Here is a 72089-nt window from a genome sequence, read left to right on the forward strand (position 1 = left end):
AAAACAACCATATGACCTCTATTCGCGATTTGACTGGTATTTTGTTTATCAGAATAACTGTGGGTGAGATCCTCCAGCCCTATCAAGGTAGACATCACCGAGGCCTAATAAAGCACTCAAAATACACCTGCTGAACTTGAAGTAGCATTGGTCTGATTGAAAATGTATTCTCCAGGAGATGGAGGCAAGGATAGTTTTTATGAAGGATGATGATGCTTGGAAAAAAATAATTTATTAAAAATAATGGAAAAAAGCGTATTCTCTCTTTGCCACAAAAAATACATGAAAATAGGAAAAAACTGCAAATAGCTTTAAGCAGTTTCAATTCTCTTCAACGTGAATGTCTGTAAAAACCAGTGTTACCCTTTATAGAACTATAGCAAAATCTGAAATCAATCCCTATGGGTATTTACAAGGTGTCTGTGTTAACAGATAGGATGTACGGCGAGTGGCCATGGTCCATGAGGGCAACGGGGCTTATCCGGGACAATAGAGTTCTTCCCAGTGGGAATCTTCACATTGCTTGCTCACAAAGGTACAAGTACTTTTATTAAAATTACAGTAGATAGGAATGAAGACTGCAATGTGCTCTGTGTGGGAGGGTGCTTCTACACCGGCCAATTCTGCTCATATTTTCATTGAATGTTGTTGATTGCATATCACCATCAGCTGTGCACTAGAGAAATTCAAAGATCAAACCTCCCTTCACCTAGTTTGAGGTTACCGGCACAGGATTCTATATTCCTTGTTGACGTTTTTGGCTACCGGCAGCGAACAGATGAGATTTTGTGGGGCTATTCTTTTTCTGAACTGACCAAGAGTACCATCAGGTGAAGTGATTCCCGTGGTCAAGCTGCTCTAAAGCTTAATTCTTGGCGAGTCAGTGGAGCTTTCATTCTACAGAGACATAGTCTGTATATTTGTGATCTCACACACGAGTATCAAGGTGCAAGAGTCCAATTCAAAGGATTGTCTTTAGGCTGGTAGCCGTATGGCTAAGTGTAGCTTCACATGTGTCCAGTGGGTACTAAGTGACTCAATCCTTCTGTACCAGAGACTCTGAGCAGACAGGTCTCGGATTGCAGTTTTTTCTTCTTTAATCAGCCATGCTCTTTCCTTTTTCTTGGAATTTACAGATTTCTCCCTTTTCGGGTCCATTTCTCCAGGAGTATTATTGGCATGCAGGCAAACCACCGCATTTGGCAGGGTACACCACTATCCATTTGGGTACACAGAAAACTTTGTTACACAGTGCCACGGAGGTGTAGTACACAAGGGGGTCTTTAGTGAATAGGAGAACAGCTCCTCTAGAGTTTTGTACACTCCCTTTTATTACATTGTGACAAGTCCGAAATTTTGAGTGATTTGTTTTTCGTCTACCAAATTCACAAATCACACTGCTGTTGATAGGATGATTGAAGTACTCACTTCTAGTTAAGACTTCAGTATTTCCTTAGACATATAGAAGGGAGAGTGACCATCACACTGACCTTGGAACCTGTACTTTCGCCTGCTCCCGCTAACAATAATTGTAGGATGCTGGCACACTTAAAGGAGTGATGCACCTTGCACTAATCCAGGTAACCCGTATATTGATTTTAGTGCTCTTTGATAGCATTTGGCTCTCAAAGTGGTAGCTGTGGAGAGCAGTCTTCAGGCTTATCTCGAAGGAGTGTATAGCAGCTTGTTTTACCATATTTAATCAATAGTGTAGAGTAGATGAAAAAAGAACCACACAGTGTTTATATAAATAAATCTACTTATTTCACAACACAATCACTATCACATTGGTATATCTCCTAGCTGGAGTTATCAACAATACTCATGAAAATACTTAAAAGAAATCAGGTAAGTAGAACAAATATACACTGGTCTCCGGGAGGACTAAACCGTATACTAAAGAAGTGGAATGTGAACTGCAAGAAAAAATGGGACTTGGACCAGGAGATTCAGAGGAGCTGGGAGAGCAAGGAACCACCCAAAATAAGTACCCAGTAATCCCCGGAGGCTGTGTGAAGAGTGGAAACACAGCAGCGTGCCCAATGGAAGTCATAGTTGCAGATTGAAAGAAAAAGGATCTTTCCCAGAGGACCCTGAAGAAATCCTTTGGAGGATGCAAGTTTGGAGAGCCACCCCACCCATATATGCCCCAGGAATCAGGTTACATGCACCAGGGAACTCAGGTGCATAGGGGTGAAGTGACGTCGGAACCTCGCAGAGACCACAATGGAAGACTTGGGAAGAAAGGCCTCTGGAGAAGTCTCTGAAGATGTCCGGTGAAATCCAAGGGTAGATTTTGAAGAGGAGAACCGGAAAGCAGAGGGGACAGATTCTATGCCACTCAGAGGTGACCAGGAGGCTTGGAAGCACAATGCCCACCCTTGGCAGGGAGCTCAGGAGAGGTGTCGAGGACCTTGTCACTGCAGCTGTGGGGACCAGGCAATGCTGAGGAAGACCAGGAGTTGTACAAAATCTGTCACACGTCAGATGTCGGTATCTAAGAGGACAGTGTCTGGAGGGAGCACCAACAAGCTTTAGTAGCTGCAACTGATCTGGCAGATGATAACAATCAATTGTTGAGCCCAGCAAAGTCCAAGTTACTCACTAAGTGCAGGAGAGTCAGAGCAGGCCCTGAGCAAGCAGGGGAGCCCACCAAAGCATAAAACAACCCTCGGGAGGGCCTACAGGCCGAAGGCACAGGAGTCGCAAGAGGACCATAGGCAGCTCAACAAAGATGGAGGCCCACAGTGCAAGGGATGCAGTGAGGATGCTGATCTTCAAGAAATAGGGTGCTGGAGGCTGGAGCTTCTTGTAGCCCAAAGATTTCTGGATTGCAGAGCCAATAAGCCTTGGCAACAGCAAGTTGATGCTATGTACAAGGGTTTGGTTCCAGCAGCTCCGACGGGGGATACTGTCCTCCAAATTGCAGGAAAGATAGGCCAGGCCTCCGGAGAGCTGCAGAATCACCACCTGTGTTGCTGGGCCTCAGAAAGTCCGTAGGATGACAGGAGCAGCAGACAGGTCAGCTTCTTTGTGGTGCCTGCAGATGGAAGGGAGTGACTCCTTCACTCCAAGGGAGATTTCTTCTGCACACAGGTCTTCTGGAGAACCTGAGTGAAGCACAGACACAGGAGAGGCAGAAGACTTGAAGACCAGCGAGACCAGAAGCAGCAGGAGTCTTCCTCGATGCAGTCTTGGTTCCAGTCAAAGTTCAGCGCAGTCCAAATGTCCAGACGGTCGAAGAGTGTCTTGGTTTCAGAGATGAGTCTTGTTCCTCGATGAATCTGAGGACCCGCCCAAGAAAAGGGTGGAACGACTCTGGGGGACCCTCCCAGAGGAGGGGCTGGACAGAGGGGAAGATACTCCCTTTTCCTTTGTCCAGTTTTGCGCCGGAGCAGGATCCAAGGGTTTCTGAGCTATCTCAAACCGGAGTAGGCAAGGAGGGCACCAAATGGGCCCTTCAATGCATCCTGGTGGTGCTGGGAAATGCCCACACCCTAGCCTAATACACTAAGTCCTGTCTGGGTGGTGGTCACACCTCCCTGTGACAGGAAACCTATTGTTCTATCTTCCCCTGCTCAAGCTCAGCTCAGCAGCAGAAAGGCAGAATCATGTCTTTGGTCGGCAGGAGCACTAGCTTGCTGGCAGACCCTGGAAGGCTGTAACCGGGAGTTAAGGGGGCTCTCCAAAGGGGCCCCCCCAGTACATGGGATCATACCGTCAATACAGGAATTGGTGCTGGGGTATGATTTCAACATGTTTGATACTAAACATGATCCGGTTCGGCGCAGCCATTAAATAGTTGGACATCTCATAATGAATGATGTCCACTATATCTTAAGATGGCTGACCGCACTTACAAAGCCTGGAGAATCGACCATAGGTTTGACTTATACGTTTTAAGTGTAGCGACGCCAGAAATAAGGAAACTTATATCTGTCGTGAGAGATGCAAGCACCACCTCACACAGGCTGCACTGGTAGGCATGTAGTCACAGTTTGAGTGGTCTCTCATGGGTGTCACAATACATGCTGCAGCCCATGGTGTACCTATGCCCTGGGTACCTTATACTAGGGACATACAATGGTACACCAGTAGCCAATTGTGAAGGTAAACAAGTACTTACCAAAGCCATTTTGGGAGAGAGAGCACAGATGCTGGGGTCCTGGTTAGCAGGATCCCAGCAAACTGCAATCAAAACACACTGACGTTAGGCAAAAAGTGGGGATAACCATGAAAGTAGATCCTACTTTCCTACAATAATGCATTAATCATTTGGGATAGTTAATACCTCACTGGATTTTCCTGGGTGTAACATCTTGGTGAAGAATGTCCCGGGCAAGGTAAAACGTATGTAGATAATCCTATTGAGCACTGTTCCAGCCGCTAGTATGTCTATCTCTTCACCTGATTGACTAATGGAACATTTTAGGCTCTGATAACAATTGCTCCCTGAAGTCAATGTTTATCAAACTAATTTCAGAATCATGCATTTGAGGTAAAAATAAATCTGTTGCGAATTTTACTTCTATGTAGGTCCGGCCACAGACGAGATATTGAAGGTAATCGCTAATACAATTTTGAAAACACAGGCTGACCTCGTGGCCACTTGTGTGTCCCTTTGGCTAGCAGTTAAGCATAATGGGAAAATGTGGCACTTTGAGAGGATTTAACATTTCACTAGAGGCTTATTTAACAAGCAGTTACAATGTAATAGGTCTCGCATTACTGAAAGTTAGAGCTAATGACGTTGCATTATTATTTAGAATGCCAATAGCTCTAACTTTCAGTAATGAGAGACCTATTGCATTACAAATGAATCGCTTGAGAAGCAAAGAGCCGTTGGTGTAAGGAAAGACAGAAGGACCAAAAGGCAGCCTACCTGTGATGAGCAGTTGGGAGAGTGCGAGATGGCTGGGGAGAATGAAAGCATAAGATGAAAGGAGGGACGGGGTAGGGAAGGAAAGCAAGAAGGCTCCTGGTGAATTAGGGGAGCTTAGGGTAAGGAAGGAGAAACAAAGAGCTTGCAGTCGCAAGGAATGCACGGACAGGACGAGGGAAGGCAGAGAGTGCCTTTGGAGAATGGAAGGGTTGTGAAAGATGGACAGAATGAATGCACCCAGTAAAGAGACGGTGAAACATCTCGTCCGTGGTGCTGTGCTGCATAGATGCAATTTAAACCTAAAGTATTAGAGGAGCTGTGAGGAGGGCAGACTTGGAGCGTGAAGGGCAGTGAGGACAGAATGACAGCCTGCAATAAACGACGCAACAGAGTGAAAAGGAGTAGAAACGTGATGGAGGGACCGGCGGAGGAGAGGGCAGTCAGGGGCATGTGGTGAGTGTGGGCACAGGGAGGTTGTGCTGAATGGCGAGTTGGGGGAAGAGGAGAGACTGAGGCTCTGATTTAGCAGACAGACATAACTAGAATGACGTGAGAGGGAGAGAGTTCATGGTTGATGAGGTCTCGAGTAAGAAAGAGAAAGTCTGCGGGGTGGAAAGAGACATGATATGAGTGGAGAGACCGCCTGCAAGAGACTACAAGAAAGAGAGACAGGCCATTATTGGGCACAGGTTACGGTGAGAAGGAAAGAGTGCCGCACAAATTACGTTTGAACATAAAGTGTCAGGCTGATCACTTCTCCGTTGGGCCCCTCGCAGACCAGCTCAGCAGCTCTCGGTTGGTGCTGCTGAGCCCAACGCTTCTTTACTCAAAAGTGCACCCTCACATTAAAAATGCCATAATTAACATGACACAAACAAAATCCCTTAAAAGTCCTGGTTTTACAGCCAAAACAAACTACCGTTCTAAGTAATCAACGTGCCTTCAATTTGCTAGATTTCACAGTTATAAAAACACAAAAAAATCAAAGAGTGCAGTTATGCTGGGGTATGCTTCGCTTGTGTGTGTAGGTTGCAGTTTTATATAGCGGGGAACGTTGAGGTTAAGTGATGTGCCCGGAAACACAGGATGTTTGAGCAGACGGCGAGACTCGAACCTGGTTCACCAGCTTCAAAGTCGGCCGTTAAGCCACAACCCCTTGCACTTCAAGGTCGCCACCTACTTTCTACCAGAAAAGAGGCAGGCCACAAAACAGTTAATCCCCAAGAGTTTGCATTGTGATGTAAACCTGCCTCTGTTTCTAAATTCCACGTGGTTTAAGTTCATGTCTTTAGAGACCGAACTCTGTTTTGTGGACTTGGGAGGAGATACGAGTGGCTGGGGAGGGCTGACGAGGAACTATGTTTGGCTGCAGAACCCCTTATAGCTCCCTAGGCTCGAATTAAAAATGGAGTCCCAAGGGTTAACTAACTCGAAACTCAAGCCACAAGACAAACTAATCTTATGTTCCTAAGCAATGGCGGGGAGCCCTGCCCAGGATCAGTCCGAGACGCTCTGAAGTTTAATAGCTGGCAAGCACCTCCCCATGAGGCATGTCAGGCTCAGAATAGACCAACCCAGCGTAGATCACGGACCCAAGAACAGCTCAGGAGAAGTGGAGGTCTTTGGAAAAGGTGGAGACAATGAAGGACGGGTGATGAAGTCATGTACAGCTAGGTCGAAAGTGGCCTGAGGCAAGCATGTTATGGAGCTGCTTTGAAATAACACATCGCACTGTTATACACTGACCAGTGCAGTCGTGGAATTTCGTCATGTAAAAACCCAATAGACAGGTAAAAACACACCTTTAGTTAGAATATATCCTCTGCGCCATACATCGAACACATACAAACTGTCATGTAAAACAAACACGCCCGCGAGTGGTGTGCGCGCCACAGCGAAACATGTGGTTTCAATTATCGCGGCCGTGTCTGTGCACGATAATTGAAACCATGGCCGGCTGTGTGCGTAATAGACACCAATAGGCCATGGGCGGAGCAATGCGCCCACCTTTGGCCAATTGCGTGCTGTCTTTAATAAAAAAGACGCATGCAAAGGGCAATAGCGTGGCCCAAAAGGAAAAGCACACGCACAAGTGTGTGCGATTCCTAGGGCGATTTTGAAACCCCGTACAAGAGGTCTCTTGCTGCGCGAGCAGTGCCACGCACTGCAACGCTAGGCGCGAGACCTAAAAACAGCATAGTGCCTAGCTGGAACGAATATTGACATCGACAGTGGTCACTTCTAAAATATAGCCTTAATAAAACCATAAGGAATGTGCAGACAAGCAAGCTTGGTAGTTTGAGGCATCAGTGTTTTTCAGCAGCTATGGAAGAGGACTTCTCCTGCCATAGATTATGTGGAATTTCTTCACTAGGAGACACTGATTAATTATGGTGTTTATGGCGAGGTGTCAACACGATACAAAACAAAGTGCGAGAGTACATTATTGTATTGTTTTGCATGGCATTCTTATTTATACCAGATTCTAAATCTGGCAATTTATTACTATGATGTAGCAACAGAGTATAACAAAATCCGTTCCCACTGTTGCTACGTCATGAAGGTCCTCAAGGCCAGGCTGACAGGGCTGTCTTAGAGCCTGTTAGGGCAGGGTTTCTTGTCCGCTTTGACTGAAATCAGAACGCACATCTGCAGGAGGGAAAGGAAGGCAGGGAAGGTGGTGGGGGTGGTTCAAAGATTTTTTTCTTATTCCACACATTTATTCCTGGATCAAGAGCATCAATGTTACAGAATGACCTATGGAACACACTGATGTAAGACAGACAATGGCACATGGTACAAAATGTGGTGTTCCACACAATGACTTCAAGCACAATGTCCTGCGCATAAATGACCTATGGCACACTATGGCTTATGTTATTCCACTGTTGGAGGTGGACATACTCCCTGCATGATATATGGGCATGTACCCCTGCCCTGAGTAAACTGCATGGATGTAAATCAGGCATTCTGAGTATTACTGGCCCAGTTATTACTCTAAACTAGCATGTGCACTGAAACATAGGCTTGTCCTTGGTAATGCCAATATCCAGAAATGCTTATGTTATTTGGAGGGGTGCACTAAGTGTGCCCTTTCATGGCACAACTGCTAATGGCATAGGTTGTGGACATGTAGCAGTGGTCGCATCATGCCAATTTTTGCCTAAACGCTCTGACTAATCATTTTTTTCTGTGTCAGAAAGGAGTGTGGCCTACTAGCCTCGCTCATGCAAAGTCCTGCTTCAGTGTGAGCCCCAGACCTTTGCAGTGATATTCAGTGTGCATGTTGAATATAATTGTACAGTGCATATGTGTGGCACATAAATGACAGTGAGACTGTGTGCAGTGTTGATACACTTGCAGGGACCCATGTGGTACATTCTGGAATGCCTCTGATGTATCATTGCTCAGAACTGAGTACAGAATCAGGTTCCTCCAGAGAGAGAAAATGTATTGCTTACATTCCTTAAGCCAGAAGTTGGTCACCCAGACACTGAAGTGAAGGACGGAAGAATACCCTTTGAAATTCTGTGAGGACCTTTTAACAAGGGATTGTTGGTTAGATTTTCACGAGCACTGCCATTTGGCAGACGGCAGGGGCAATATTGCGAGTCAGAGGTTCCACAGACTGCAAAAGTAAAGGGATGGAGGCTCCAAGGCAGGGCCTGCCCATATGCCTTTCTCTGATTGCTACTTCAGGCAGGGTGATGACAACCAGGTAGGTCGTTTCTACACTTCATTGTGCTCATGTTCTCGTTTCTCTAGCTTGGCGCAAGCATCATTGCAACCTTCACTTATTACCATTTGCATGCACAAGAGCCAGAAACTGATATTTGAAGGGTACCCCCTCAATGCAGTTCCACAAGCTTATACAGTGGATCCATATAGCCTGTCTGGAAAATGAGTATAAAAGTGTGAACCAAACTACCCCACTTTTTTCCATTGCCAAAGTTCTTCTTGACAAATGAAGGCCAAAGAGTAATAGAAGAGCTGCTGAGACACTAAGGAGAGCCAGTCTCCCAGATGTGAGGGGATATCACCTAAAGTATACAACTTGCTTGAGAAGCAATTCATCTTATAGCACCTAGAAGCCTCCCTGCCTGCCTGCCTGCCTAAAGAGTGATCGAGCATGCCTGTCCCTGCAAGAGCCGAGACTGCCCAGGGAGAGAAGTCCAGTTGCCTGCCTGGAGTGCAGGTACCCAAAAAAATCTGATTATCCAGAGCAAGTTTCCTTCATTGACCTGTGCTGCAAGAGGTCATCCAGTCTACCTGAGCATGGTTTAGTGATAAACTGAAGGAAAAAGTGCAACCAGAGTGCTGTCTGTGCATGGTGCAACCAGGATATACCAGTCACCAGTGAAGAGATAAGTCAGACCAGGCCAAGAGGCCACACCAGCTAGTAATTCACAACTCAGAGACCACATCTCGTGAAGGCCAGCCCTGATCAGTTCTGGCTGCTAAACCGATGCATGAAGCTGTCGACGAGGGAAGTGGGACCGCCAAAGCAGAAATAGAGATGCCACTGAAGATGCTGACTAGTGTACACTGATTCACAGACTATCCAGTACTCATAAGGTCCTCCCCTACGCAGGTAATAGCAAGGGAAAATCTGTTACCTGTCTAATTGCATAGTATTTTGTACAACTGTGAAATTAAAAGTACTTTCTCGTGTGGAAAGACCAACACTGCACTGGATGGTGATTTATTAGGTCTGTTGATTAATCATTGAAATGTGAGACTTTGCCACACACACTACCTCCATGCGGAGCTTTTAACTACGTGTCCTTGCTACCCAGAGAGTCAAATGTGGAAAGGTTTGTACTTCACCCAGCTTGCAGAGTCATAATAGGGTAAAGCCCAGGACACCAGAGGCAAACAACCTCATCCACCATGGTTGTGGCACAGTAGTCTCTGTCCAGTACCCGCCCCCTCCAAATGGGGTCTGACAAAGACTAAATAACTTATGGCCATGGAGGTAATTTTGTGGGTGCTGCATTTTCTGATTGTGTATTTTCTTCATTTGTCACACAATACATAATTTGCTGCATAATGTGGAGATTTCAACAACAAGAAGTAAAGATTTCTAAGTCAAATGGATCAAATTTTACTTAAAGTGCAGCAACATGTGTTTCAGCGCTGTGAATTGCCCTTCTCAGAGGTTGAATTTCTGTTGCTTATTTCTGTGCTTGGGTGTCAAAGGGGTATCTATGAAGTGAAATCTTTGCCAAGATACTGTTAGCAAGTGTAAAACTTCCAAAAAAATGAGATATTGCAAACATCAAATGGCTGTATTATGCCACATAATTTGCCTTTTCTTGCTGCATAATTAAATATTAACCCTGTAGCATAATTTGGCCCTCTCCTGCCTGCCATGCATAATTCCGGTGACTGATTTTGCATGTGATAACATATTAATGTAATTACCCTCTTTCCACTTTGGTTCCTGACAGATAATGCCACACAATTCCCTGTAGCACACAGTATCCAATGGCACAAAATGGCATAGTGCACCATATGTCCCGAAGCAAATATTCGTTTGCATTCATTAACAAGTTGCAAACATTTACCTAACGCCTAAGCTCCACATGATCTATTGGAAATAATTTTACAACAAGATCTTTTGTCGCACACAATGACCAATAATATTGAATTGAATGTACTTTTCTACACAGAATATTGTTCTTTACTGCACCCCCTCCCCCCCCCAAATCGCACACAACATTTATTTAACGTGACAGCAATGACCGCAAATTGCCTTTGGAAAGAATACATTGCATATCTAATACAAAATGTTATATTACAGTTAATGTAAGTAGGTAATGGTTGGTTAATTATTCTCCTGTTGCAGGCATATTGTTAGAAACATTGGCAACATTTGTCCTTGATCTACTGGGCTTTTCTTTTCTACATTCAATAAGAGAGCTGTTTTTATGTTTCATCTGGGTCTCATGGAAGCTAAATGTGAAGTGATATCACATACTATGAAAATTATTGAAAAGAGAAAAATATACATTTTATATTCAGAGATTGTTTTACTTATCACGTCTCTTGTTCTATACTCAAGCTTTTTTGTCAGTTTTAGAAGATTTCTTCCCATCAAATATAGCTGATTCCTAAAACGCCCCTATGTGTCCAGACTTCTTGTCAATTGATTCTGACAGCTGTGCTGCTTGTGAGGCTGGGACACCTTTGACAATATTCTAGCTAGTCAGGTTCGGGTAATCTATCTCTTTACCCCTACATGACCTTATCTCAAACCTTGCAACATGTGGATCACACTAAAACATATGGCTTTCTAGGCAGGTGCAATTGATTGTAGTGGGCATTGTTTGAACGTGTGAGAACTCCCCATTCTTCGTTTTGTGTACCATGTCAGGCAATGATAATGCAAGCTAGCACTACCACGCCCCATCTCTCCTGGGGCCACTGGGATGGGTGGAATCGGTGGAGAAACATTTTGCCCTGTTATTTTCATGTAAACTATGTGAATTTGCTAGAAGGGTTGGGATAATATACATAAGCTTCTGTAAATGGCTGAGAGCCAAAAATACAAAAGCATTATATTGCTCTGGCTTTCGGAGATGAGCAGTGTCTATTTACATAGAACTGAGGTGTGTTACTCCAACATACTCCCTGTCGAGTGTTTCACATTCATATCAAGACACATAACCCACAAAGCATTGCCCTCTGCAATTTGTCCAATACACCTATTTCCACCATGGTAATGATTTTTTTACACTGTGGGCTCAATTCACAAAAGTAATCTGAGACAAAATCCTAACTGTATGACTTTCGGTATTCACAGAAGGCATTTAGGAGTCGTCAAGTTAGGAATCGCAATTTGCAATTCCCTAAGTATATGTAGCAAGCATTTACAAAAGGCTAGGAAATGCTATTACCATCAACTCCAAATCAATGGTAACCATGTGCAATTTTTGTAAATGCACAAAAAATGCATTTTTCAAAGTGCCATGTAGCGTGTGAGCTTTGCTTGTGCGCATTTGTTTTGGGGTGCTTCATGGGGCTTTAGGCCCCCGGGCACACTTGGTTTTCTATTTATTAATTTGCGATTACCAATTAGGTAATTGCAAATTAGATAATGCTAAACTATTCGCACCTATGGGCCTACACAAGCCCATAGGAACAAATGGAGTAGCATTTCCTAATAGCGATTCCCTAATTGCAATTGCGACTCTGTAGGAATTGCTATTAGGGAATTGCTATTTTCTTGCATACCATTTCGCATTTCGCATTCCCTAAATAGGGATTACCTAAAATTCGGTATTTAGGGAATGCAAAATGGAACTTTGATACATGTGGCCCATAGTCATGTTTTTGGGGCTTTGCTGATGTTTTAACAGAGTTTTCCCTTATTAGCACATTCTATTTTGGAACGTATTGTGCTATCTTTTGAACATGGGGAAACAGGTTTGAGTCTGGAGTCAGCTCAACATTCTGTTATTCTGGGCAAATCACTTAGCCAAGCGGCAGGCCGCTGGCATGGGAGCTCCTGGCTGGGTCCAGATCGTGGGGGGTTGCCTCCGTGTACTTTGCAGGGGGACCCCCTCAAGTTTTGTTCAAGTTCACTGACTACGAGCTAAATATAGGCAAAGATAGCATATTGTCCCTGAGTGGCACTGATTTGACACTTCAGCATGTCCTAAAGTTTGCTGACATGCACCAATGAACGGTTGTAGTGATGTTTGTTAGAGGTCTGCAACAACTAGCATCCCCGCCTTTCTGCTCTAGCTCCCGCTTCGGAGCACTGCTGAATCTTCCAGTTTCAATCCACTTTATTTTACTTATTAATATATTTGTGAGGTGTGTGCCTAGCCACATGGGCATTGGAGCGCTTTAGACGTTACTGTGAAAGCATGGATATCATAAAGAGTATAAAATAAGATAGACAACAGGTTTAGCACAACAACAAAAAGAGATAACTGAATGGAAGAAAAAATGTTTCGCGAAAAAGCAAGATAACATTGAAAATAGAAGTATGCATTGTGCAGCTTCAGCCCATTGATTGAAATAATATCTATCAGTCAGCGGTTAAACGTGGGGGTGCGGTGGGCATGTTACAGCCCTCTGCTTCTGCTTAGAAAAAGAACTAGCATTTTTATAATATAGTTTACGCATTTCATGTGTTTTTGCAAGTGTGTGTTGTTGCTACAGTTCTGCACCAACACAAGATGCCTCTCTGCTGTTCCCCGGTACTTGGCCTCTCTCAGATTGTCAGGAAAGCTTCAGTGGCCTGGCTTCCTGCTAAACCATTTGTTTGTTTCCATTAGTGGGCCAAGGGCACTAATTGACAAATTCTAGAAGAAAAGTACAGGTTTGCTTCTGAAATAGCACAGTGATGGGGTGCCTATAGGGAGGAAACACAGGCCTGATGATTAGTGCTTTTTAAGGGCCGAAAATAAACACCTTTGATTTATTGGCAGTCGCAGTGAAACACACTCTGTGGTTCTGGTGCTGAGACTCACAGCGGATAGTAATTGCTATTCCCGGTAATGAAATCAGACTGCAAAGCATTAAGGTCAAAAACTAGACCGTGGAGCAAAGTCCTGAGGTCTATTGATGGAGACTCGAAATATACTCTGCTGTAGATTGTTTTAACGAAAATCAATAATCTGAATGTACATAGTAACATGGGAGCATTTACATCCTTACAACAAGCAGCATACATTTCTGGACCAAGTAGATTAAGATATAATTTGGCTGATATTCACTCTTTTTAATAGAAAATATAAATTTTTAGCCGTGTACGTAAATAAAAGCCGACCCGGATGCCGCCCTGGCTATCTAGTGCAAGAAAGTGACCCAACTCTGCAGCAGCTAGTAAACTACAGTGATGACATTCCCCATGAGCCTCCATCTTCCAATATATCTTGGGAACGCAATGGTTCCATTTACTACCACATTTGATATAAAACAAGATTGTTCAATATTTCATAATGCCACAAACACCTTTGAAAAGAAGATGTTTGTGGCTGAATACCTGACCCCAAACAACAAGCACAGTCTCTCACGGCTGCTCTTCCTGAGGCGTGACAGGTTCCCGTTGTATACACCTATTCACATTACTTGGGGGTTCTTCGTGAATGTCGGTGCTGTTTGAAATACTACCATATAGCTGTAACTGGGATATAGGGGTGGCGATGCTACTGGAAAATTAGTGCATCATCTACCTTTGGAGAATGTTATTTCAGATGCCTAAATCCAAAAGCGCCCATTGTTCTGTCTCGATTCCAAGCATACATGATGCTCCACCTCCAATCCAGACCTACACTTCGTCCCGCCTCCCATCGAAACACATCTGGAGCCCTGCCCAAAGTTATCAATGCTCCTGTTGTCCTCCACAAGCCAATCATACATGGTCCTTTGTTGTTGAATCCAGGTATTTCTTCTGTGCTCCATCAACTTGTCATATCCTGCTCCTAATTCAAGCAATCTTGGCATTTTCCTTAATTTAAACATGCAAACGATCCTGCCACATCCACATACTCACACATGACACATGCCTCCCACTTACAAGTACAGAGAGAGCCAGTGTCCAAACATACACGGGGTTCTGTGTCTAGCCTCTGTCCCACTTGCCACTATGTCAGACACAGGCTGCATGGCTATCTGCCTTTGCCAAACTGTATGCATGTCTGGAGTGGTGAGAGCACAGGCTTTTTGAAGAAGCTGATACATGCCTGTCTATGCACAGGGATGATGACCTGCACGTGGCAGCAGACTCTCATCCTTGTGTTTGTATTTCCAGATGGATTTTTTTTTGTAAAGCAGCCTGTGTTCCTTTAAGGAACTGGTACTAAATAAATAAATACATATAATAAAGCTTTTCCATTTGGAAAAACTTCAGGGATAGCAGGGAATGGTCAGTTTGACTGCTGCCTAGTACCCATGTGCCAGCCTACTCAATTCCTAAAGGAGAAGGTGTCAGCTTCCACTATTGGAATCAGGTACCTCCTCCTTTGAGGAGTCGGTAGCTCATCAATGTTTGCGATTTGCAATCAGAAATGCAGTTGCAAACAATTAAAACACTACAAACTGAACTGCTATTTGGAAGGAATGTCCCTTTTTCACCCGTCCCATATTGCAATTCAGTATAGGTTGCAAAACCCATTTTATGAGTCGGGTAAAGTTTTCAGACTCTTAGAAGGGTTTTTTTACTTTTGAAAAATTCTTTGTACTACCGCAAACTCAGTAATTTTGAGAGTCACAGGGTTGCGAACACAAACTACGTATATCTGTGCCACATAACTTTCCATAATCCCGTCTGCACTGTTTCTTTATTACTTTTGTGTGCTAGTGCCAGAACACCCATGTAAAAAGGAAATTGCTTCACTAGTCCCCGGTAATTCTGTATTATAGGCAGCCGCGGTCGGTAGTAGGAGTAACTGCAGGGCGGTGACGTCGGGAGGGGGGTAGTAAACTATGGATTACAGAGGTTTACAGGTAAATTAACATATAAATTAATAAAACGAATTTCGTTGCGTGCACTGCATCCCCAAATGCGATGCTGTGCATGCAACGAAATTCGTTTTATTAATTTATATGTTAACTTACCTGTAAACCTCCGTAATCCATAGTTTACTACCCCCCCACCCTGCCCCTCCCCCTCCCCACATCACCGCCCTGCAGTTACTCCTACTACTGACCGCGGCTGATTATAGGTGACTAATAAAGTCTGGATATGCCATCTCAGGTATCTGGTGTAATTACGAAAATGCCCAGGAGCAATGGGTATTAGCTTCTGTTTTTTCCACCTGTGGGGAAATTCCATATTGCTTTTGCAGCACCATCTGTGATAGCCATTGTTACGGCACACATTATCAGTGTATGTCATCACAAGAGGGCGATGCCTGATTTGCATGGGAGTATGGCCTTATGCAAATGAGGCACTGGTTTGTCCTTATGCCCTCACCACATTACAGATATGCTCTAATTGTGAGTCAGTTGGAAAGAGGCTTAGAGTCAGTGCTCCCTCCAGAGCACCTTCTATGATGTGCACACGGATCCCAATGACTCCCTCAGACATCCCAAGCAGTAGTAAATGGTCAAACACTCCACCTGTCTGCAGGGATCCCTGGCCTGTCAGTAAAAGCAGGCTGGTCCCCTTGCATTGTAAAGTAGTCAAAATCTCAGTACAAGACAGATGCATTACAGACATCAAAATCTTTATGACAAAGTCAAATGGAATTGCATCATCAACATCACTAGGCAAACAGAAGAATACAAAATTGAGTATGAAAGATTACAGTGAATCTGTGATCGTATAGAACTAGGGGAAAGCAATGGGAATCTTTTTGCCAGAGAAGCGGATAGAGATAATTATGCTTGGTGCACTTGGATATCATGGAAGAAGTAGGTGAGCTATGGACCAAAATATTTGGTATTGTCAAGCAGACTGTGGGAGCAAAACTGTACCCTGAAATTTAAACACCCCAAATTTTACCTCAATTGGTTCTCCCACAGTTTAGTGGATCGGAGAAGGTATTAAACCTAAAATTCACACAGCACTGTGTCCCCCTGGAAAGGCACCTCCCAGAAGATCAAATTAGCAGAGTAAAACAGTTCATTAAGTAATGGGGTCAGCTCAATAATTGACTTCTAGATCAATTAAAAGTTAAAGACTTTTATTACAGAAATTGTAAACAAGAGGTCCAGAGTCAATGCCATGAGGGCTCTAAGGTGCAAATCTATCCAGAGTATGTAAAAATCAGAAATTATTCTAAGTCTCAATGAGCATCAAAATCATAAGAAAATCAGACAGCATCTCTAGCAACATGGAAGAACACAGGAAATCTATCTGGCTCACCCCCAAAATCAAAGGGTTCTTATACATAATGCAAGCATAGTAAATTAGAAAAACTGCAAACTCATTGTGATGTGAGCAAAAGTGCCAGTTCTTTATCAAATCAAAACATAGGAAAGAATAATGCATGTCATTACCATAACACATAAGCACCATCCCAACAGGGGCGTAACAAAGCCCCCCCGCAGCCTCTGCGGTGCTGGGTGCCCCCTTGCTTACTCATGCTGGAGGGGGCCCCCTCAGCCCCTACTGATGTGAGTGTGAGGGGCCCCTTCAGCACAGAGGGCCCCCCTCATGTTTTGTTACGCCACTGCATCCCAATTCGAAAACATTTACCCAACCCCTCAGCTAATGCCATCCAGAGATGTTAAAAAAATAAGTATGAAACATTTAGACAATAAGACTTTCTCCCAGTGAAGAAACCAAATTAGATAGACACTTGTTGCCATCTTATACCTGCACCATAGCAAGTTCAACACTATCAAGGCAACTGCTGAAGTGGAAATAAACTATAATGTCATCTGCTTAACTCTGGGAAGCCTGTGGGGAGAGGATCTGTGCAGGGTGGATGTGGGAAGCAGGAATTAGGGACAGATATGGCATCAATCTAGTTGAAAATGGAGATTTATACAGACATGTGGCTTAACTAAAACACATTAATAATTTCATGTCTATACATCATATAACATTTGTTTCTAATGCAATTGTATTCCTTCAGTCTATATACATAAAATCGTGTGTAAAATTGCATGTTATATGGTATTAGTGCACAAAAAATAGACTTATAAACAATTTCACAGTATCTTGTCCTTCAGGCCCACAAGGAAAAGAAAAGACAGTGCCTCTGGGATAAGCCTGACTGCTCTGTCAAGCTGCCAAGGGAGTGAGCAGGGGTTACCTTGGGTGTGTAACTCCCTTACCCTGACCCAGGAACCCCATTTCTAACACCTGCTAAATAAATAATGCTTCTATGCTGATATGGACTGAGCAGACCAGGTAAATTCAGATGGCTTCTGTGAAACAGGTAAGTGACAAGGAGTGCACTAGTAGTAGAGTGCATGAGTAGTTTCATTTGGTTATGAGTGTCATAATTCAAGAAATTAGTACTTGAGCTATTCACACATGGGAGAGGTGACCAAACAAGACAAATGGTTGAAGCATGGATGGAGAGAGAAATTGAGAAAAATACATTCTCCATTGTTTGTGTGAGACTCGTGTTTTTGTGGGATATTTAATGTACCAAATCATGCTTCACAAAACCCTAGCATGGACCTGCATTACTGTTCACTTTGCTTACTGATCCTGGCCATGGCTTATGGATTCCTAGTTACATGGAGACATGTGCAGGCCAAAAGAATTTTTCTATAGAGAACTCCAACATATTGTGGCTAGCGCCTCCTAAAGAGCTAGCGCCCCCACTAACAAGTTCTTAGATGCTTCCATAGCAGTCTCTAAATCAGCATTTCCAGGCAACATCTTTTGAGTACCTGGGCATACAATGGCACTGCTTAGTACAAGCTAGGCACATATGTATTACAGAGAAACATTTGTTCCCAAAACATCTAAAATGTGAACATTCGTGGAATATTCATATGCAATTAGTACAAATAGAAAGGCTCCTCGGGTTTCAGTCACTGATGCTTATTTGCCTGCTCTTTCCTTTGTGGTAGTACTGTACATCAAATATTCTCTCCCGCACCTCCTGTTGTCCTGATAAAGACTTCCTATCCAGTCCTAGCTCAAAATTACAGCTGTTCTCCTCTGCACCACTTTTTACGTCTGCCCTCAACTCTTTTTATATCCAGCCCGCTTTTCTAACCATTAGTGGAGGAGAACTAAATAAACTCGCTTAGATTTCAAACGCACAGATGTCAATTGTGTTTTACACAAAACCTGCTATTAAAGAGCACTTCTCAAAGCAGATCTGCTTACCTTATATGTTCACCTCCAAATCTCATCCGGGATTTATTACTCAGAGAAGTAACATTGACAATGGCTTTAATAGACTGTATTAGCGTCACCTCATTGTGGACCGGATTAATCAAGGGTTTTGCTACAGAAAAGAAATGGGAATTCCATTAGATGAAGAAAGCTCTTTGTGTTTAGTCAGTTCATTGGCCATTCCAGATAAGCATTTCATAAGATTTTCCACTTTTAAATAGTAGCATTTTAGTAATTTGAAATTATCTTTATCTCTTTTACTTACATCAGGAGAAAGTAACTTTTTGGTCAGCTACGGTGAAACAGCAGACAGGAGGCCATGCATTGCATGGAGTTCCCTGCTGTTCGCAGGATATGACACCTTGCCTCAAAGCTTCACACATTAGTGCACAGGCCTTCAAGCTGAGGGGCTGAATTGATCACATGGAGAGGGGTCAGGTACTGGCCAGGAGGAGCATCACGCTGAAAACACCTGTGTTTCTAGTGAAAAAACAGAGTGGCATTAAGGCATTCTATAGTGGGCCATCCTTACATCTTTTTAGGTCTTGCCTGGGCAACGCATGCTGTGCTCTACAAGGCAGGCTGTATTTGAGTATAGACTTGAAGCCCCGCTTACTCTCCTCCCATATATTCCATTGGCTTGTGTCATTGTCTTTCGTAAATGCTGGCTTCTGATTCGTAAATAGACTTGTTAGTCCCTCCTTATACCGACTTGTCTTCATTCGTAACCTCCCATGAGGACTGGCCCTTTTACTTCTTTTGTTACACAGTATGTCTTATTTAGTCTGTAAGCACTATTTTCTTTAACAAGTTTCTCCTACTGCAGGCACAACATGTTTTCCTGCAGCCTTCAGCGGCACGCTTTTACTTTCCAAGCAGCCCAGGACAATGGTGGCTGCTTCTTTGAAATGCAATAGGTCTCGCATTTATAAGACGTTGAGCTATTGGAATTGTAAAGGACAATGCCTTTTATTTATGTGTTAATTATCAAAACAGATGAATAAAAAGCATTGTCATTTAACAATGCCAATATCTTAAACTCCCACATTTGTGAGACCTATGGCACTGCAAATGCTTGTTTGACTTGTGTCCTGGCTGGGAATATGAGTCAAAGGCTCAAGGAGCTCCAAATATCGCTCCTAGTCCCACGCCACATTTTACACTTTAGGGAGACAAGGGTGCCTATAGCAAGTAGGCAATCCTCTATTTCATTGCATTTGTAAAAGTGACAACTGGGCATGATTACAATAAATGAACTACTGAATATGTTTCAAACCGCCAACTTTATAAAATAATTGTGAAAAAATGTGTTGTTCATTCTAGGGGCCCAATAGATTTTTTTTTAATGGGATAGACAGAGGCATAAAAAAGTCTAAAGACCAATGTATAATAGAGATGTTTGTCAGTGAAAGCCACTACATTTATATACAAGACAGCGAATACAATAAAAACAAGGAAAGTTAAGAATACATGGATAACTGCTAGGTGGCAGGGACAAACTAGCTTATGGGGCATTATGTGATTTCCGTGGCAGTCTACTACGGCAGAGGTATGAAATGAAATGAAAGTGGCATTTATAAAGCGCATGCTCACCCGTAAGCATCCCAGCGCTATTGGCAGCACTCCACTTAGACGTTCCTCAACTGCTGCGGAAATGTGCTGGGCGGAGAGGGGTGACGGCGTGGCGCATGGGGCTCATGGACCTGCTGGCAGCAGCGTCCGAGGGCCTGGCGCCACCCGACCTCTTCCGCTCGGGGTCAGACCACTGGGGGCACGAGCTGCCGGGGCCGCTCGGCCTTCGCTCTGCTGGGTAGGGTGAAGGGCCTCCCGCCAGGCGGCAGGCCCTCGAGTCGGACGGTCCATGCGGGGAGGAAGCTCCTTGCTTGAAATAACAGCTGAGGCTGGCCAAGCAGTCCATCCCTAAACGGCAGGGGTATGTCACTTACATTTTAGATAAATTAGTAATGTAACTGTTAATGCCCAAAACGTACAGGGATGTTGGTAAAAGTTTTTCTACAGGCCATTCTGCCTTTTGTAGGCAGTCATGAGTAGAGTTTCGTAGAGAGGAGTTTATCATGTGTTAGAAATGATAGAAATGGTTAAAAGTGGCCGAGGGACGACCTAATGAGACTGTGGACAAGCAAAACCGTGCATCGGCGACGAGCCTATCCCAGTGTCACAGCATTTTATGCTGAGGATACAACAACGACAGTCATATTTTAGTGGTGCTGAAGCTGCAAGGCCCCGGGTGATGGGGGTCAGGATGCTAGTGCCACCTTTAGTTTTAGGATGAAAAGCGTAGTCCCTGTAAACGAGGCAAACAGTATGCTCCCTAGAGTGCAATTCCACCAAGCAGAAAAGACTTAGGGGCAGATTTACAAGCCCCTTGCGCCACTTTTACGTCACTTTTAACATGGGAAAAGTGACGCAAAAGTGGCGCAAAGGGCTTGTAAATCTGCCCCTTATATTCTGGTAGTAGTGATCAACAAAAAACATGGTTCTTATCATGGAAACAAGCTTTAGTCTCCCCGTTGCTGAAAAAACCCTCCCTTGACCCTGACTGTTCGAAAAATTACAGGCCCATCTCACTACTGCCGTTCCCTGCTAAGATAGTGGAACGGGTGGTCAGTAACACCCTCTCCCACCATCTGGAGCATCATCTATTACTAGACAGAGACCAATTTGGATTCCGGCCTGCGCACGGAACCGAAACAGCCCTGGTTATCGCCATGAACGAACTACAAAGGCGAGCAGACAGAAGTCAGGCATCATTTCTGATACTGCTCGATATGTCTGCCGCCTTTGACACGGTGAATCATGGGATTTTACTGAGACGCTTATGGGAGGCAGGAGTGAGGGATACGGCTCTGCAGTGGTTCCACTCTTTTCTGCAGGACAGGCAACAAGCAGTATCTCTACCTCCTTTTCAATCTGCTTTCTCTCCGGTGGCGCACGGTGTCCCACAGGGCTCTGCTATCAGCCCAATACTTTTTAATGTCTACCTTAGGCCACTAATTCTTTTGATCAAAAGCTTCGGCATTAAAACCATCAACTACGCAGATGACACGCAGATGATTCTCTCTCTGGAAGGAGAAGACTCTATCTCCATAGAGACCTTTCACAACTGCCTGCGGGAGACCTCAAGATGGCTGAAGAACAATTCTCTCCAGTTTAATGCAGGGAAAACTGAGGTGCTTTTTAATAGTGGCTCGAGGATTCCCTGTTCGTTTCCTAGCAACTTCTGGCCCCCGGAAACAGCCTCTAATGTACAACCTGTAGACTCGGTCCGTAACTTGGGGGTCATGCTTGATCACAAGCTCAGCATGGAGACACATGTCCAGAAAACCTCTGCCTGCTGCTTTGCCATCCTGCGCTCTCTAAGGAAAGTTCTGCCCCTCTTGCCCACCCAGGCGCGCGCCCAAATAGTTAGATGTACCATCTTGAGCAGGTTGGACTACTGCAATGCCCTCCTGTTAGGGGCCCCGGAGTACCTATTAGACAGGCTCCAAAGAGTCCAATCTGCGGCTGCAAAACTAGCCCTGGGGCTTCCGAGGAGATCCCATGGACTATCCGCCTTGGCACAACTGCACTGGCTCCCTCTTAGACAGAGAGTGCAATTTAAGGCCCTCTGTATTGTGTTTAGGGCCCTCCATGGCTCTGGCCCTGTCCCTCTTCAATCTAAATTTACGTGGTACGTCCCTACTAGACTTCTCCGATCTTCGGATGCCAAACTGGTGGTCATTCCCAGTTTCAAGAAAGTCAGATCCGGAGGCAGATCTTTTGAGGTCTCCGCTGCTAGACTCTGGAACACCCTTCCCAATGAGATCAGACACACTGATGAACTTTTGCCTTTTAGAAAAAAGGTAAAAACGTGGCTGTTCCCTGGCTAGCCTTTCGTCTTCTGTGGTCTTCTTTCTTCCTCAGACTCTGTCAGCGCCAGGATGCCTGTAATTGGCGACAGTTCGCGCTTTACAAGATCCCAAATAATAATAATAATAATAATGTAGTATATAATTCCAGTTGAATGAGGATTAAAACAGCATGGGCAGGAGAAAATCTTAGGCCGCACCCGCATCCTGTTTGAAGAAGAGCTTGGGGGAGGCCTGCTGCCCATCCCAGAGCAAAAAACTATTTCAAGGAAATAGAAAGAGAGTAAAACAGACAATAGCAAGTGAAGGGTGAGATATTTCTGGCATAAATTGCTACGGTATTGAACTGCAAGTAGCAAGGACAGTGATAACCAGAGGGAGATTTTAAGCTCTCCTTTCTGGGGTGACGCTTGCATATTTTGCGTGGTGGGAGCCACACATAGTGGGGCGACATGCCCATTTTGTTAGGTCAGTAGGAGTTAAGGGAGAACAAATAGAAAAGGTGGTATGATTGAGTGTAAATGTTAACAGTAACAGTGCAATTATTTATACATATTTACATCAGCACAACCATTGGAGGCTGAACTTTAAGTAATAAAAGGGACTTTAATTAGTAAAGGTTAGCATTGTAATTCCTATATAATTAGATTTTGTTTGAGAGAAGTCTTGAATTTGGGGAGTGATGAAAATACTTTAAGGGTTCCAACAAGACCGTGAAGGAATGTAATTTCGATGCCTTGCAATTAAGTCTGGTTATGACTAGAAGGCAGCCGCGGCCTGTGGAGGGAGTTCCGTGGGGCGGTAAGGCGGGGCGGGGGAGGGGCAGGGTGGGGGGTTCTAAAAACCGGAATATGGATAATTGCAGGTAAGTAAACAATTAAATAAATAAAATGAATTTCGTTTGTTTACTTACCTGCAATTATCCATATTCCGGTTTTTAGAACCCCCCACCCTGCCCCTCCCCCGCCCCGCCTTACCGCCCCACGGAACTCCCTCCACGGGCCGCGGCTGCTAGAAGGTTGTGACTGGCCGTATGTAAGTTTAAAGCAGTTGGTTAATGAGTGGCAGTTTCAGAGCGATTGTCTGTGGTGGAACCATTACTGCCTTAAACACTAAGACCAAAAGCTTGCTAAGTGCTCTGTTTCTGGACAAGTCCAAGCCACGTCAGAGGTAGTGGTGTGCATGGGGAGATGGTGCTGGTGCTTTGTGGTGAAATGTAGTTCCCCATCCATTGGGGCACAGCAGAATTGAGGCTGAGCCACCAGACTGTTGCTGCCATTGTCCAGTTGCTCAACGCCAGTAAAGCTGTTTCTTGAATTGCATGGAAGGGGATGTGTGGGGTACTATGCATATGTTATGCCTTTGGACATAGTCGTTGCAAGGGTAGCAATTAGGAAAGATTCCTTGCTTGCATCAGGGTCAGGCGATATACACTGAGGTTTCTGACCGATGGTGGTGGGGTCAGGGTGCTGGGGAATATCAATAACATGGAAATAGAGACTAGGGCTGAGGTAGCAAGATGTGCATTATTCCTGTTTAATCTTGGTGAAGCTTCAATTCACAAAGTTGCCCTCCTAAACACATACCTTGGAACACTCACCCACTCTAAACATCAAACAATGGTAAATTAAGTGCTGCGCTACCTTCAGTAAATGCCAAACAAACTTTCATAAGGGCGAGCTGGCCTCTGTTGGAAAAGTATGATCTGAAAGACAGATGTATTATATGTGTGATGACCTGTTTGAAGACTCTGGTGGCAAGAGTAATGGCGAACAGTTACAAATTAAAATAAATTCCTTAATGAGACAAGACATAGCTGTTCACCCTTCCCTCAGATGCGTGTTTTTACCGAATTCATTCAATCTGTCTACACTATACATACAGAACATTATTTCCATCAATTTTACATCTTGGGAAATACACTTAAGTATCAACATGTAACTGTCTGTTTTTTTCCTTTGTATGACATACTCTGAGTGCACTATGAAACCGTGGCTACAGATAACAATAACTGTGCCAGTACATCAAATATATTGTTTATACATTTTATAGATTGTAGGAAAATGACCCTCCCCAAAGGGAAACCCCAAACATTTTGCCTTCCTACTCTTCTTGTTCTGACCATCTTTTTGTTGGCTTTAGGACTCTGAGCACTTCTCTCAGCACTTTACCACTGCTTACCAGTGCTAAAGTGCATGTGCTTCTCCCCTAACCATGGTGACATTGGTGTATTGCTGATTGGCATAGTTAATTTACCTGTTAGTCTCTTGCAAAGTGGTATATTAGATACCCAGGGCCAGTAATGTAAATACTACTAATGGGCCTGCAGCACTGGCTGTGCCACCCACACCAGTAGCCTTTCAAACCTGTCTCAGGCGTGCCAATTCAGGGTCTGTGTGTGCAGTTTACTGCCACTTTGACTTGCCATTTAAAACCTTTTGCCAAGCCTTAAAATCCTCTTTTATTACACATTGGTCACCCCAAGGTAGACTCTAGGTAGCCTTATGGTCAGGTTGCTGTGTAATTAAATGGTAGGACAAGTACTTAAACATTCTGGTAGTGACAAACAGCTACATTAATTTTATCACTATAATGAGACCTACTCCTCTCACAGGCTAGCTTCCTTAAAACACCTTTAAGTTGCAAATCCTGATTAGAAAGAAGTAGCTGCATCATGTTTAATATCTTTGGAATGTTAATGATAAACCCTCTTTAATGATAAAGTTGGATTTAAGTATACTATTTTGGAAAGTGGAGATTTCTCCGCTCTTAACTTTGCTCTGTGTACCTGCAGCCTGTCTCCAATACATGTCTGGACTGGGTGACAGTTACCCTTTGTGCGTTCCATTTAGCCAGCCACAGGAAGGGCGGATGTGACAGAGGACTTGTCTGCATTCATCTGCATTCTGATAGCCTTCCTGGGCAGGAAAGAGGATAGAGAGCTGAAACTTACATCTGAATAGGCTGTGTCCTGTCCCCACACAAAGGACTGATTACCCCCTACAGATAACCTGGCAGACAGAGCAGGGATGAAAAGGGACCTGTGCAGTTCAAGTAGCTGTTTTGAAGTCACCCCCACTACAAAGGCACATTCAGGTATAAGTACTGGGGCTCTGATCCTACCAAATCAGTACACTACTAGACCTCAATCAGTCAATCAGGGTTGGTAAAGCGTAACTACTCTTCCGTGAAGGTCTCAAGGCACTGGGGGTGGTGGGGATGTGGGGGGGGGTGGCTCAGTTGAGTGCTGGGGTCACTCGAAAAGCCAGGTCTTGAGGTTCTTCCTGAACTGGGGAAATGTGGGAGATTGCCAGATGTAGAGGGAGAGGGTGTTCTAGGCTTTGAAGAGCTCTGTCAGGAGTAAGGACTGATGTGATTCAAGGAGTGCCACCCTTTCTGGACTGACTGTGCTCAGCAACTGCTTCATTAGTGCTTCATTACAGTTTTGAGGTGCCCTTTTGCCTGATGATCTCTACCCTGCTGAGTGCAAGGACTAGACACATCTCACTTAAACCCAGAGAGACTCCAAGAGCTTGCTGGCTTGCCTCCTGGTTTCTGAAGTCGTAGGGTCATAAAATACTTCCTGCAATTCTGCTGGTGCTGATGGACTCTTGCATCTGTGAGTCCTACCCTTGCATGAGGTGCCCCCTCCAGTTTTGTGCCTCAGAAGTGTGGTTTTGCAGTTTCTTCTACATCAACATCAATGCATCAGAAGCTTCGGGCCGATCGGAACCGACATATCACCCTTCACCTATACAGCGGCCAGATGCCAGTAGCTCTGCAGCCAACTCAGCTGGAATGAGTGCAGCTCGACGACGGCACAGTGCCTGCATCGTACAGGGGTTCATCGATTAAGCTTTCGTTGATGTTGTAGATTGACATGACACTCGCCTCCATCCATGGGATCGATGCAGCGCCTCCTCGACTCCCCGCCTCATATCCTTGATGTTTACACTTTGCTCTATCCAAGGTACTTTGTCAGCTAGACCCGTCCGAGTCCTGTAGCTGGCCTGCCCTCCATCATGGTCGACCTGAACTTTGGCTATACCCCGGTCTAGTGCAACCTCAAGTAAACTTTTAGTGCTACTGATTTTAAAGCACTATTTGTGGTTTATTCTTTAAAAATTCATAACTCCAGTTCTACTTGTTGGATTGTTGTTATTTTGGTCTTCATTTTCTCATGAAAATATTCTCTCATTTCCTAAACTTGTGTGGAGCATTTTGGTGGTGTTTCTGTGTGTGTGTTGCTCAAATACTTTAAACATTGCCTCTTGAGATAAGCCTGTCTGCTCTGTGCCAAGCTACAAGAGGGGAAGCACAGGTTATCTTTTAGTGTGTGTCTGGATTACCCTGACTAGAATGCTGGTTCCTGCCTGGACAGGGTACATACTCCTGCCAAACAGAAACCCCAGTTCTAACATTGGCCCTTCGAGTACACTTCATTAAAATAATTGTCAGTTGCATTTAAAAGGCATTCCCATTTTCCGTAGAGTAAATTATTATAGAGCAGCGCATTTGCTCATCTTTGGGCATTCGGTTTTGAGCCAGTCTGGCAAACATTGGGCCCATAGGTACGAAGCTGTGGCTGGGAGGGTCCTTTGAGATATAATGTGGTTACCAAATATAGATTGCCCAACCTCTATATAATTCAGCCAACACACATAATTCACATGCATATACAAAAGTGATAAAAAAGGGTTGGTGACATTCCAGTCCCTTTTAACTCTGATCCACCATAAATGTTTTCCCTAGTGAGAAAGTGTATTGCAGGATAATAAGTGATGCATGTATAATCTTGAAAAGAAAAATGGAAATATTAAATTTAAATGCAATGCCCATTTTAATGATTTGCAGACTGGGACGTCTTGGTTAGTTCCTGATAAGGCACTGGGGTCTCCAACAGGCAATCAGAAAAGCAGCAATAAGACCAAGTTCATAATTTTAGAAGCTGCCAGCCAACTGAATGTGCCAAAAAATGGCTGTGTATTTTAGGTTCAGATTTAACTAACACAAGAGACATAGTGGCAAATGTTCTGATGCACATTGCATAGGAACGGGAGGGGAAGCATAAATCTGCAAAAAAGTATTACCCATCTAATCAGTGTGTACAAAATTCTAGGGGATTTGGAAAGAGCCTTTAGCAGTCATGTAGAATGTAGTGAGAATCTCAATCCCTGAATGACCTGTCAGTGATCTATTGGGACTCAAGTGGGTTGATTTAAAAGCTATCACTAAAACAGACAGATATCTGATTGGAATTGTAGGAGATATATTGGTTAGTTCTTGGAATGTTAGGAAATAGGATCCACTAATCTAAGTAGGTGGCTCACAATGCCAATAGAGCGTTCCAAAGATCGGGCACTGTGTTGCAGTGCAAGAACTGTGACCTATGGACAAGTTAACTAGAGTGTTCTCACCACCAAAATAGTGCAAGGCCCCTGAAATTGTGATCCATGTTGAGGTGTGAATGTCTTACAATTCACAAAACCATCACATTCCCATCTGCCAGTATCCACATTATTAGTTTGAGACTTACGTCAGAAATGTTTCAAGTGCTGTATCATATCACACCGTGTCTTTGCTTATTCCACTTCCAGGTTTTCTGGGACTGATTAGATAGCAAGACATGGAAGGTATAGGAGTCACCCAGCGCCATGTTGTGCACAAAGGGTTCCTTCTGTTTGATGATCAGTTTCTCCCACCACATTATCTTAAATTACTTCATCTTTACAGTCTGCCTGATTTTCTCCCATAAGACAGGGTTCATTGACATGAGTCAGATTGAAACACTGTAATAAAGCCCAGAGAGTGTGTGAAGCATCTAAATTGTAAAAGCTACAATGATCAGTACTACAAATCAGTGAACTGTGCCTAATTCCAGACCTCCATGAAGCTACTTAAGCTATAGAGAAATTAAAAGAACTTCTTCCTTTATCTTCAAAACTGTTCTTTAATTTTATTGTCCACCTGTATGCCATTAGAATATCAGTATTTTTTCTTTACAAACCATCCATGCAATGGAAAAAAAATAATACATTTTCACGGGTGGAACGCACCCACTTTCCCAAGTGCACTGTGGCATATTAAGTTCAGTGCCGTGTTTTTGCTATCGATTATGGGTGTTTGCCATCAAATATCAGCGCAGCCAGTGCTGGACATCTCTGAACATGTGTTTTACGGTATTTGCTATTCATCAGCGCAGCATACTTCTTTGTTTTGGGGTTGCTTAATAAGCTGTTGCCAACTCCCCGGGTAAAGTAACTCTTAAAGCTCAAGCGCTTCCCAAATTGTTCATCCGCCACAAACCACCCCATCAGGACCAGTTAGCAACTCAAGTGCCTTGAGACCCTCACGGGGGATTTGACACGTTTTATAAATCCTTGATTGATTGATTCATGAGGTCAGATATGCATGTGTGCATGGGCTTTGCTGAGGTGCCCAATGTCATGTGTGCCGCTTTCACCCAGTTTTGGCTTTTTATGTGATACAAATTTGCACTCTGTGTACTGTTTTGTTTGTAGCATCATTGGAACGGGCTTCCAAGTCACAGAAGGTTTTCCAATACCTAGGACTCGATAAATGTGTTGCACATACCATGGGCCCAGTAGGCATTGATGCACATGTCCATATGTGCTTGTATATGGTCCCATCTATGCTAGCTTCATTAATGTGTTCATTAGTATCTGCATGTCTATAGCTGTCAATATCAGACTACAGGAGGTAGCCCATAAACCCTATAGAGACCAGGGTGAACATGTGTTACATATGACAATGTCTTTAAGGATGTAAGTTAATGGTCAATTTTAGGTAGCACAACTAATTGCTAGGAGCACAAGGAGAAAGCAGGGAGACAAAAAATTAAATGTAACAACATAAATTGGGTTTTTGGTAGCTACATATATTTGTTATAGATAACCTCACATACTTAAACATGTATGAGAACAACACTGCTACATTAAATGGAATGTAAGCTGTGGGATACTGTGCACAAGTGCTCATGAAATGGTGAATGACGTAAGTGACACGTGAGGAAGTATGTACAGCAAGAGGAAGGGGTGCAACAAAAAACAGTTGGTGACAGAGTTTACATTGTAGAGATACCCAAACAATAAATGTTAATATATACAGGGGAATTCAAGATGGGTATTCTCAAAGAAATGGCGCCGTAATTTTTGCTGTAAAAGACTTTCCCTGTAGGTTTTAGTCTGTTTACCTCCTCTTTTCCTTCTTCTATTTCTGAACACTCCAAGCGCATCAAGAGTATCGACTTTCGCTTTGGAACCACCGTGTGGTAAATACTCTAACCTTAGTATTAAAGCATAATACGTGACCCATGAAAGTCATTAAATAGTAATAGTCCTCTGACGTTCTGTCGTTGCGCATATGTTGGCGCCTTCTCCTGGCAGCAGGCCCCCATTTAGTGAGCTACCGAGTATTTAAATTCGATGAAGGTAATTGAGGGGGCAAGGATGGTAATCGGGACTAGTTAGAATAATTGAGTTTGAATTACATGTAATTTGACTAATTTTGAAACACATTTAGCAAGAGAAGAAGGTAGGAAGGGAGGTTAAGTGTGAAAATTCTAAACAGTGCTATTGATTGGTTAAGAGGTAGAGTGATAACTATGTTTAGGTTAATAATAAGAGTAGGAAGGATTAGGGTCTATGGTCAAGAATAGAGTTAGGCTTGTGGAAATGATTAAAGTAAGAGTTGTGGTTTAAGGATGAGGGAAAATAAAAAAACTGACTATATAAAACTTCAAACAAAACGATTTAATTTAATATCAATTTCAATAGAAATTACACCTTCAAATCATTTGTAAAAGAACCAATTGGTAACAACTAAATGCTTTTCACACTAATTATTTCGAACTTTTCTCATGCAGTCTATAACGATAAGCACTTAATTTTAAAAGGCTAAAATATAAGTGTTTATTATTTTTAAATATCACAACATTTTCTCTGTTATGAATAGTGCTCAAAAACTGAGGATCACTACAAATATTGATTTCATTGAAAGATGTTTTAAATTACTGCAAGATATTTAGAATTTGAGAGTCCCTTGGTGCTGGGCCAAAAACTATTTCGGTATTGAGGCTAGCAACAAAATACAGTGCTATAAATACTGACTGTCAAAGCATATAGACTTCATGTAAATGTTGATAGGAGGAGAGAGAGGTGCATTTGGCTGGGTAAAGAGGGACACACCCTGTTAGACCTGGCACCATTGGCGTGGGTCTCCCTTCCATTTATCGCTTTTGTCTCCTCTGTGTTTGCCGGTGTTAGAAGCTCTGGCCCGCTGTGCCACTGCCATTCAGCGGCCACATCGTGAATGCTTCCTATTGTAAATTGACTGTATGAATTGGTATAATCCTAATTGACCCAAGGAACATGATAGGAAAGTCGAATTTAGTATGCTTGAGCTCCAAATATTAAAGTGCAACTTTTAGTGACGATTATTTCTATATTCTGTGTTTAAAACTACCACTTTTGGAAAGTAGGTATTTTCTTGCCTAAGCCTTCCCATGTGCTCTGCTGTTAGGTGTATTGGCTGTCTGGTTTTGGAGGGTCAGGGCAGGCTGAGACCGACCTGGATTAAATAGATCTGCAGTTGGAGTATGGGGAGGGGTGACCCTTTGATCTAAGCAGGGCTGTGCCTGGCAAGGTGAATGATGGCTCCACCTCCCACTGTGCGTCTGATGGCAGACCCCCACTCCCTGAAAGGCAAGATGTAGCCTCATAAATAAAGGGCTCCAGGACGACACCAAAGTGGTTCTGCCTGGGTTCAGTGATTTGTGACTTTTTGAGAACAAAGACTTTTGGGGTATAAAGATCTGTGCTAAAACCCCTACACAGTGTGTTACTTCTGGATGTCAAGACGAACCTCTGTCCGTGTAACGAGAGGGAAAGGACTATGAAACTTTTATCCGTCTTGCTGAAGCAACTACCCAAGGGCCTGATTTGAGCTTGCCTCCTGCTGAAGTCTCGGGGACATTAGACTTCACCCATCAGCCGTCCGGGTTCCTATTTGAGAGGGATTCTACTCACAGATGAGGCCTCTGTTGAGAATTCCAGAGCCTCTGGTTCTACTGCGGGGAACACGGGCTGAAAGTCATCACAACGCTATTGTGGGCCGCCGCAGCTGAGGAGCTGTTGCCGCTGAGAGCCCGCATTTGCCTGTGTTACCAAAGTCATCGTGATTGCTATTGTGGCCCCCGCAGCTGAGGAGCTGTTGCCGCTGAGAGCCCGCATTGGCCTATGTTACCAAAGTCATCGTGATCGCTATTGTGGACCGCCGCAGCTGAGGAGCTGTTGCCTCTGAGAGCCCGCATTTGCCTGTGTTACCAAAGTCATCGTCATTGCTATTGTGGGCCGCTGCAGCTGAGGAGCTGTTGCCGCTGAGAGCCCGCATTTGCCTGTGTTACCTAAGTCATCGTGATCGCTATTATCGGCCGCCGCAGCTGAGGAGCTGTTGCCGCTTAGAACCCGCGCTTGCCTGTGTTACCAAAGTCATCGTGATCACTATTGTTGGCCGCCGCAGCTGAGGAGCTGTTACCGCTGAGAGCCCGCCTTGGCCGTCCTATGAGAATCATCACTATCGCTATTGTGGGCCGCTGCAGCTGAGGAGCTGTGCCGCTGAGTGCCTGCATTTTCCGTCCTACGAGAATCATCGCTATCGCTATTGTGGGCTGCTGCAACTGAGGAGCTGTGCCGCTGAGTGCCCGCATTTGCCATTCTACGTGAATCATCACTATCGCTATTGTGGACCGCTGCAGGTGAGGAGCTGTGCCGCTGAGTGCCCGCACTAGTCACCACTTCGAGGATCTTGTTATCACCTGCAGGTGCCGCTGGGTGCCCGCCTTAAAGCCCCGTCCCAGGATTATCGTGAGTGCACGCCGCGGATTGCTACAGCGGGGAGCTGTGGCCGCTGCAAGTCCGCCTGTCATCACTGTGGCTTCCTTGTGAGGCTGCGTACTGTGCCCCTTTAAATCTCAGGTACATTGTGCATCACCAGGTCGCGTGGACCCCGGCCTCGAACTAAGTTCGTTCCACACGCTTTTTGAGTGCCTCTATTGCTTTTGAAGTGAATCTGTAATTATGTGCATTTTTTGTTTCCTGATCGCTTTTGAGCCTTGTGTTAAGCCTACATTAAGATACTTATGTTTCTATAGCTACTTGTGTGGTGTCCCTTTGTAGTGTCTTCACTGCGTTATTGTGTATGATTGTAAATGCTTCACACACTGCCTCTGAGATAGGCCAGTCTGCTCGTGCTACGTTACCACAGGGTTGAGCAGGGGTTATCAAAGGGTGTAGCCCCTTACTCTGACTTAGGAAGAAGGATCCCTATTTGGACATCGGGGCCAGCCACTGCCAACTAGAGATCCCCATTTCTAACACACCCACACTAGTGAGAGAGTGAAAAGACTGACAGAGTTGGGGTAGATTTGTGCTGGCCACCAGAGAAGAACATGGAGTCCCATAACCCAACATGTCAGCAAGGTGTTCATTGGGTGTTTTTATTGCACATGGAAACACAAACATTATCTAAGAGGAACCTCAGAATCCTCCACATGCTTAGAGTTAATTAGTGGCCTATCCCTATTAATGAACACTAATTAAATGATGCTGTCCTGATGTAAGCAGTGGCAATCACCCAAGCCCAAAGTGCCCTCATACCTCTTCACGACTCTCTAGATCGTGTCTCACCTGTTTGTTTATTTATAATAATGTATGTATGGCCATTCTCTGCATTACTTGTGTTTATTTTCACACATTACAATATTCCCATTTCCTTATTTATTTATTAATTTTACTTCCTTACCTTGCATGATCAAGCCCTCGGGCACAGGGCGATAGAATGCTTTACAACAGGGTCCAGTGGTACAAACTAATACAAGTGTCATAAGGTGATTAATAGCATCTAAGCACTCAGACAGACATTTAATATGGTCCTTATTTAAAGGATGAATATCATTTACTTTAGCTCTCTGTGAAAATGCTCTTTAAGGTCCATTTTGAAAGCAGAGATTGTCGAGGTCGGACTGATATGCATTAGGAGGGCATTCCATATCTTTGGCACATTTCCAGAGAAGGGTTGTTGATGGGAGGCCTTTTCGTACCTTAATGTACAGACCTTCTGAATAAATAGTTGGCTTCTTAGGGTTCCGTTTCTACCTGAGACCTGAAGAAGTTGGAATTGATGTTTTATGCTTGTTTTCCAGTAAATACTACAATCTGCAGTTCTTGCATAGAGAGGTTTTGTTTCTCACATCTGTTTGGCTTTCTGTAAAAAGCGTGCTATCTTAAATATACTTTACCACTAAGCTCCCAGGTCCATAACTATGTCCTAGAGCAAAACTAGTACATCGTATTTACTACATGCACACAAAAGTGAAGCTGATCTCATTAAATGAGTGACATCACCTTCAGGATAGCCTTTGGCATTAATCTTATGTTATAGTACATCTTCTTACAAGACTGGGACGTTTATTTAAGGTACCTAGAAGCAGAAAAGCAGTGTTAACAAAACACAGATCGCATGCTCCCAGTAGGCTCACAAAAATAATTGGCCTTCTAGTTGAGAAAATCTTGGTGTTGTATAATGAATATATTACAGCTGAGCAAGCATTTTCACTTTGTTTTCCGCTCTACACTAAGTGACAAGCAACCGTGGCCACAGAGAATGATGTATAATTTATAGACATGTCACCAAGAGCGCGGTTTCTTGGGAAACAGTGCCACATACTGCGAATAACCAGTCTGCTGCTTTAGGATACGCCGTGCGCAATGTATGGTCCGCAGGACAAAGCCATGAACAGTTGCAGCATGCATGTAATTTATTGTGCTCTTAAGAGTCTAGTAGAACTCCAAAGATGTTGATATAACTTCTTCTTTATTTAGTTCATGAATGAATCCCAATTTTCGTAATGATTTAAATTGTCCTTTGACATTTGCATGCTATTTGATAATGCTGCAAAATCATAATTTTGCTAGCACTGTATTCAACTCCCTTTGTTCATTTCCGTTTGAATCTCAGATATGTTCCCAAAATATAATGTTATTCATGTGAATACATAGGGTTGAATTCAACGCACCATAGCAGTGTATTGCAAACTCATTCATTACTAAAACCTGCTGGCTATGGCATTGCTCTTCACTTGTGCTGTAATCTGGTTTAAATAGCTAATGCTTTTAATGAGCATTAGCCATTGGCATTTTGTATTTATTTCAATACTTGCTAGACACATTTTTGCCATTTAGTTCCACACCTGGAAAGTGCCCATCTGTGAATTATCTTTTTCACTGAATTCTGTCTTTTTAGCCGATACCACTAACACCCTGAAAGTAATCAAAAGAAAATCGCAGTCTACAGTGACCAGAATTCCAATTATTTTACTTTTAAACTGTTTTGTTAACAAAGCATTGCCTGCTACTAAACAAACACATCTATCAGCACAATTGATGGAATATGTACGTCTGTTCTCCTGAAATACCATTGTGAAAAGGAAAACAACACAATACATTTCCGTTGAACAATCGACAATTCAGAGCTCCGTGCCCCCCATTTGAATTACAACAGGTCAAAGAGCCAATGGAGGAAGGGGTAAAGTACTCAGCATCACGTTGCCCTTTTTAATCCTAGCTCTCAAAGAGGGGGAAAAAAGCTCCCTCTTGTATTGGGATTTGTTTGGTTTATAAATTATTGTCCTGGAAGGATTGGAAAATCTGGATCCATCCACAAATTAATGGTCAAGATAAGCAAAGGTCTTTTTATATTCGCCCTTCATATCCTGCCGGATGCCCTCACAGGTAATGCATACCTTTAATTGATTACGTTTATCCCAGAGCACGTATGCTGGACCTTCATGCGCTTTTTGTCCCCACCTGTTGTGATTGATTATTAGCATGGCAGCTCATCCATGGGACCTCATCCCTATCTTTAAGTTGCCTTTGGCAATTAACACAGTACGGGATTTTTACATGTCCAACATTACACCCCTTCCTTTGACACACATCTCACACCCTTATTCCTCAAATTGATGACATCCAAGGTCTCAGTTTAAGAGATTAAATTTTTACAGCGATTCTCAAGACCCCATCTCTATTATGAGCTAATCGTATCACCCCATCGAGTAGCCAGTCTGAGGACTGGATTTCCCTCAAGGCCATGAAAAGACAGCGGGTGAAAATAACTCCCCATGGTGCCATTTTGACCAAGTACTTGAGGGATAATATTTCACCCAATTAATTGGAGGTGTCTAATGTCCCACATATCTTCTTGGAAGATGCCATTTGAAAATAAAAAATTATCACAGGTAGCCTGGAAGTGTGAGAGAGACAGGTTAATTTTGATTATCAACTCCTCCAAATGCTTATCATAAGCTTTGTTAAGATCCAGATAGCTGAAGGTGCACTGAAAACAGGCCTACTATTGTCAGTTTATAAGACTAAACTGGCTGAGATCAACAATGAAATCTCAGGAAACAAAGATTACCTGATGAAGCAGAATATCACTGAACTTAAAAAATACATAAGGAAGTTTCATAAAGAAAAGGTTTATCCTCATCTCAAGGAGGAATACCCAACCACAACAGGAGAAACTTCACCAGACGAAAGTCAGACCTCCGAGAGGAGAAATTCTTCCTCTAATAGTAAATCCAGCACAGACATTTGGGGCAGTATTAATGGGAGCAGAAAAGGTCCACCAGCATTATTATTTGGCTACTGGAGGCCCCTCTTCCAGGGACCACCCTTCTGGCAATACCCTATGTTCCTGCAAGGTCAACAACTCTTCCCTCAACCCTACAACCCCACGTTTTAAGACAGAGGTTGTGGCAGAGGAAGAGAACAAAGAAGAGGAGGTCACAAACGTGTCCAATGGCAAGAACCTCCTCAACAACAAATACAAACATGGAGCCAGACAGGGAAGAAAAACAAATAGTTAACCTGTCACGGGGAATCTTGACTGACGCAGAGACTGAGGTCATTAAGAAAGGCCTTGGATTTGTTTCAATGCCCAAGACGGACAAATTTCAGGATAATTGTGAGCTCCACAATTTTTTCTGCATAATACGACTGAGGGTATTCTTTCAATGCAAACCCAGTCTGGAGCAATCAGATACTGGCCTACGTAACCCCTCAAGGTTTACTTAGACTACTAATATGACACCCATCGAAATACTGACTTTCAAATAAGGGGTCCTGAAGGAAGTAGCTCAGGACACACAAGGCCCCACTTTCCACAACCTGTCCAAATTGGAGTTGACAGCCATAAGATCCCTAGCCACTGACAAACAAATCACCATAACACAGGCTGACAAAGGTGGAGCTATTGTCACCACGTCAACCACTGAATATGATTCTGAATGCATACATCAGTAAGCAAACAGGAAATAGTACACCTCTATTTCCACTGATCCTGTGGGATGCCTGAGTACTTAGATCATCTCAATGGCATCAATGGTCGAGACCATGGTTGGATCAGCAAAAATGAGGCTGAATTCCTGGTCAATACCCATCCCAGGACACCGTGCGTCTATGTCCTCCACAAAATACACAAAGCAGACCCCCCAGGATATAGCGGCATGGATTCGCAAATTTAGCGGCACAAATATGGAAATTTAGCGGCACAAATATGGAAATTTAGCGGCATTTTTGCGGCACTTTATTTTACTCATAATCATTCATTTTCAGCCTTAAATCAATGGAAACTTTTAGGAGAGTATTCCACTTTGTATAGGCAACCTGGAATATGGAACAGAGGAAGCAGCTCACAGGTGAAGGCTGTTATCCTTTGGAAATGCAATTCTCCATTTGCTTTAGTATAGGTTGGTAGCAGTTATCACACCTTTTGACTCATTGCGGGACCGGTGTTTGGCACATCCTTAACCCCTTTCTCGCCTGAAAGTCTGAGGGCGGCTGGACACCGCTTTCGTGGACAGGCCATGGCCCGTTGAGCAGGTCCGAGAAGGTCCACTGTGAGAAAAATAACTGACTTTATTAGTATGCAAACCTTTTGAAATCCTACCACTGCCCATTTATTTTAAAGCTCTAAATGATTCTGGTTTCTTCTTCCCACATCCTAAAGCTAATTTCCTGATTTGCAGAAGGGAAGAATATTTGTAAAAAATCCTGGCAGCCTGCGTGTACATTTCGCGGCCGCTTTGATGTTCTCAGTGAGCCGCGCGGCCACTGAGAACATCAAAGCGGCCGCGAAAGTGCTCACCATTTACAGCCTGCGTGCCTCTCTCCCCTACCCCCTCCCTTATCCCACTTCCTGCTTCTTCTTGTTGTTGTCCAACAGGCATGTCCGGAAAAGCGAGTTAGTGGAGGCAGTGATATTCCCCCTGAAACCTTAGCAGATTTGTACAACCTAACGTGCTTACATCCTTTCTACAGACTACATGGAGCAGAGATTTCCTGCAACGACCAATGCATCAGAAATCCATTTGTAGGATTTATGTCACCTTTTGTACAGGGGTTCAAACAACCTCGCGATCTGTGAAGGACACTTTAAATTTAGGCTGTTTGAGATGCAATAATGAAGGGAGTTCCCTGGTCTGAGTTGCTTATTGCTCTAACACAATGCGCCTTTGTTTGCGAAATAGAGCCTCTCTTTGGAGGGAACCGACACTGCCCTTTCCAGCCAACGAGATGCCTTGAATTGTTTCAGGATTTACGTTTAAAACCTTTTCTATTATAGTGAAGTTTCACAGAAATCCGATGCATGCAATTTTCGAGTGCAGACATGCCGCGTTTTCTCTAATTTACTATTAAAGTAGGCTAGCTAAAGGGTCCTGACAGAATTTTGCAATTTGAGTACTTGTGTTTTAAACAGGACTGAAAGCATACTTTGTACGAGTTAAATTAAAGAAGTCTCCGAGAACAGAGGCAGTTATGGCCAGCTCATGTGCGGTGGTGGCACGAGATGGTTTCTGAGATACTAAATGAGAATGAAATTAATGTGTATTTTTGTCTAGCTCACTATTACGATACAGTTGCCGTCTCTACCCCAATAAACATCGAGGTGAACGGCGGAGTCCGGGTAGGGTCAATGCAGAAAGGAAACCCTGAGTAATGTAAGTGATTACAGACATTTCAGAAGTGAGAAACAGAATTGAAGAACTGAACACATTTTTTGGGATCGAACTTCTGGGAGAAGTGTAAAGAAATTTGGCTCTAGTTGCGCCTCTGCCTGTGGGGGCAGAACATCATCCCGATTTCGCAGGCACTTTTGTAAAAATCGCGGCATTTTTACAAAAGTGCCGATTTAGCGGCAAACCGCGAAATCGCGAAATCCTGGAGGGTCTGACAAAGGGCTCCACTCACTACCTGCGAGACCCATTGTGTCAGACATTGACCCACTTTTGGAACCTTTATCGATTTTCTGCGATATTTTTGCGACCTGTGGTTAAGAAAGCTCCCTCCTTTTTACAAGACGCCAGAGATATGCTCAATCTCATAAAAGACACCAATTAAATATACCAAATTGACTTACTGGTGACACTCAATGTTGAGACACTCTACACCGGCATTCCCCAAACTGTCACTCTAGAAATTGTAGAGAGTGCCCTATGATCTGGTAACTGGCCATCACATACCCCAGTAAGCTTTATCATGGAATGCGCCACACTTGCCCTCACTGAAAACTTTTTCAATTTGCTGAGTTGCTATGGTGTCTCCGTCTAACTGTTGTGCCATTTCAAGGTTGCTGATGCTGGTGATACTGGTACACTGCTGGGGATAGGGCTGCTTCACCTTAACCTCCCACCATGATCAGAGTTGATTCCCCGTTCTCATCATCTTGACCACCACCACCTGCAGCTATATTTTTAAGCCTCCTAGTGGATTGCGTGATGTTTTTCATATGGGTCATTTGGCCTTCAGTACATAGTGTGACCCAAGCTTACCTCGACGAACACTCATGCAGCAAATGGAGCATATAGCAATGTTATCCTTTTGCTTGATAATCGTAAAGAAATCCCAAACTGGGGAGGTGGATGGGCCACTTTTGCTATTGCCAATGCCCGAAGAACTGAAGGTAGATGTGTGTGTCGACCATTGCCTCTCTGCAGTGCATACTTCTACTGAGGTAGTGGTGAATGCAGGTCCCCTCTGGGCCTTACAAATATCGGAACTGGTGGTGATGGTGGTATCAGTGCCACATCCCTTGGAGCAGGTTGAATAAGCGGAGTAATGTCTGTCTCCTCTGTGCCAGCTTCCATGACAATGACTGGCTTGTCATCTTCACCATAGCGGCTGGCTTGTACCAAGGGTGGTGCGCCACAAAAAAGAAATAATAAATTGACTTACATTAACCCTTTCAGTGTTATGCCTTTTCTCCCACTGCGCTAAGCCTTTTTTTGGCTATTTGGGGTAGTTCGCGCTTAGGTCCCTGTAACGTTTTGTCCAAATAGGGTATCCACGCCAAAGTTGCGTCCTTTTCTTTCAACATCATGGAGATTTTAAAGGTACCCAGGGTTTGTGGATTCCCCTGGAGAGGACCCAGAAATTAGCCAAAATACAGCTAGTTTTTTGTTTTGAAAAATGGGGAAAAATTGCTGCAGTCTAGTTTTTCCCTGCCAATGGTATCAACAAAGGGGTTGTTGTGCTGAAATCATCATCTTCCCAGCTTTCAGGGACAAGCAGACTTTTGTCAGAAAAACTATTTTTTATACACAGTTTCGGTATTTTACTGGAACATAGCCTATTTTTGCTACTTTTTGTGCTTTCAACCTCCTTCCATCTAGTGGTAGAAATGGATGTGAAAGAAATAATGGATCCCGGAAAGCTATACATGTCTGAAAAGTAGATAACATTTTGAATTCAGCAAGGGGTCATTTGTTTAGATCTTCAAGGTTTTTTTAATAGAAACTAACAGTTGAAAATATTAAAAAGTGAAAATGAGTTGAAAAAAACAGCAATCTGTGCAAACGTTTTCACCTGCAACTTCTTCTAAGTATGACAGATGTTTTAAAGCAATATACCGTTACATTGCTGGACCCTTCTGTTTGTGGGTATTTGTAGGACTTGTAGGTTCACCAAGAATGGACCCTTTTTTGCAAAGTGCCTAGCTGTGGATTTTAAACGCTAGATCTGCCGGCACCTAGGGACACCTTGCAAATCTATACTTTTTTTTTAAAACTAAACACCCAGAGGAATTCAGGATGGGGTGACTTGAGTGGCTCTCACCAAGTTCTGTTACCCAGAATACCTTGCAAAACTCAATCTTTGTTAAAAAAAGAAAAACATATTTTCCTCATATTTCTGTGATGGAAAGTTCTGGAATCTGCGTGGATCTGCAAAATTCCACCTACCCCGAATTCCTCAAAGTCTTCCAATAAAATTGGTACCTCACTTGTGTGGGTAGGCCTAGTGCCCATGACAGGAAATGGGCCAAACTGCCACGTGGACACACAACATTTTTACAGTGAAAACTAACCCTTTTTACAAAGTGCCTAGCTGTAGGTTTTGAACCCTAGCTCTGCCAGCACCTAGGGAAACCTAGAAAACCTATACATGTTTGATAACTAGACACACAGGGGAATCCATACGGAGGAGGTGAATTGTCTGGAACTCACCAGGTTCTGTTACCCAGAATCTCTTGCAATCCTCAAACTTTGTAAAAAAAATACATTTTCCCCACATTTCTGTGATGGAAAGTTTTGGAATCTGCGTGGGTCCACAAACCTCCACCCACCCCGCATTTTCCAAAGTCTTCCGATAACTCCTCACACTTGTGTGGGTGGGCCAGGTGCCCACGGCAGGGAAGGGCCCAAAATGTATTGTGGAGACATCAAAATTACCTATCACAAAACAACCTGGTTTTGCAAGGAGGGGTTGCCTAGGTTTTTTTGGCAAAGGCTCGGAAGTCATCTAGGGAAACCTACTAAACCCACATATGTCAGAAAACTAGATACCCGGGGAAATCCAGGGAGGTATGGCTTGTGTGGACCCACCAATGTTTTCCTACCCAGAATCCCCTGCAAATCTCAAATTTAGCTGAAAAAATCAAATTTTTCTCACATTTCTGTGTGGGAAAGTTGTGGGATCACCGGGCTGACACAAATTTTCTACCACCCAGCATTCCCCTAGGTCTCCCGATAAAAATGGTATCTCACTCGCGTGGGTGGGCCATGTACCCGTGACAGCCAAGGGCCCAAAACGTATTGAGGAGACATCAAAATTACCTGTCACACAACTACATGGTTTTGCAAGTAGGGGCACCTGGGTTTTAGGCCCCGGGCTCGGGGGCCATCTAGGGAAACCTACCAAACCCACAGATTTCTGAAAGCTAGACACCCGGGGAATTCCAGGGATGTATGGCTTGCGTGGATCCCCTAACGCTTTCCTACCCAGAATCCCCTGCATACCTCAAATTTAGTTGAAAAAATCAAAAAATACAACCTTTTTTCTTTGCAAAAGATTAAGGATTAAATGCAAATAAATAACGATGGGCCAGATGTACGATACTTGCATTTTGAAACTCGCAAATTGCGTTGCTTTGTGACTCGCAATTTGCGACTCAAAATTTGCAACTCTCAAAATGCAATGTCCAACAGTGTCTAAGACACTGTTTGCGATTCCCAATTTCAGTTTAATTTTTTAAGGGCAGGCAGTGGTACCTGGGACAACAGCCTGCTAAAAAAAAAAATTCACCATTTTCTCCACCAATTTCCCCTTTTCTCTTTCTCATATTTTTCTTGGTAGTCTTTCACAAATATGGTCCTCCTCCAGTGCTAATACCTCCATTGTTGATCTCCTTCTTGCTGTGGCATTTCAACAGATCACGAAAGCTTGGAAGGATACCTCCCCTATTTCTTATCAAGCCTGGTGGTATGGGGTTTGCTATAATCATAGACTAGATAGAGCTTATGTTCACCCAGGGACATCTTAAGGATTTGGGGGGCCCTGGGCCAAACATATTTTGGGGGCCCCTGTTCAGGACACCTTTGAATTTATGATCTAATTTGAGCCCCTGTTTCCCACGCAGTTTCCGCTTCCTCAGCTGCGCTAGCGATCCAGTTTGCATCATAGGCATTAGCCTATATATTCTCGATGTAAATGGAAATGTGCAGCTTACAGGTGTAGGATTCAGGGTTTCCTGCCCTGCTACTACATTTTTAATACTTTTTAAATTGTATATGTGTGGCTGAATTACTCTGTGCTTTTTAGCAATTTCTCCTACCTATGCGCCCTTGCACTTTACTTGATTCTGCTTGCCAACACCTCCTTAGCTGCTCCGATTTGCATTTGGGTTTTTCTCCAGTCCTGGTCCGCTGCTGCTGATACGCCGATGGTGTGGAGGGCTGGGGCTACTATCGGGCTACTCACTTCCGCCCACGCAGTTTCCACTTCCTCAGCTGTGCTAGTGATCCAGTTTGTATCACAGGCATCAGCCTATATATTTCCGATGCAAACGGATGCGCGCAGCTGATAGCTGTAGGATTTAGTGATTCCTGCCCTGCTACTAGGTTTTTATTACTTTTTAAATTGTATATGTCTGGCTGAATTACTCTGTGCTTTTTAACAATTTCTCCTACCTATGCGCACTTGCACTTTACTTGATTCTGCTTGCCTACACCTCCTTAGCTGCTTCGATTCGCATCTCGCTTTTCCTCCAGTCCTGGTCTGCCGCGGCTGATACGCCGATTGTGCGGAGGGCTGGGGCTACTATCGGGCTCCTCACTTATGCCTATGCAGTTTCCGCTTCCTCATCTGCGTTGGCGATCCAGTTTGCATCATAGGCATTAGCCTATATATTCCCGATGCAAATGGACGCTCTAAGTAGACGTGCACAGCGGGTGCGCCGCTGGCGCCGAAGGTAAGCCTGTCTGCGCCCAGAGGCGTTCGGCGCCGGCCATGCTGCCCAGTTCCCCTCCGGTGAGTTTCTTCCACTATACTGCAATAGGGAAAAACTGCTTAGCCTTAGGCGGCTGCCATTATGTCACTGTACCGCCGCTGATACGAGGTTGGAGGTAGACTTTCGATGCAATAAGTGCAACTGGACCCTCCTCCAGCCCAGGAAACTCGCACCCAATCCACGCAACAATAAGTGTAAAAACACTGGCTGTCTGAAGCCTCCAACCCTACTATCACCTCGGCCATCCCTACGGGTTATAACATTCTTAGGAGGGACCGATCGAATGGGAAGGAGGGAGGTGTTGCCATAATTTACAATAAAAAACTAGACTGCTTAGGCTTCTGCTGTACCTTATCCCCCCATCATAGCATAGCTGAATTTCTGATTTACAGACCTCCCAGTGCTATTGGAAATGTTATTACTACGCTTAATACAGCCACCACCTCCCTGGCCTTAAAATACAACAACTGCCTCATTCTGGATATTTCAATATACATATTGACAATGGAAAAGACCCTCAAACTATTTCCTTGTTGGAGGCGCTGCAGGCCTGCAACATTTTTCCATCGGTTTCTTTGGCCACCCATTAGAAGGGCCATAACCTATACCAAATCGTTCACAACTTTGACATATCAGTAAGCCTACCTCTTCCCATTACCTGGTCTGACCACCTCCTATTAAAATTCGTCATTCCCAACTCTGCCACAGCCCCTTGAGCTAACACAGGGCAGAGGGTCTCTAATTACAGGACGTTCCATAAAATATCCATCCCGATGTTAGCAGACGCCCTCGGTCGTTCCTCACCAGAGCTGTCTGGCTGCCCCGACTCGGACGCCCTCTCAATAGATTCATGGCTCCGAACCAACATTGATGCAGTGGTACTGGTTGTTTGCTGCTCCTCAAAGAGGTCAGCCCCACCAGCTCCATGGGTTAATGATTCCCTTAGATCTAGCAACAGAAATTGTGGAACAATTGAACGGAAATGGCGTAAATCCTATCTATCTGAGGACAGGAAGGCGTATAAAGACACATTAAAATCTCATTACATTCTCGTGAAGGCAGCCGAGAAAAACCTCTTTCAAACCAAGATAGAAAATGCCCAAAATAAGAGTAAGGAAATCTTTAGCATAGTTAAATCCTTTACTGCCCTGAGAGCCGGCACAAAGGAAGGGCCATGCCCTGAAGAATGGTCTAAGTAAATAGTTGAATTCTTCCACAAAAAGATCTCCATGATCCAACAAGCCTTCACTAACATCTCAGAGGAAGAACTGACCTTCTACCTTAGTTCTAATAGCAAATTTCACCTCTTGGATCCTCCATCTTTACTAGCTTTCCCTGAGTTTCAGCTTGAAGAGTCACTGACCCCTCTCTAAAGCATTAAGTCTGGCTCTCCTACTGACCCATGTCCAGGGAATATCTTGAACCTATTAGCTCCCACCATAAACCCCACGGTAAACCAGCTCTTTAATGCTTATCTCTCCTCAGGCACCATGCAGAAATTATGGAAAAATGCTAAGATTCTTCAACTGATAAAAAAAGCTAACGGCAAACCGACGGACCCTGCCAACTACAGGCCAATCTCCCTTCTTCCGACCCCTCCAGAGTACTAGAGAAGCATGTAAACAAGGGCCTCCAAAAACACATTGAAGATGGGAAGCTCCTTCATGAGTCCCAATCCGGTTTTAGGACTAACTACAGTATGGAGTCCGCTCTGCTGGAAGTGACTGAATTTCTCAAGGGTAAGCTGGACCAGGGAGGCAAGACTGTTCTGATATTGCTCGATACGTCAGCGGCCTTCGATATGGTCCCACATGAGAGGCTCCTGGAGAGACTTGCTAACATCGGTCTGGGGGGGACCGCCTTAACATGGATGTCATCCTTCTTGGCAAATAGATCTCAGGACATCTGGCACCCCCTTTCTCATCCACAGTTCTGGCCATGAATGTAGGTGTCCCTCAGGGCTCCATTCTCAGTCCTACCCTTTTTAATATATATCTATCCCCCTTGCATTTCTGGTAGAGGAAGAGGGCGCCAAAATTGTTTCCTATACTGATGACACTCAGCTGATTTTCACGTGTGAAAAAGGAACCAACTTTGACGGGGCAATGATTAGGTCTTGCCTCACAAAGGTTTTTAACTGGCTTAAGATCAATCAGCTGAAGTGCAATCCTGACAAAACTGAAGTTGTTTTCTTTGGTAATCCATAAACGCCTGACTGGAGCGCTTGGTGGCCAAAAGATCTGCCGCCCCTGCCCGCTGAAAAGGAGAAAGTCAATAACGTAGGAATTGTCATAGACAAGACACTCTCCATGTGCTTTCAAATTCAAAATCTAAATGGCACTTGCTTTGGCATACTCTGGACGCTAGAAAAAACTCCTGCCACTGTTACCGCTTGAGAGCAGAAAGCTCGTGGTGCAGACTCTGGTGACATCAAAGCTTGACTATGTCAACAGCTTGTACCTCTGTCTTCCCAAATCCCTTATCCAGCGCCTACAAGTGGTACAATACGCGGCGGCCAGAGCCATCCTGAGACCTAAACCCAGATCTAGTATGACCTCTATTCTTAAGTCTCTCCGCATAAAAGAACGGATCGGCTTCAAAGCGATGACCATCTTCTTTAAAGTTTTCCATGGCTTAGGAGCTGGCTACATAAATAAGCGCGTTAATCGCTACACAACAGCTAGACCCCTAAATTCTTCCAATGCCAACCTGGCCATCATGCCTAAAATATGCAGTGCCCGCATTGGAGGCAGATCCCACGGCTTTCTAGGCCCAAAATGGTGGAATAGCCTCCCTGAGTCTCTGAGACTTACCACAGACCTACTCTCTTTCATGAAAGAACTTAAAAACCTGGCTTTTTGATAACTGATGGATCTTTTACGCATGTTTTCCTCCCCTGTCATGCGCCAGGACACTCTAGTCTGAGTAGCCGCGCGCTTTATTAAATACACAATTTCATTTCATTAGGTCCCTGACAGTGCAAAGGAACACTCGTCCAAATTCTAAGCGCCTTATTTATGGGGCTTTGCTTCACTTTTATGCCGCTGGTGCGGCACTTTTTGTGACGCACCGGCAGCATAAAATATGTGCAATGTTACGCCCTATTTACAAAGTGACGCATCTAGGCAGATGCTTCACTTTGTAAACCCCTGCACCGCATTATACCTGCGCCAGGCATAATGTATGCAGGGTGGGTGTTGCCCCGCAAAATGCCTCGTAGAAGTGGCGCATTGAAATCTACGAGAACTCAGTGCGCCACTTCTAGGACCCCATTGCGTCAATATCTTAAGCCTGCCACACAGCAGGCATAAGACTGATGCAGGCCCTTTCACATGGGGCTTGCCCCATGTGAAAAGACACATTGCTGGAGTTGCGTCTATTTTCAGACATACCCCAGCAATGCATCACTTTTGCGCATACAGATTCGTCAGAAATACTGACATATCTGTAACTCCTTGCGACATGATGCGTCATACAGTAAATATGACACATCCATCATGTCGCAACGAGGGCGCACTAAGAAGTGACGCATCCCTGTTTTCACACAGCGATGCATCACTTCTCATAAATAAGGCCCTGAATGTGTTTACATCTAATATTCAGGGATAGTTATGTGTGTTTTCATTATTGTAACACAGCAGCAGCTCACCAATATTACTGCAAATAATCTCTGTGACGCCCTCCCATTTCTTATATGTTAGGCCTTGTTTTGATCTAAAATAAACGTTTTTTATGTATATTGCATGAAACATAAACACAAAATTTCTCTGCAAAATGGCTGTACTAGACCCTCACACATCAGGTACATAAGAAATAAATGAAAGGAAAACAGAATTTAAAACAAACTGTTTAGGAAATATTCAAGGTCATTAGGGCAAAACTCTGGAGAATGGAGCTGACTGTCAGGGGGCCCCCTGAAAGGCTGGGGCCCTGGGCCAGAGCCCACTTTGCCCATGCATTAAAACGTCTCTGTGTTCACCCTATTTCCCTTGCGATTAAAAGGGACTTATTATGGTTACCCATTACCTCCTTTCTGAACTTGTCTGCCCAACCCCTTCCTTTACATAATCCTTGCAGGGAAGAAGTATCTAAACCTCCTTGATCTTTTTGTTATTATTAATGATTCTGATATTATTAATATATGAAGTTTACCAATTTTGTTCTATCTCTTGTTGAATTATTAATTCTTGTATTATGAAGTTGCATTTTTCCTTTATTCTGCCATTTATTTATTATATATTGTTGTAATATGTTTCTGATGATATCCCTTTTTCTTTTCTTCTTTTCTTCTCTCTCTTTTTCTCTCTACTCCTTTTTATTTTTCTGAAATGTCTTACAATGTATTCTTTCCTACAAAATGTATATTACTACTGTACTGGAACTTTTTTGTTCTTCAATAAAATCCTCTTTAAACTGGAGAAAAAAAAAATCACCCACTCACAAAGGGGAAGGGGTCCCCTGGGGACCCCTTCCTGTTTGCGATTGGTTTACCACCTACTTGAAGGTAGGTGGTAAACTGCGAGTGTTTTGCGGCCGCAAATGTGCTATGAAGGTGGTTATGGAATGAAACAACCAACAAATGTGTTCTGTGACTTGTGATGATTTTTTTTATTACTGTGGGTAAACTGGGTTTCTTGCTTGGGCTGACTTGGCTGCTGGTACACAACTCAAAAGGCTGCTGAAGCCTTAAGGGTGGTGTGCGCAGAGTCAGTCTGATGTGCTTGCGTCCAACTAGTGCCAAAGCTCAATTTAACACTCATCATAGTTTATTGCCAACGTACACCCTGGTGACGAATTTCATCGTAGACCAATCATCGGAATATTGTGTCAACTTGGGCACCAACTGCGCAGCTGAATTAAACATGCTTGCCCATGTCTGTCAAGTAAGCAAGAGGATTCAATCTAGGCCATGCGCATGCGTACCCCGCTGTGCCGTCATCCGACGCGGGATCACTTTCACTTCTGATTCACGGGTCAGTGCTCTAATCGCCAGGACCTTTGCCTGCTCCATGTCTTATACTGCAAGGCGTGACAGGGGTTTACTTTATACCCTTCATCACAGAATGTTTCGCAAGCTCGCCCCATCAGTCTAGCATTAGCTGTGACAGGCAGTCCACCCCTGCCTGCAGCTCGAGCCTGCAGCTTAAATACCATCCGCTCACCGAGCATGGCTTACTTTTCTCGTCTTGCGCTGCTGCGTTTTCACAACAAGCTGTCATGCTTTGCTGCTGTAAGTTGGGCCTCACCTCTGCTTGATACGCACGCCACCAATTACGACATGGTTACCGCTCCCAAATGGAAACGAGGTACTTACAGTGTCCCTTGGAGTCAGGGTATGCGCAAAGGTTACAACGCTGTTATTTTTGGACAGGAAGTCCATATAGTTTCTTGCCTAATCTATTTAAAGGTGCGCAGCACTTTCTTGGTGCTTCTGAAGCCGATGGAATGCTGGCAGCTGGCCCTGGCTTGGCTGTCAATGTTCGGCTGAAGCATGCCTGTACGCCAGTCAGCAGCTAATCAACGCTGTTCGAGGCTGATGGGATCGTTCCACTGCTTTGCAAAGACTGGCTAGTTCTGTGACGTACTCACCTCCAAGTTCTGATGTCATGGAAAAGCATAGCCATGTTGGGGACGGCTGATGAGAAAGCAGATAGCGGAGTCATTACGACTGCTGCATCCCGAAAGAAAAAAACTCGTTCCCAAGGGTGATGTAAATATATCCGGAAAATACCAACAATGAGGCATTGATGTTTCCAGTGCACTGCATGTGTCTTTAACAAAGTGGACTGCTGAGAGTTTCCCAGATCACAGAAGCTCTGGGGGCTGCTATGCGCTGGCAGCAGGGAACTCAAAGTTTTACGCTTCGCATCTCTCGGCGCACCCTTTTCCAGCTGACAAACATAGTTCATACAGTTAATGAGTATCCCTTAATAACATCATTGTTTAGGTTCAATTAGCTCGTGAATTCTGAAGGATATCTTCTTGCACGTGGACTCCTACAGGGCCGGCTTAAGCGCTGGTGGCGCCCGGTGCGACAATCACTTTTGCGGTCCCCACGTCTCATGATCGTTTCCTCGGATTCTCTCCCTACCATCTGCAAATTTTAACCTCATCTCTCCTATCATAAGATATTGCTAAACACAGCACCCCCCTGAGGTCACAGTGCCCCCTCCACAAGTCAGTGCCCAGTGCAGCTGCACCAGTTGCACTGCCCTAAAGCCGGCCCTGGACTCCTATTAACCTTTTCTGCTGCACACATTCTGTTGCCGTTTTCTCTTGGCACATGCCTTCCAAGGGATATATTTTAATAAAAACGGAACTATTTTGGCCATCCTTTGCCCGTGCATCAATCAATCAATTAATCAATCAGGGGTGCATGAATTCTCAATAGAATTTTCTATAGGGCATGACACCTGAGAAGCAGTTTTCCCTTGCATGTGAATCCAGATACACATTTTCTAATGTACATAAATTCTAATCTGCATGTTCTCCTGGTGCATGAGATTTTATTAGCATATTCTCATGGACCCTGAATACCTATGGTCATCCTCTGATGGTGCAAGGATTAAGAATAACTTATTCTACAGGCACTAAAATTCTGAGGAACAATTCATCCTTGCACTCAAATTCTGATAGGGATATTCTCATGGGTCATACACAGTGAACATAGAGACCTAAATATAGGGCCTGACACCTAAAAGAAGTCCATTGGTTCCCGATACATCAGCAGGCACAGTTCAAGCTCCTCACCCACACATAACTGACACAAGGTACGTTCCTCTTCTATCCCTCCACTATCCTTCTCAATCCAAATAACAGACGAACATATCCATCACTCAAATTACTTCAAATTTTACTATACTAATTCACCGCTAATCCATTATGGGTTCCGTAGTAGCTTGCTACTTGCTGAAAATGTGCTTCAACACCTCATCAGGGGGTAGCAAGCGTTATATAAATGCAAGCCTTTTCCCTCTTCTATCCCTCCACTATCCTTCTCATTTCAAATAACTGACTAACATATCCACCGCTCTAATTACTCTCATATTTCTCTATACTAACTCACCACTAATCCTTTATGGGTTCCGGAGTAGTGTGTTACTCGCCGAAAAAAAGGTTTTGAAGCCCCGTCATGGGTAGTAAGCGCTATATAAATGCAATACAATACAATACAATTATGCTAAGATAAAACGTATATCGGCACTCAAGCAGTACAATGGTGTTTCTATCTTCAATACAATTGTCACTCTATCTGTAACTCTAGGTTAAAGACAGGGTGATAAATGCATTAAATAATAATGGGTTACTTCCAGTATAGTGCACAAGATTTTAAAGGATGTATGTGAATTAATGGAAAAACCCAAACTGAGAAACCATATTGGAGGAAACTGAATCAAAGAAAACCTATTTTGAAAAAACACAATTTTTAGGAAACACAAGTCAATCAAAAATTAAAGGAATAATTTTTAAGGAAATGTAGTTTTAAGGAAACATGAAAAATTGCATTAAACTTGGGTGTAGTTTAGGACTAGGGTTTTTTGGGGGGTTCAAGGCTGGATAATGTTCAGTGGTGGCCAGGAGGTTTAAGTGTCAGGAATAGGTGGAGTTCATGCACAGACAGGGGCTTTTAGTGATGACTGTTGTTTACAAATGGTGAGGTTTTTTCAGGTATCAGGAATGGGTGAAGTTTAGGGGTGTTGAGGGGTTCTAGTGTTTATGGATGTGTGGTGTTTAGGGAGGGAAACAGCCTTTAGATCGCATGCTTTACATCGCATGCCATTACAATGTGGTCGTTACAACGACCGCCTTGTTACAACGTGAACCATTACATCGCAAGTCATTACAACAACTTGCTGTAGGGGGCAGAAGGTGTTGGATTTGTAATCCAACACCTTCCCTGCCATTGCACTAACTGTAGTAGGAATAGTAAATTATACTATTCCTAAGTCCAGCGCGCCCCCTACAGCAAGTCGTTGAAATGACTTGCAATGTAATGGTTTGCGTTGTAAAAACGCGGTCGTTGTAACGACCGCGTTATAATGGCATGCGATGTAAAGCATGTGTACTAAACGTATATATTCGTTTAGGGGTGTTGAGGGGTTTTAGGGTTCATGGATGGGGGAGTATTAGACTGATGAGGGTTTTTAATGTTCAGCGATGGATACAGGTTAGGGGTGGTGAAGAGATTTTAGGGTGGAATTGGGTTGAGCTTAGGGTGATGAGGGTTTTCTTAGGTATCAGGAATGGGTGGACGTTAGGGGTGGGGAGGGTTTTTTTAGTGTTCGAAGATGAGTGGAGTTTTTATCTGTGAGGCGTTTTTATGGCTCAGGGATGGATAGAGTGTAGGGGTGTTGAGGGGTTTTAGGGTTCATGGAGGGGTAGAGCTTAGGATTGGTGAGAATTTTTAAAGTTCACTAATGGGTAAAGGTTAGGGGTGATGAAGAATTATAGGGTTCAGGATTGAGCAGAGATTAGGGTGGTGAGGGGTATTAAGGATTTAGGGATGGGTGGAGTTTAAAGGTAGAAAGGATTTTTAGGGTCAGGGATGGGTAGAGTGTAGGGGTGGTGAAGGGTTTTAGCAGTCATGGATGGGAGGTGTTTAAGGGCAGTGAGGGTTTTTTAGGGTTCAACAATGGATGGAGCTTGGGTGTGATAGGGGTTTTAAGCAATCATAGATGGGTGTGGATCAGGCGTAAAAAGGGTGGTTTAGGGTTCAGGAATGGGTGGAGTTTAGAGGCAGTGGGGATTTTTACGGTTCAGGGATGGGTGGAGTGTAGGGCTGGAAAGAACTTTTAGTGTTCAGCGATAGATGCAGCCATTGTATTTACACCCTAAAAAATAAGCATGCAAAAGCCAATTTCGAACAAAAATACATTGTATGAATTGGTTTATATGAAATGAGGAATGCCATTCATTCAGAAAATTCAATTGAACAGTTTAGGAAAATAGTTTCTCAGTAATGGTATACCATTAAATCGTTTTTCATATGAAATTGCATACAACAGAATTGAAGGTGTAAACAACTTCAATAATAACGGCATTATGACCATTCATGGTTGAAGTTTATTATAAATAGACTTACTTCCTTTATGCCACACTTGCTGCTTATTGCCTCCAAGTTGTTAAACTGCCTTTCTCACAGTTTTCTTCCATAAACAAGGCTTGTTTTGTCAATGCAGTACATGCACTGGCTAAGCTGATAAAAACAAGGCATCCATCTTGGACAGTTTAACTTCTAGGGCCCAATTATAATGTTGTTTGGAAATTGTATCGAACAAATCGGTTCTGGACTAGTTTCCAAACGAATCCGCCCAGTGAGTCCGGACGACCGATTACGATGCCTCCCAACATCGTTCGGTCGGCCTCGCATTGACTTCAATGGGAGCCTGTATTCCAAACGCAGAAACAGACTCCCATTTAAAATAGGGGTGTTTGGGGAAAACCTTGCACCCTGTGGCGGGCATCCCATGGTGCCTGCCACATTGTGCATGGTTGGGAAGAGGGGTTCCTTGGGTACCCCCACGGGCCAAATTCAGACGGCTTCGGGTAAAGGGGGCCCGCAACGGGCCCCCAAAGACCGATTAAGAAAGCCACTTCGTCTTGGGCAAACCGAATCGTAACGGCTGTCCGAATCGACCATCGCTCATCTGGAAACCGTGTCCATAGAGCTGTACAAATCAGCTCTGAAAGACTCAAGCAGTCCGGATGCCTTTTGGAACTGATTCAGTCTGCTCGAATGCTTTCCAGGAATCATAATCGGTTGTTGAGAAAACTGTACAATTCGGTAGGAAACAAGGGTTCCGAATCGGATTCGACATTACCAAATCCCATCCAGAGCCCTTCCTAACAACATTGTAATCGGTCCCTAAGTTAGGCATCGTGTTGCATCAAGATACAAATCTTTCCAAGATGGTCAGCCACAATTATTGGCTTAGCCAGTCTGTAAAACTGTAACCCAAGCATTGGCAGTCATTAGCTGTGTTTAGCTGTATTGGAATTTTATTTTCTATAATTCTAAGATGGCTGTCACATTGTTTTTACTTACAACATGACATCTATCTCGGAAGTATAGAAAATCACTTTCAGGAACTACCAATGCTGCAGCAATTGTGCAAGCATTGGCACAGTCAATCACATCAGCTGCAGGGGAGGGAGTGTAAGGGGAGAAACTGAGCTGCAGCAAAACCTGGTAAAAAGTGTAGGAGGGAATTGTGGTTTAACTGAAACAACTAACAAGGAGGGAGGGAGTGGGAGAGAGAGACAGCGGGGTGTGATGAAAAAAGAGAGTGAGAGAAAGAGAGACAAGCATGCACTTCTCTCAAGTGCTGAATATCAAAGGGCACACACAAAAGCCAAAAGTAAAGTAGTTCCCTGGTGTAAGCAGTGGAATGATACACTGATTGAAAAGCCATGGTAAAATACAAATGCTCCCTGGTGGGACAAACATAAGAACAGAGGAAAAGCCTATGAATCAGGGGTAGAGAACTCAGGCAAGGGTAATCACGAGTGAGGGGCAGACCCAAAGCCCACTCTGAGTATATTTTACAGGACTGTTTACAATGATATCTATGACAGACAGCCAAGCTATTTGTAGTAGGACTGCAAATATTACATTTACTCACTTGTTTTTACTTATTCTCTACACTCCTAAAAAATTGTTTTCTATTTTTATGATTGGTTGGCTAAAATTTTCAAGCACTGTGATACTGTGATTTGAGTCTTGCACACACTATATTTAAAACAAAATTAAATTAAAATAAATGATGCATACAAAATGTAAAAACACTACAGACATGGCACTAACAGAAAGCAGCGGGAAGGGAGAGGAGTGACATGTTGTTTTTGAAAAAGAGGGAATAAAAAACAGCAAAATATACTCCATTACAGTAACATGGCATTGACTTCAGAGACACAGGTTAGTGCTATATCACACAGTGAAAATGTGTAAAGCACAGGTCTGATGGAACTCAATCTACAACAAGTGAGCATACATAGATACAGAGAAGAAAAATAAATCTGATCCCACTTGCATAACACAATTGTGACACAGAACACTCCATTGATGCTAAACAACGTACATGCACCATCATAATAACTTTGGATGAATATTAGCATGGCTTACCAAACTAACCTACTGCAATGCAAAAGTGCATAGGACTGATAATTAATATGAACCTTAACTAGTTGTACTCCGTCAATATTTGTTGGTCTGAACCTAAAACAGTATGCTTGTCAACTTTTCTAATAATATCATTAGTGTTTCCTCATTAGGCACTTGTGCCTGTGTTATGTACTGTGGCCTGCAGTGTTGCATTCTCTTCCGCCAAGTGCCCTAATGCTATGTTCCAGTAAATGAGCCAGCGAGTGGTAGTAGCTTCACATCTTGCTTTCACAGAAGGAGAGGATGGAGCGCTCTTGCTTCAGTGTGCCTGTTTTCATGCCACCAAGTTCTACACTTTTTTTCCCTGCCATTGGAGAGCTGTAAGTCAGAATATTGAGGTGAAAAATATTGATTTGCACAAATATTGACTGCCCAACATTGACTACAACTATATCATGAAAGTATATATGTACAGAGAAGTGTAGATTTAGTATTCTTATCTATAATTCTAATTGATGATCTATATGTGATGGGCCCATTGTGAGACCTGCCATCAGGAGCATCATAAAATCATTCTGCTTTATTCAAGAGAAGAACCCTGAGCTCCAGGCCGCACAAAGGATGTGGAGTTAGGAATAGTGACCACATCCTTTGGATCAGGCCAGTTCAGTACATGTGGATCCTGGTCATAGGCATTGTTTTTTGTGCAAAGTATATGCCCCTAACTATGTAAAGAATGGACTGCCCAAATACTTTATATGTGTATTTGCTTAGCTTCTTTCACACCTTTGGCTAGGAGAGGTCTGTAGGGTTAAAACTAAAATATTCGTAATGTAGCCTGTTATCACCATTTGCTCATGTGGGTCATGTTCAAGGGTAATTCAGGTATTTAGAGGTTGGTGTAGCGAGGCATCTTCCAAGAAATGGTTGCTTCCCCATCCACCAACCTTGTTTTACATCGCTTAGAGATGAGGTAGCTGTAGGGTTTTGAAGGTGATCCTCAACTGGCTTCCCCTGAGGAAACCTATGACCTAAATAGACCATGCAGATGTACTATTTTCTGCATTTTTCTATGCAACAGTAAGCTTCATTTTTTGGCATAAAACATATTTTTCCTACTCGCACAAAATATGAACATTGATTTAGCTGTTGGAAAACAGTAGTGACAGCTGGAAAGCAAAATAGAGAAAAAGAAGCATAGCCTACATTATGTAAGATATGTTTAACAGGTCATTGGTGCAAACTGCCCCCTCCCCCCTGTTGTAGCGCCACTGGGCCCCTTTTCTTATCAATCTCTTTATCATCTAGCACTACACATTGGATTAATTCACTTGGTCCTCCAATGAATCTTGCTTGGTGCTGCGAGGGGTCAGACATAGGGAATCCAATCCAGTTATCCAGTGAAGACCAGGAATTGGGGAACTGACCTACAAACTCGTAATTCGACTTGTGTATATAACTATTAAAACTAAGCTATACACACAAAGTATTCTCTTGGCTAAACCAAATCTCCTGAGGAAATTCAGTCGACCTAAATCATGCAAACCAATAAGTCAGTTAACGCTATGCAGAATAATAACATTAGTATCTGCTGTCCAGAGATCTCTCTGTTAGAATTCCCATCTCTCATTCATATCCCAATTGGAATGCACGATCAATTATTGGAAATAAGTCATGGAGAGTTAGAAACAGGGTTCAATTAAAGTTAGTTTTTTATCAAATTTTTTAAAGAGTGAATACATAAATCTCAGGCATTTAAAATTTAAGAGTACCGGATAATCAAATCAATTTCTTTGATTGCCATTAATTACCAAAGCTCTGGAAAAAGTTCAGGAAGGAACATGAACCATAACAGTTCAAAGCTACTCTCCCATGAGGGAAAGAAGTCTGGGAATAGCACACACAGTGTATGCGTCAGCCGAAGGAAAGCCAGTAGAGTCCACAAGGAAGGTCAAAAATGTAAGAAGAAGCAAATAATTTCTCTCCAAAAAGAATAAGAGAGGAATATTTCCCTTTCCATCACATCAATATATAATATCCTCAAGTTCCTAGGTCACCTCATCTGGTCAGACTGCTCAGTCCATTGGCCAATTCGTAAAGGGTGATTGTCATGCAGCATAAAGAAGACTCATATTATAGCAAAAAAGGTGGGGGTCATCATGTAAGCTGCCAAACCACTAGTATATATAACTTCCAAACAATAGTCTTTTGCAAAAGTGCATGAGTGAGTTCAATAGGACAGTTTCTCATGGCAGATGTTCCCAATGTAGCAAAATTGTTACAAACAGTCCTTGTATGTAAGTGGGAACTTTCCCAATGAGACATAGTTTCCCTTCACATTGTAAGTTTACGAAGGCTTTCCATGAGAAAAGAATCAAGCAAGTAAGGAAAATGCAGGCCTAAATTGAATTTGGCGCATAAGACACAGAATATAAAATAATAAAAATATTTGTTTCGCTCATAACTCTGGGATTCTACACATTTCTTTCAACTTATTTGCATTTTTAAAGTATTTTAGTTTCATTGTAATTAACCTGTGTAACCATGACATATTACTGCAGTTCCAAGGTACCAACATATAAAATCATTTCAAAATATAAATTTAATTAATATTGTTTCTAGTAATTCAAATTAGTACATGTATGAAGATTATTCCCTGCAAGTTTCAGAACATTTAGGTTTAGTATAGATGTGCTGTACCTTTCCCTCCTTTCTCACATGGTGCACAGTTTCACATAGGCAAAATATGAAGTTTAGAATGAGACTCCTCAATGACACACATAATATCCTCTAGATCAAGTTAGTTTAATTAATGCCTCACTAGTTAATAGTGTACAACCTATGTTATTCAAATGACTAATTTTCCTCTAATTTACTCTTGTCTGCATGCTTTTACGATGCAATAACTTCAAGATTTTCTCGTTTTCTGTAATGTATAGTGCACCTTTGTCATATTTTCTCTCAAATGCGTCTAAATCGGTTTTATGTGCCCGTCAAAGGGTTAAGCAGTTTATCTGCTTCATTACCCCAAATTCCCCCTCCAGTAGTCTATACAATCCTGCCCCTGATGACCTTTTAATTTACATATTTTGATAATATTGGTCGTTTTCGATATAGCCGCTGGAATACCAGAGAGCACATTTACTGCTGATACCTGCGATTCCACCACAGGTGCTTTTAAGAAGTTAATTAAAAAGGAAACAAGTGCAATTTCCCGCAAATCAATTGTGCGTTGTCTACTATATTTTCTCACGGCAGTGTAACTGTCTGTTTCTCAGGACATCCTTTTCAGCAAATGGTAAATGCTTCCAGATCTATTTTCATCTTGAATTCGCTTTGTATTGTTTGACCCATAATTTGATGGCAAAACTCCATGCTTTTCCAAATTGCGTTTCTAAATCCTGACTTCAAGCGTTGATAAGTGAGCAACATGATTTGATTTGCCATTTTCAAGCAGCAGGACTTCACCCAGTGCTGTCACCTGTAAAACAGCATTACATAATGGAAGACATGGCTAATGTAGTTTGCTTTTTAAAAAAAAAAAAAAAAAAAACATGTAATTGTGGTCTAGTGCCTGAAATTACACGTAGAATGGACATTACGCCAAGACCATCTTAGCTGCTATGTCGGCTTTTATGCCCCCTCCACTAGGAAACATCAAATAGCACCGAGCAGAGCTCATTATACATAACTTTAGGCATACATTCAAAGCACCTCTGATATTCCACATAGTTGGCGTCAGCTTCGTATGATTTGACAACAGTGAGCCCACAACCTCACTTCATTCTTCGTAAACAATATATCACTCAGTGATAACAAATTATACACTGAACATACAGCCAGAGTCTGACTGGGAACCAAAATCAATCCATCCATCCATCCTTCCTTCCTTCCTTCCTTCCTTCCTTCCTTCCTTCCTTCCTTCCTTCCTTCCTTCCTTCCTTCCTTCCTTCCTTCCTTCCTTCCTTCCTTCCTTCCTTCCTTTCTTCCTTCCTTCCTTCCTTCCTTCCTTCCTTCCTTCCTTTTCCTCCCTCCCTCCCTCCCTCCCTCTCTTCCTTCCTTTCTCCCTCTCTCTCTCTCTCTCTCTCTCTCTTTCTCTCTCTCATTCTTTCTCTCTCTCGCATTCTTTCCCTCGCTCTCATTCTTTCCCTCTCTCGCTCTCATTCTTTCCCTCTCTCTCATTTTTTCTTCCTCTCGCTCATTCTTTCGCATGCTCTCATTCTTTCTCTGTCTCTTTCTTTCTCTCTCTCATTCTTTCTCTCTCACTCTTGTTCTCTCTCTCACTCTTTTTGTTTCTCTCTTCTTTCTCTCTTTCTTTCTCCTCACCCCACTGTGCCTGGTACCATAAGTTCCATGGAACTGGAGTGAGTGACAGGCATCTGCCACAGTCTTGAAACCGGAATCCAATGACACCAGCTCCTCCCACTCACAGTAAATATCACATAGGATAAAGGCTTCCTGAACGCAGAACCACCAGAGTGACTCCAAGGGCTAGCTGAATGGCCACTTGTTCTGGGCTAAGGGACATAACAAACTCCAGAGACTTGTCCTGCATATGCCTCACTGCCCAGGCTCAACTGGACCTGCCTGTGCTCTGTGCTCTGCTGATGGCCTGTGCTGGAGTGAGTCCTGATCCCTAAGCAGTGCCTCCCAGATCCTGGACCATTGACTTACATCAGAGTGTACTCCTCTTGGCCCACCTGTGGGTTCCCTGAGAACTGGCACATCCGAACCAATGCAGCGTGATGCAACTCGATGCAGGGCCTCGCATTGCAGCCCTACCAGCTCCTCTTCGGAAGTGACACAGCTCCTCATCAAGCACATAAGTTACAATCCTCAGTGGAATTAACTGTTCCCTATATCCAACCCGCACTACATCATAGCTGGCCTAAACTTGTGACTTTGTCCTCATCTGGCACCACCAGACTACCATAGTTGGCGCTTTGTGCTTTTAGGCGCCATGCTTACCTTAAAATGTTGAAACTGCATGTCTCCAGCTGTACTCATTGGTCTTATGCCATTTTGGTGTCACATTATTTATTAAATATTAATCTATTTTTTTAAATTGGGGTGGGATTTTCTTGTTTTGTATTTTCACTTTATTGCTGTTTGTGTGCTGCAATGCTGCAAAAATACTTAACACATTGTCTCTGAGTTAAGTCTGACTGCTTTTGTGCCAAGCTGCCTTAGCGTTAAGCACAGATTAATTTAGTGACTGTGGTTCACCATGATTAGGATTATGACTTCTGCTCGAGAAGGGATCACACCTCCCTCAACCAACAACCCAATTCCTCACCTCTTCAGTTATGCATTTAAAGTTGAGATGGTGATGATGTTGACCCTGAAAGAGACAGACATCTATCTATTTATTGCAAAACTTGCCCAATCAACTGGTGAATGGATCTATACCTTGTCAACATCCCAGCAAACGCTCCCGATATCCAGCAGGTAATGGAGTATCTTGAAAACCATGAACTTGATTGTTCGGGCAGTGGAGCAATGACGGATGCAACGCAAAAAGGTATCCTGGCGGAATGGGATTTCTGCGCAGCCGCAAAAGATCTCCTGCAACGTGCGACCTTTGACAACATCGCAGATTGCCTGCCAATTTAAATTGCCGCTCCAACATTTGAGGAAAATTACTGTCCCTTTGAGGATATGAATTGGATCGCTTCGCTTTTCTTACACAATGGCAACAATCGCCTCTTGGAACATTACGCATCTCAAGCCGCTGAAGAACTCCCCGACTGCAATCTCCAAGACTTGTAAGAAATTCACTTTATTCTTGGATTGATTTTTTCCAACTTTTTGGACTTTTTCCTATAATTTTTTTTAATACACTTCAATTGAACTATTTTCATATAATAACTTTCTAAGTATGCTTAGGCATTTGAACTCTGTTTTCATTATTGCCCCTTACGTCTCCAGACTAACCAGGGATGGGTGATGTATGGCCTATGCAAATACGCTATTTACTTGCTAAATTAGCCTAAACCCGGCATTCATTTTGAAGCCATGTCTATTCTTCGTACACATATCTCTCTGCCTGCCTGTTATCCACGAAGCCCTTTCACACAAATTAGCTCCTCCTCAGCCTCTGCTCACGTGCTGGCATTCAAGATCAAAAACACGGCATTGTTTAGGGACTGGTTGGCACAGTGTGGTAATCGTATCCTACCTTTATTTTCATTCTACAATTTACAGTCATTCATGTCTAATAGGTATTGTTTATGTCACATGGAACTGTAACATGTAATGTGGAATTGACTGATGCAGGAGCTTAGGTTTGAATACAGCAGAAGCGGTTGGAGCTTGCCTCAGCTGGATGCCTTAGCTCTTGCACCAGTGGGTCCATTTATAGCACTTAAAATAAAGACACTTTTTATATAACTTGCAGACTCCATCGCTTTATCCCACACAGCCACTTTCTTAAACACACTTGATTTCACCATTTGTCTTCTGTGACATTGCAACATTCTGCATTATATTCTTCACGATTATTTCTTTATTCCTGTTTGCTAAAACACTCCATTCGAGTCTTCAGACCGGTAGGGGTGAGCAGTTTGCTTCCCACTCCCGCTATAGTCTAAACCCATACTAACACCACTTGCACAGCTATGCTACAGCGGCCAGTATGCTGCAGCGCCCAGAGCACATCAGTTTACAGCAATCAGCTCACAGTTTCATCCCTGAGTGTACCGGCATCTCACCTCAGCACCATCTCACTCTGGGCAAAACAGCACTTTCACACCGGTAGGGGTGAATACATCGCTTCACACTCCCTGTATAGCACACCCTAACAACCCCACAGAGCTCACAGAACTCCTACCCTCCTCTTTCCTACTCTTTTCTCCCTTTTTTCCCCTTACTCGCTTCAACAGAATCACAAAATGGCTGCCAACACTTCCTAGTTGCAACCGCTCGCACCGCTCGCAGCCAATAAGCAGCAAGCTTGTGCTCGTAACGCCTCAGCCAATCAGATGGCAGAATTCCCAAATATCGATATCTGTACATTTCGATATTTCTCCCAAACTACTGAACGGATTTAGACAAAATAAACAAAAGCGTGCTTTCTAGACCAAGCCCCTTCTCCCTGACAAATTTGGGGTAATTCCGTCCCCCCGTTCGACCTGTAGCCTGGTCTAAAGTTTCCTATGGAAATTAACATGGAGAAAACATGTTTTGGGACCCCCCTTTTTACTCTGCCCCCCCTTGACGAATCACCCCCAAACTTTCAACATAGGAGCTGATTTGAGCAAAGAATTAGTTTAGAAAATTCCCTGAAGATTCATCAAACAACACCAAAGTTATAAGCAAGACAAAAAATGCTCTTCCTATGGAAACTTGGTCCTAACTATAACTACCTACTGGCGACCGCCAGTAAGTAATATATATATATTATCTACTGGCGGTCGCCAGTAGATAGTTATAGTTAGGACAGTGTTTCCATAGGAAATCCGCAACATTCTATTTGGAATAACTTTGGCGCCGGTTGACGAATCCTCGCGAAATTTTCAAAATAGGTGGGGCGCTCCGCTCCTACCCTGAACGTCTCGGGGGGATTCGTCAAGCGGGGGCTGAGAAAAAAGGGGGGTCCCAAAACGCGTTTTCCCCATGCAATTTTCCATAGGGACCTTTAGTCCAAGGTACAGCCCGAACGGCTGAACAGAATTACTTGAAATTTGGCAGAGAGGTAGTCCTCAGGTCAGGATTGTGCCTTTTGCAGGTCTGGTGCCAATCTGTTCAGTAGTTCCTGAGAAAATCAAAAGTAAAATCATATATATATATGTGGGCGGAGCCTACCCACACATCTCATCCTGAGATCTGATTGGCTGTCAGCACTTCATCCAAGAAGTGCTGGCAGCCATCTTGGGACCAATATACATGATAGCACCTCATTAAAAAGCATTGCAGTTAATAGAAGGTTTTAAGACTTTAGTTACATTATAAATCATTTGTTGATGGTACCATACTCATTTTAGGAATTGTGGTATGTTCTAAGGTGATTTCACCATGTGAAAAAGCCTTCTGCTGGGTTATCATGATTGAGAGAAAAATATTTTCTCATGCTTTTCCCACAGAGGTTTGGAAGGTGATCTATAAGCTAAACTGAGAGCTTATTTTCTGTAAATTCACATTATCTTTCTCAGTCATGTGAGAATGAAGTCTGACATTCTCAGTAAAACATGTACATCCAACAAGGGCAGAGACTGTCAGTTGATTCCTTTGTGTTCTACTGCAGCTTCCCAGAGTGTTCCAAAGAACAACTAGAGCGCTAACAGTCCTACTTATGATAAACGTATGGCACACCTGAAGCCATCTTGCTTGGATTAAAGTGGTAACTCTTAAAACATTTAATTTAAAAAGGAACAAAATGAGGGGGTTCATTTTTCCATAAAAAATATGATTAGTGCTGCAGAAAGAAAAATTAGGGCACATTTTGAGTGACTTCTCAAATCCTCTTCTATTTCATTAAAAAATTCTGACATGCAGACTGAAACATGCACTTTCAATACCAGCAGCAGTTTTCCCTGGTGAGCAGTAGCTTTACTACAGTGATCTAATGAGCAAAAAGAGTGCTAACATTCTGAATTTATGGCAAATGTGTGACACATCTGAATGCCTTTGGAATCAAAGTAAAAAACTGAAAGTATTTCCTACTGAGGAGACTGCAGTAAATGAGGAAATTAGGAAACTTCATAACAAATAAGTCTGCCAAGATGGCCACCAGAGACAAAAGAGCCCAAATGTAGCCCAAATATCACCCAGATGTAGCCCAAGTATAGCCCAATGACAGAATGTCCCAGAGTGTTCTTAAAAACAACTAGAGCGCTTACTGTCTTCATTATGACAAAAGTATGGCACACCTGAAGCCATCTTGATTGGAGTAAACTGGTAACACTTAAAACATTTAATTTAAAAAGGAACACAATGAGGGGGTTCATTTTGCCATAGAAATTATGATTAATGCTGAAGAAAGAAAATGAGGGCACATTTTGAGTGACTTCTCAAATCCTCTTCTATTTCATTAAAAAATTCTGACATGCAGACTGAAACATGCACTTTTAATACCAGGAGCAGACTTCCATGGTGAACAGTAGTTTTACTACAGTGATCTAATGAGCAACTAGAGTGCTAACATTCAGAATTTATGGCAAATGTGTGACATATCTGAATACCTTCATGATGGAATCAAAGTAAAAAACTGAAAGCATTTCCTACTGAGGAGACTGCAGTACATGAGGAAATTCGGAAACTTCATAACAAATAAATCTCCCAAGATGGCCACCGGAGACAAAAGAGCCCAAATGTAGCCCAAAATCACCCAGATGTAGCCCAAATATAGCCCAATGACAGAAGTGTGCAAAACACTTATTATTTTTGTTTTTGCAGTGTTATATAGTGCAGACTTGTCAGGTATTGGAGTGCTTTACATGAGCATTGGTTACATCACACAAGAACAAATTCATTTTGGTTGTAGACATGGGGAGACTAAGTGATGTGACCAGAATCACAGAATGTCGAGCTGAAGCAGAAACTCCAACCTGGCTCCCCAGTTGCAAAGTCTGCAGTTCTGGAAGTAATACCACATCCTCTCCCCTAAGTGCAACATTTAATCAAGTGGTCAACTGGATAAAAAAACATAAAGGTAACAAATAATTTAAAAGTGCTTTCTCGCTAATTGAAAACTCAGAAAATATGTCCTTATTTTAGTCTTTTAGAGCACTAACCATAATTTTGATGCCAATAAGACCCTCTCATATATGTAATTTCTAAAGGAAATGCTCTAGGTATTACAGTTTTGATTACATCAAGATGACGTCAGGCGTTCCACACTTTTGTAATAAATATAGAATGTTAGCAATCTAGTTGTTCATTAGGATACTGTTGAGAGGCAGAGGCCAGGGGCACGGACTCTGAAAATTGAAGGCAGGTAGGAGGGTGCAAAGGCAACAATTTAACCACACTGAGCAGGCAGGAAGGGCCGTGGCAGCACAACAGACTATGGAGGGCAGTGGAAAGGGGGGCAGGGGCAACAAACCAACAATACAGGACTTGCAAGAGAGGCTGTGGCAATGTAATAGACCATTGTGGGCAGAAGGAAGAGGCAATGGTAGTACAACCATACATGCCAACAGACCCGATTCAGCCAGGAAACGTCCAATGTTTTTAAGCTCAAATGGGCTTTATTTTATCTGTCTCCTGTCTACAATCTCCTCTTTTTCAATGTAACTCAAAGGGGAAAATCAATACCCCAGTTTTTTTTCAAAATCTCCCTCTTACCAAGTTCAAAATGTTCGCAAGTGTGGTACATTGGATCATGGAAGGAAATGGGGTAGGGACATGGACTTGGATAACAGAGGACAGGAGGGACATGGAGAGGTGCACCAAACTGACCCTGTAGGGCAGGCATCAGGGTTTGCAGCAGCACAATACACCACACAGGGCATGCGGGACGGGAGTGCAGCACAACAATCCATAGAAAGCAAGAGGGAGGGGACAGGACCATGCACATGGACAACAGAAAACAGAGGGGCAAGAGGCAGGACCATAATGGACAGACAGGAGAGAAAGCTGCAGCATAACAGACCATAAAGGGCAGGAGGGATGGATCAGGGGCATTACAATGGAACAGACAAGCCAGGAGGGAGGGAGTAGGGGTCTGCACATGTAAACAGAGGGCTGGGGACAAGGGGGCAGGGCAGGAGCAGCAAGATAGCCATGGAGGTCAGGCAGGATGGGCACTAGAAGCAAGAAACACCATGAAGAGCAACAGTGAGACTGTGATGGCATACACACAGACCATGGAGGGAAGGTGGGAGGGGTTCAGGGGCAGCTAACTGACCACACAGGGAAGGTGGGAGGGGCCATGGCAGCACAGAAGACGATGCATGGCAAGTGGGAGGGTTAGTGGTAGCACAATGGCTATGATGGGCAAGAAGGAGGGTGCAGGGGCATGCACAAAGGACGATGGAGGATAGAAGGGAGGGACAGGACCTGTGCACAGACAAGAAAGTTCAGGGGAAGGGGCCTCACAACAGACCACACGGGGCAGGCAGGAGGAGCAGTTGCAGCACAACAGACCAGGGAGGGCAGAAGGGTGTGGCAGTACAATGGACCATGTAGGACAGGAGGAAGAGGATAGGGGCATGGCATGTGGACAGGCAGGGTGGTGGTGGCAGGGACAGGTTACAGTCATCTGACAATGCTAGGCAGGTGGGAGGGGAGTGGCAGCTCAACAGAACACTCAGAGTAGATAGGAGTGGCAGGTCCATGGAACATGGTGGGCAAAAAGGATGGAGCAGGGGCATACACAAAGACATCGGAGGGCAGGGGGAAGGAGAATAGGGGCAGCAAGCTAAGCACAGAGTTTAAGCAGGAGGTCAATGATGGGGCATAGAATTGGGCAATGGAGGGCAGGAGGAGTGGACTGGTACATCATACTAAATTGAGGGCAGTGGCAGCACATCAGACCATGCATGGCAGGAGGGAGGAGGCTAGTCCATGGATTCACACAACAGAGGATAGGGAGGAGGGGGATGGGGCAGCAAGCTAACTGTTCAGAGAAGGCGGGTATTAGGAACTTTATTGTTTTTAAAACGTGTGTCTGTGCGAACTACTTAAAATATGAACAAGTATGCAGCATAATCGCACTTTTATTCAGGAAGAAGAGGACGTTTGTGACTGTGACTCCGGGCTCACTTGGCAGAAACACCCCCTGACCCTTCACCCCCTATCGCAAAATGTAATGCCCGTGAAAAGGGTAGGTGAACACAGTGTTATATAGAACATAGTCCTGAGAGCACGATTGAAAATGAAAACTAGATATAGTGTATGGTATAAACTATGCACCAAAAAGTGTGATATAAGATGAACCGGGCGTGAAATATAATATGCAATACATTGTGCGCAATGACAGATTCATTGGAGAGCGCGAGATAGCACAGGCACTAGCACGTGCTATGCGATATGCGCCTTGGATTGTAATATGCACAGGGCAGTGTTGTGTAACCTAACTAGTCTCCAAAGTTGTAATATAAAATATGTGCTGGGGAGTGTAACGTTGCATATGCACTGTGACAAAGATATGGATCCCAGATTGTAATATGTATGGCATAGCACTGTGCGTTATAACATAGTCATCGAGGAAGGCACGTTAGATGGGGCAATATAACCCGTGCGAAGACAAGTGTGGCATGACATATTCACGGGGTAGTGTTACAGTGCACATGGGCTAGAGAGTGTCATAGCATATGCACTAGCTACTGGAATACAACACAGAGGTGTGTGGCACTCAGCAGGCAATGGTGGGTGTAACACAGCATTGGGCTCTGCCAGGAGCGCGCTGTGACTCTCAAGTGATGTTCGTCCCCTTTCCAGAGAGTAAAATAAAAAGTATTACACATCCGGCAGTGGATGTGTGTTTTATTAACCGTGAGGGGGGTTTCTTGCATAGTTTTGGTCGAATTTTTGTCGAATCCGCTTTGAATGGCTTGGTGTGCATGTGTATTAAATGTGCCCGTCAATAGCTACCCATGTTTGTATAAATAAACGACAAGGGTGTCTACCGGGATTAGGCACGGTAGGGCATCAGACATGTCAGAGCTTCACTAGTGGTGTAAATACATTCCACGTGGATTCATTGTATGCATAGTCGCCTTTTAATGAATATCACGCAAATCGTCATGTTGATAGGTACGTACGGTTTGTCCAGCATGTCCTAGGTGTGTCTATAAATATATATTTTTAAAAAATAATAAAAAACAGTGGCCGGCCCTGGGGATTGGGGTCAAAAAAATATAATTAGGAGACAGGCCCTGGGGGATGGGGTCATCAGGGCCAATAAATTAGAATAAAAAGGGAAACCACACAGCCCCCCTACTTAAAAAATTAAAATAAATAAAAGACTGGCATTGTGCCGGAAGCCACGCCCCCTCCTTGCAGCACTCTGCAAACGCGCCCCCTGGCGAGTTGTAAGTTGGGGAATTAATTCCTCTTCAATACTGAGGGTCCCTGAGGGCCAACTAGCCCAACAGGCATCTCCAGTATGCACCAGGGAGCTGCGCTGCAGACAGGTGTTCTGAGGCCAAGCCCCTTTTTACACCTCTCTGCAACGCAGCTCTGTGGCGCTTACTGGAGGTACCTAGTGGTCTAGGTTGACCCTAGGGACCCTTAGGATTCAAGGGGACTTAATCTCTCAACTTAGAACGGCCACAGGGCGCGCTTACCCAATGGTGAAGGGAGGGGACGGGGCATGAGGTGACGTGTGCAAACACGCACTATGGCACTTTTTTAATTGGGGATATAATTTTCCTTCAATACTGAGGGCCCCTGGGGGCTAACTAGCCCACCAAGTGCTTCCAGTAAGCGCCACTGAGCTGCATTGCAGAGAGGTGGTCCAGGCCGTGCCACTTTTTACACCTCTCTGCAATGCAGCTCTGTGGCACTTACTGGAGGTACCTAGTGGGCTATTTGGACCCTAGGGACCCTCAGGATTCAAATGAACTTAATCTCCCAACTAAAAACGGACACAGGGCGTGTTTACACAGTGGTGAAGGGAGGGGACGGGGCCTGAGTTAACGTGTGCAAAAACGCCCTGTGGCCTGTTTTAAGAGGTAGTTTTAATCCCCCTGCCCTATTATATACTAGGGGCTTACAGAGGAGGTCATGCTAATCACAGGGGGACCCCAACGCATAATGTTCCCTAGTGTATGTAGGTGTTTTCACTGTATTCTAAGTGTCTTTTAACATAGCACTGGCTCTAGGACTAGTTAGTCAGACTCAGTTACCACCAGTATCCGTCTGAAAAAGTTGAGGGTACAGGATGATTTTGCAACAAGGCTTCTTTCTGCTCTTCTTTTTGTTCTTTCTGCACGTTATCCTTCTTCCTGCACTTTTCTTCGTCTTTGGGGACTTCTGTTGCTTCTTTCTGCACTTCTTTTTTTTCTTTCTGTGCATTTTTTCTTCTTTCTTCACATGTCCTATCTCTGTAGGCATAGTTAGAAATTAGCGTTTAAAAAACCTTTGAAATTCACAGAAAAAACCATAGGTTTCAGGCACGGTATAGTTAGGAATTAGCATTTAAAAAACCTCAGAAATTCACTGAAAAAACCATAGGTTTCAGGGGTGTTATAGTTAGCTGGACTTTTCAGTTGTACAAAACCATTGATTTCCCCCGTTATAGTTAGTTCAGCTAACTATAACTCGCGCGCCCGCAATGCACTGCTGATGACGTCACATATTACATCACTCATGACATGGTCAGTGACATCACTCATGACATCACTGATGACATCTCAAATGACATCACTGATGACATCACTGATGACATCATCCTTGTGATAGAGTGGCAGACCACCTCTCACCCTAATATAACCTTTGATACACACATTCAAAACTAGAGACTAAACTTTTCAAAACAATGGACATACCAATACCAGTTACAACAACCTCTTCAGTAATTCTAAGATCCACATACACATCCACTCATTCACCAACAGTCCTATACAGTCACTCATACATGTATTCACTCATCATATGTACTCATACACCTATACATCCTGTTACGCAATGCCACTCATCCATAGAGTTACTCACACACATAGTCACTCATGCTAATAAAGAATCAAACATACATTTATTTGCATATACAGTTATACACACACCACCACACTTACTTCTACGGAAACTTACACATACTTAGTCTTTTAAACAATCACTTATAGAAACACATACTTATTCATACAGGAACTCTTTCAATCTCTCACTCTCACATATACTCACTTATATACACCAATAGTCACATATACTAGTTTAAAACATATGTAGTTACTCATAAAGACACTATTGAGACAGTCGTTCACTCACTAACACACCCATACACACACTCATCCACCCATACAGTCCTGCCCACATGCTGTCTTCAACACATACAAAGAGTGAGTCACTCATTCATGCACCTATGCACTACGTAATACCCCCCACCGAACCATGCAGACACTCAGACTGATACTCAAAAAACCAACTAATAACCTATATAGACACCCATGTAGCTACTCACCAACCCATGCAGCCACTTATACACAAAGTGAGAGACTGATACAGATATTTACATATTTAAACATTACTCACTAAGCCATGTATTCACTATGATACACTTAATCAGTCAGTTACACAATCAATTTTTCAAAAACACATCATCCATTTAAACACTTATATACCCATTTATTCTTCCATCGACCTTGAGATATACATATATAAAACATATTTAATTTTCAGAAAAACACACATTCACTGGATGATGTCATCAGTGATGTCATTTGAGATGTCATCAGTGATGTCATGAGTGATGTCACTGACCATGTCATGAGTGATGTAATATGTAACGTCATCAGCAGTCAGCAGTGCATTGCGGGCGCGCGAGTTATAGTTAGCTGAACTAACTATAACGGGGGAATTTCAATGGTTTTGTACAAGTGAAAAGTCCAGCTAACTATAACACCCCTGAAACCTATGGTTTTTTCAGTGAATATATATATAGACATACATAAACATATACGTATTTCTACACACGTTCAGGACAGAAGACTAAGCTCCTGAGTCCTATTATGGCTAACACCAACATTTTTCTCATGTTGCTGGCAGTCAATCAGAGGGCTCGCTCCCAAAGGAGCGACTTGACCCAAGGGGAAAAAAGCTTCCAGGACCAATCAGAACACTCTAGTTTGTAAAACTGACATTGTCGCAAAAGTCGCTCAAACCCAAAGGTCCAGATATCTACATTTTTTCAACCTTGTTATCACAAAAACTACAGAACGCATTTACATCAAATTACAATAAGCACAATCTGTAGCCCAAGATCTAGATTCCTGCTGAGTTTGTTGGGGCTTACTGGAGGTAAGAGGTAGGCTAGTTGGCCCCTAAAGGACCCCCAGCAGCGAAGGGGACTTCAATCCCCATCCAAGAGCGTACCAGGGAACGCGTTAGTAGAGTGGTGGAAAGAGGGGGCGTGGCCTGCCTTAGAAGATCTTTATTTGGTGTTCACGGCTGTGGCAAAAATCTTTGCGGCTCATGACATTTCGCCAGCCACCCCTTCCAAGCCAGTAAGGCTACATTTGGTCGCTGTGGGTATAATATGCTGCTCCTGTGTTAGGCATAGTACACCTTGCCCCAAAATTGACCCTTTTGGAGCCCCTGTGCAAATTCAGCCCTTTTACAGACAGTGGCAACAATATACACCCTGGGTATTCACAGCCATTGCTATACGCAAACAAAAAATAGATGTAAGCAGTCTGTAAACTGTGAGTCCGTGCGTTGCTCTCAAATCCATAACGTTGCTCTCTAATCCATAAAGAGTTTACTTGTTTGGTTAACTTAATATCCCCTGATCAATTTGGTTACCTCTTAGTTTTTCCCCATTTAATAGCCCCTGCATTTAACCCTTGATTGCCTCTTTTGAGCTTTGGTTAATGTGTTTTTTATGTTTGTATTTCTGTTGTTTACGCACAGAATGTCTTTAAAGTGCAGTGAATACCTGTGCTGCTCTCTAATAGCCATTTATCAATCTGCCTCTTTCTTAATAGCATTTCTGCGGCCTTCACTTCAGTTCGAAGCTGTGCTTTGCCTCGCTCGTCCCCATTCTCTTTCTCCTCCATGTACGGAGTCTACGCAGTGTAGGATGCCTCCATCTGTGAGGTGATATTCTGAGGGCACGTGCACTGCCGTTTGTACAACAGCGCTAATGAATTTCACGTTTATGGTGTCTCTCTGAAAACATGACTTCCCCTCTAGAGACACAGGGAGGCCAAGGTTCTAGGGTTGCTGCGTACATGAGAAGTGACCCTGTTTTCGTGTTAATTGCACACAATGTAAACAGCCTATTTTTGCTTGCGATATCCTGAGAACATGACCTGCCTTTGGTCATCAAGGAGCACGAGATATGTGTAACTACTTTAGCTGTGTGCGTGCAAGATGAACCTGTGATCCCAAGACATGGATTCATTCAACCTAGGATGTAGTCAAAAAACATGCGAAACGTTTCAGAGTCATTTCAAATCTGACTCGAGGCCCAGTGACTCTCTCTGGAATTGTTGGAAGTGTGCTGGGGTGTAATTTGTACATTATGTATGTATGTGTGTATATATATATGTATATATCTATGCACAGAAAATCCTGCGATTCCTGCAGAAAGGACGAGCCACTCCAGTTTGAATTTGTGAATATTGCGGGTTTATTTGGCAGACAAACGACGCGTTTTGATCTCAGTCAAGATCTTGGTCACACGACCTGAGGTGAGTTCCACATATATTTAAAGGTACAGTGTGAAGGCACGATGCAGCGTGCACGATGACATAAAATAAATACTTTCACATATCATTAAGTGTTGTTCAGTTGAAAATGTCAATAAAGTTCACGACACATATTATTTATACCTTTGTTGTACTTAGTTTCTAAGTGCTTTATACAAGTTAAGAAAATTATATATATCTATATATATTGAATCAATAGATATAGACAGATATAGATATATAGTGAACACACACATATATATATAAAATCACGCATGCCTGTTTGTAGAATAACAACAAGCTCCTGCACGCTCTGGTATTCTCT

General features: G+C 43.4%; 1 long non-coding RNA gene across 1 annotated transcript; it reads right to left on the reverse strand.

Annotated features, from left to right (window-relative positions):
- Window positions 1–18700: 18700 nt before the first annotated feature.
- On the reverse strand, window positions 18701–48720 carry LOC146817355 (uncharacterized). Its single transcript, XR_014962538.1, has 3 exons — window positions 48622–48720; window positions 18910–19124; window positions 18701–18756 (listed from the first exon to the last, which is right to left on the reverse strand). It is a non-coding gene; the product is annotated as an uncharacterized LOC146817355 (long non-coding RNA).
- Between the last annotated feature and the right edge of the window lie 23369 nt (window positions 48721–72089).

This window comes from Triturus cristatus, chromosome 6, assembly GCF_964204655.1.
Source record: "Triturus cristatus chromosome 6, aTriCri1.1, whole genome shotgun sequence".
NCBI lineage: Eukaryota > Metazoa > Chordata > Amphibia > Caudata > Salamandridae > Triturus > Triturus cristatus.